This window comes from Panthera tigris, chromosome C2 (genome assembly GCF_018350195.1).
Source record: "Panthera tigris isolate Pti1 chromosome C2, P.tigris_Pti1_mat1.1, whole genome shotgun sequence".
NCBI lineage: Eukaryota > Metazoa > Chordata > Mammalia > Carnivora > Felidae > Panthera > Panthera tigris.
This window is the reverse complement of record NC_056668.1, coordinates 63,515,694-63,587,782: the sequence shown is the minus strand read 5'-3', so window position 1 is coordinate 63,587,782 and position 72,089 is coordinate 63,515,694. Positions and strand designations below refer to the sequence as shown.

The window sequence follows — 72,089 nt, the reverse complement described above, 5'->3', positions numbered from 1 at the left end:
AGATTTTTCTGCTTTATATGGATGCTGATAAGTTCTCAGAAGCAATTTACAACTGCAATAGAAAACTGAATGAATATTGATTATTTTTTAGCTACCAAAACTAATTGACATCTAAAGCTTTGTAAATTCTTTCAGATGAGGGTGGGTATAAATTAAAAACTAATTAAAACAGAGGCTTATAAAGACACCATCTCCAATTCAATGGGTTATACATTGTTGTGGTGTATTAGAAGATATCCCTTTGTCTTTCCACCCAAACTCCTGCCAAACAAACTCTAGACATAAAAATTATTTCAACTTCTAAAAAACAGTTTATATATGTTGTCTTTTTTCTTTTTTTCAAAAGTAAGTCCAATTATCACAAAGTAAGAGTAAAATAAAGTCTCATGCAGAGACAATAGGACTGATCAGTCTGCTATCTGGAATCCCCATACCTTCCTGTTAAAAAGCCTTTTATCTTTTTCTTTTTCTTTTTTTTTTTAAATGTTCACTTTCGAGATAGCACACATGTAAGTGCATGCCTACAAGTGCAGGGGGAGGGGCAGATATATAGAGTGAGACAGAGGATCCCAAGCAGGCTCTGAGCTGACAGCAGCAAGCCCCATGCGGGACTAAAACTTAAAAACTGCAACTCAAGATAATGACCTGAGCCAAAGTCGGATGCTCAACCACCTGGGCCACCCAGGCACCTCTCAAGCCTTTTATCTTTGAAGACCCTAAACATCTGGGACCTGAGCATTGACACCGATTATTGCAGTGATTTCTTTTTACCTTTCTAAACAAAATGATAGATAAACCTCCAGGAATCTTACAAAATTAGGCCCTCAATTGACCAAATGAATGGCTTTCTCCCTTTTTCGGTCTTAATTGAAAAGTGTGCCTCTCTGAAATGAGACAATGCACCAGGAAAAGCTATTCCAATGGCAGCTCCACTGGTAACCATCAGTGTGACCTTATAAAGTCTCCATAGTTCATTCCCTCAACAGCTACCCAAGTGAGTTTTCTAAAACTCCCATACATCTGTTTCACTCTTTCCTGAATAGATGGGAGGGTAAAGTCAACACTCTGAGGTTTGTCAAGAAGACCCCCTTCTCTTTCAGCCTCGTTATTTCTACTCTTACACCATTTAAACTACAGCAGTAATGAAGATCTCCCATTCCAATGACACCCCTTGCTCCATCATTTTTCAGTCTTGAAGTCTATATGGCCCCATCCTCTTTGGATGAAATATTTTATCTTCAAGGCCTACCTCAATAGTACAACTGGCCTCCATGTAGCCTTTAAGGCCAACCAATCACCTCATGCATTAATTCAGCACACATTCATTGAGCTGTTGCTATATGCCAGGAAATGTTCTACTCATGGGCATTTGGTAGTGAAAGAGGCTCTGGGTTTTTTTGTGCAGCTCACCATAAAATGTTGGGAGATAGATGACAATGCACAGATGAGCAAATGAGTAACAATTTCAGATAGGTTTTCTTCATTGTGTCTATTTCTAACGAGTGATAAGTGTGCTCACAGGACTCTGCCTGTAGCTCTGCTAGATTCACCATAATGCACTTACTTGGAATACAATCGCCATGTGCTATTCATCTTAGCCTTTACAGCCTCCCTGTCCTAATATTAACATGGCATCCAACACATTGGCCACACCAAATATATCTGGATGAATGGTTAAGACCTTTAATTAATTATGCTACAACTTCTTCATCCAAAAAATGAAGAGATTGAAGAAACGAGTACTAAGGCCTTACAACTTGAACATTTTCAAATAAGCCACCTATACAACCATGTAGAGCAAGACTATTTTAAGAGCTAATTCTTTGATATTTAAAAAAAAAATTATTTATTTATTTATTTATTTATTTATTTATTTATTTATTTTTTAGGGGAGCCTGGGTGGCTCAGTAGGTTAAATGTCTGACTCTTGGTTTCATCGCAGGTCATGATCTTTTGGTTTATGGGTTTGAGCCCCAGGTTGGGCTTTGTGCTGACAGCATGGGGCCTGCATGGGATTCTCTCTCTCCCTTTCTCTCTGCCCCTCCCCCTGCTTGCATTGTGTCTCTGTCTCTCTCAAAGTAAATAAACTTAAAAAAATTAAAAAAAAATTTTAAAGTTCATTTGAGAGAGAGTACTACGTGAGTGGGGGAGGGACAGAGAGAGAGAGAGAATCCCAAGCAGCCTCTGCTGTCAGTGCAGAGCCCCACACTGGGCTTGAACCCATGAACCCTGAGATCATAACCTGAGCCAAAATGAAGAGTTGGACACTTGCCTGACCAAGCCAGCCAGGTGCCCCTAATTCTTTATTTTAATTTCAATTTTTTTTTCAATATTTATCAATTTAAGTGAATTTTGATAATTATAATTTCCTAAGAAACTCATCCAGTTTAAGATTTAAAATGTATCCAAAGGGACTTTACAAAGTTTTTAATCTCCTTATCAATAATTGTAGCCCCCTTATCGTTCATAATGTTAAATATATTTTGTTTGCTGTTTTTAATTGAAAATTTTAGACATTTGTCTATGTTGATTTTTATCCAAAGATTTTCTGTAGTATTTGTTTTTAGTTAATTAATTTCTGCTGTCATTTTATTATCTCTTCTGTTTTTCACTTTGTATTCAAAATGTATAAAATATTTTAATGAAAGAATATGATTTAATGCATTTTTATGAAAGTAACATTACTCAGCTATTTCATTTTAATTGAATTTGGTTTTAAAATGAATATAAATCATTTTAATTAAAAATATGTTAAAATTCCAGTATTGCCATTATATATGAATTGTAATTTCTAGTTCATTTAGTATTTGAAAAAAAAAAAAACAGCCATAGAACATTCAAAATGTTTCATAAATAGGTTTCAAAAGACTGTAGGCTCCACCAGTGAATCTAAGGAAGTAACCCAGTAAAATTTCAGAAAATAATGTCTTCTGATGCCTTTTAGCTGCCATTTTTGTTGAAAAATGAAATAGTGTTTTTAGTATTATGTAAACTTTGTTACCTAGAAGTCTGCATAATAAATGTCAAAATAATGAGATCCTTTGAATATTACTGATGAATGAAATAACAGACAATGTAGAATATATCTGAAATCCCATGGGGTGAGTTTCTTAGGAAATTGTAATTGTCAAAACTCAAAGATTAAATTTATGAATATTGAAAATAAAAACTGAAATACCAAAGAATTATTTAAGAGGTCCTTGTTCTGCATGGTTTTATAGGCAGTTTATTTGAAAATGCTAAGGTATAGTTAAATCTATTTTTTAAAAGCACAGAAAAGTAAAATTATGGGTAAAACAAATGTCTGTCTACTTTTATAGAGCTACATAATCATGATACCAAAACTTGACAAAACAACATCAAGAAAGCTCTGTAAAGATACAACAATTCTGAATAATACAATACTAAATCAAATAAATATATAAAGAGGAGTTTATTCTAGGAATACATAATTTAATACAGATTTTTTTTCTTGAATCCACTGTTAGCTAAAGGAAAAAACTTTATGTTCACTTTACCAGATCTCAAAATGATACTTGATGACATTTAAAATATCTTGTTAAACTTTAAATTTTCTTGCAAGTTAAGGGAAATCAATGAATAGTGTCACTCAATACAAACCTAGAAGCATTTTTATTAAATGAGAAGGTAAAGACATTTGCTGTGAGAAATATTGTTTGATGTATTCCAGAAAATTTAAGCTAATGAGCTATGAAACAGCTGCTGGATGGGAGAGACAAAATGATCTCTTTTTACATAAAAGATGGTACATGGAAAACCTGAGAGAGTCAACAGTTACAAAAAAATAAATATATCATTAGAACTAGTAACAAAAGTTTTGTTGTTGTTGTTGTTATTTGGCTACTTACAAAAATGAATACTTTTTCTACATAACAAAAAACAGGTAACAAAACAAAAAGTATAAAGAAAAACAAAATATATTTTTGCCTATGGTAACAGACTTTAATGAGGATTAGCATTATTTACATGAAGAATTACAAATTGTAAGACATAAGTTTCTCTTTTCATAACTGGAGACATGTCCCTTATCTCCTATTATAAATGTTCTTTCCTACTTACTTGGCAACCCGTATGCCTTTTCCTACCGAATTTACAAGTAATAGCTCAAACTTTCCAGTTATTCTGAAGTTAATAAATAGGTGAGAATAATTAATGATAGCTAACACTCATATATTACTTAAAATATTTTCTAAACTTTATGTGTATTAATGCATTTACTCCTCCCAGAAACTATGAGAGAGACTTTTGTTAATTCCCATTTATAGCTGAGGAAACTGAGCATTCTATGATTTGCCCAAGATTATGTAACAGGCATTACAAATCAATGGGGAAAGGAAAGATCATTCAGTTCTCAGGTAACTGTTAGAAAAAAAAATGAAGTTAGCCCCCCATTTCATAGCAAATATATTTCAAATAAAGCAGGGATTTAAACATTAAAAAAAAAAAAAGATTACGAGAAAAAAATATAGGCTTTCATGATTTGGAAAGATTTCCAAAGCATTAAAAATAGGAAAAAGAAAGATTAAAGTTGAAGAAGAAAAAAATTTATTATCATAAAATATGCAACCATTCAGAATTAAAAAACAAACTGTGAATATTACACACATGTATTTAAATCCTGTAATAAAAAAATGCAAAAGACTAATAGATTTAAAAAAACAAATGTAGACCAATAATAGCAGGCTTAAAAAATTTAAATTTGGCTAGTAAAGAAAAATAAATGAACTCCCCAAACTGGTAAGGATTAAAGTTACTGTTTAATTTAGGGATCCTAGTGTGATGTGGTAGTATGACCTTTCAAGCATGGGCTTTGGAGTCAGCTGCCACCAACTCGTCCTTGAACTTTATTTCATTGTCCTCCTAATGTGAACCATAACAAATCAAATCTATGGCTCTGCTCCGTTTCTTAGTGCTGCCACACACCCCTATCCGGACACAGCATCTAATCCTCTTTAATTTGAGGTGTAGAAAAAAAAAAAACAACAGTAACTGGGAGACCTGGCCATAAACGTTAGCGCTCTGTTACTGGCTGAGTATTGGCTGAGTACATCCACACCTCAACTCTGGATTAGATTGTCTTGCATCTGATTGGATTAGATTAGATCAGTGATGTTCTGTTTTTTTTTTTTTTTTTTTTTTAATTTTTTTTTCATGTTTATTGTTGAGAGAGGGAGAGAGACAGCGGGTGGGGGAGGAGCAGAAAGAGAGGAAGACACAGAATCCAAAGCAGGCTCCAGGCTCTCAGCCATCAGCACAGAGCAGGATGTGGAGCTTGAACCCACAAACCTCAAGACAGGACGCTTTACCAATTGAGCCTTCCAGGTGTCCCTAGATCAGTGATTTTCAAGCACATTTCTAAAGATCCAAGGCATTAGTTGATGATGGCTTGGTGACTGCTTTAAGAGGGTAGGACTGGGGTCAAGGAAGAGGCCTGAAAGAGGTGTTCCAGACTTCAACACTTGGTTTATTTACCAGTGATGATGAATTCCCATAAGAATTGTTGCTTTCACCAGTGCTATTGAGAGGAAGCATGGCAGGGTGGGAGGAGGGGGTCATGTGTAAGAGTTGACTTCAAAGAACCACATCCTTTGATAAACTGTTCTCCAGGTGTGGTCTTTCGCCAATTTACTTAAATCCTAAAATTCTTTCTTTTATAAGCAGGCCCTTCCCCACAGCTCCTTCCTCCAGTGTTGCAGTGTGGATGAAGGCATGTAAAAGCAGCAAAGACTAGATGGATATATCTTCATTCGTCCTTGCTTCATTTTTCTTTCATGTCCTATATGCTGCCTTTGCTAAACAAACAACAAATAAGCAAAAAAGTCCATCAGAATTCATTGTTTTTAAAGGAGTGAATCTTTGTTACTCCCCCTGCCCCCTAAGAGCCCTGTTACTCAGTTTCATTCTTGCTTTGCATATTCTCCCCCTTCTGGCTAATGTTTGCTCTTCCTGCCACACATACACAAAAAACTTGGAACAATTGCCTGTAGGTTTCCCTCTGTCTTTGTTCAGATGCTAAGCTGAAGTTCAGGAATAAGAGCTTTGATGCCTTTGGAATTTCTATGCTGAGAACTCATTAATATTGATCTTAATTCTTTGAGAAACAATGCTGACAAATATGTTCTCGAAGCAGGATGTGTTCTACTTGTTGTAGAGTTAGAGTCGCATCACTGTGAGGCAACTTGTACACTGTTGCTGTACTGCATATGTATAAAATAATAGTGCATAGTGCCCAGTTGCATCCTTTTCAAAAATGTGCATACTTTGTTTGTTCTTTTAATATAATGCTGCTAACTGTCCTTTTAGACTGTAGCTGAATTCAAGATAGCTTTCAATATGTGCCCCTTGCAGTTTCTCTTTCCCTAGATTTCCTACAGACCTAAGTGCCTCTAGGCTGACTGTCAGTCTAGATGATTGTGCAGGCTGAACTGAGGCCCATGATCTCCTGCATATCTTAACAGTATAGTTGTTCCTGGAGCAGAATGATTGGCATACGGCAATTCCTGAATGGCTGCAACTAGGACCTTCGAACACATTTACCATCTGTTGAACAGGGATAGTATTTCAGGACATCAGAATGTATTTAATAACTTCTTCAAGGTTCTTTCTTGATTTCCCAGGATGATCACTGAAAATATTGAATAAAATTGGTCCCTAGATAGGGCTCCATCAATTCCATGACAACAAGCCATGTTATTCTTAGAAACTAGAAACGGACATTCTGTAGAACTCTATGGTACTTATTTAGGAATTGACAAATCTGATTTTAATATGAAGACATGGATCTTAGGATATTTTTCTTAATTGTTTCTATCATAAAGTAACCAACTGTACTTTGTTGTTACAGAAGGGGTTAACTGATTATTTTTTACATTATCTTATTAAAAATATATTAGCCACAACTGCATATATGTCAGTTTTACTTAGGAACTCAGAAATTTAATTTTTCTCTCCTTCCCTTTAGAAATCTTTAAATACTGAAGAAGAAACATGTTGTAATGCTAATGCTAGTCGGTGTTCCATTTTCTTGTCCAAGTATCCCAGCAGATAAAGCAATTTCACCTTTTCGACTGTGCTCTCGATAGTGATTTCTGCAAATTTGAAGCACTGGGCAAGATTTTTACTTTAAAGCCATATATCATCATTGTCCAGATGTCATAAAGTTAATCCTTGTGGGAGGGGTCTTTAAGCATTATTAATGTCTCTCCTAAGTATCAGATCAATCGGAAGATTATAAAAATATGTCCATCTAAAGCAAATATATGGGCTTTGTATTGAAATTCAGAGTGTAATGTGACCAAAGAGATGGTGCTTTGATGGATTTCTTTGGTAAACATTAACAACGGGTTTTTATGTACTTATTTTCAGAAATGAATTGTATAGGCATTTTTGTGACATTTTGGAAAATTTTGAGTTGCTGCTTTTCAGTTTTAGTTAGCCTTAAGGATATGCTTGCATTGTAGGCAACTCAGATATAACTGCCTGGAGCTAGTGCAGAAAGTTCCTAGGATCATCAAATGAAGAACCAGGTACAGAAATATGCATTAACAGAGCCTCTCAAAGAATATTGTCAGTTGTGTTGATGGGCCTTGGATATGGGGTTCCACTTAGAATTTTTAGATTGACCAGGTGTTTGTATGAGTGCATGATGATGATTATATGCTAGAACATGAATGAACATACGTGGAAACAGAGGTCTATACTTACTTTGCCAGTGTTAATGAGGGGATTTCTAATACGAAATAGAATGGCCAAGTGAAGCTACATTTTATAGAGCATTTTATTTTAACCTCTCTTAGGGTGATGTCCCTCCCCCAATAATGTGACTAGTATTAGGACTCTGGAATAATGTGCATTCGTGATGTGAGAAACCAAGACTTCTAATAGGTTCATAGGACAGCAGATAAGAACCATTTGGGCTGGTAGTCATGGTGTTAGGTTTTACTTGTAGTGGATTCATAAGTGGCAAAGGAAACATCAGGAGGCACAGCAGACAGATACCTCAATTTCCATTGTACTCCTCCCAAAGAAGTGCTCTAAGTCAGCAGTTAGGAAGCATGGGTGGGAAGTCCTGTTAACATGAAACATGAATTCTCTTCACTCTTGGCTTTTATTCATTATCAACCTGTGGACCACATAATCTTCATCTTAATCCTCAAAATGGGCATCCTAACATCCATGTCATCAGATATATCTGGAATCTGAATGTAGAATTTCCACCTCAGACTCTAAGCACGTTGCAACCCAGGACTTAAAAAAAAATAGTATTAAGGTTCTACCTGGAGAACAGAAGCTTCCCATCCCAAAGGCTTTCCAGGCAGCTGTAGGCTGACCCTGGCATATCACACATAGATTTGTACACCCGTTTTTATTTTCAAGAAGATCATAGAACCTCTTTAAGTTTAGTGTACTTAATCCCTCCCTCCTCATCTGTAGATGTATGCTATTTTATTGATATGACTGGATCCCATGTTGAGATTATAGACTAGAACTTTGGAATTTATACTTCTTATTTCACGAATATTAAATACAAAGCAATGATGCTTCTGAAAATATCTGTATCTACCTATATTATGGAGGTTCTGTTGAAACAGAAGGATTTAAGTTTTTGTTCTTGTTTTCAAAAACACATTGCCTGGGTGGCTCAGTCTGTTAAGTGTCCTATTCTTGATTTCAGCTCAGATCATGATCTCATAGTTCATGAGACCCAGCCCCACACTGGGCTCCATGCTGAGGGTGGAGCCTACTTAGGATTGTCTCTCCCTCCCTCTCCCTCTGCCCCTTCCCCACTCATGGCCATCTTGGCTCTCTCTCAAAAATAAATGAAACTTTGAAAACAAACAACAAAGAAACAAAAAACCCAAAAACACATTCATGACCTGAAATTGCAGTCAACTTAAAGATTTTCCAAGACCTGTATCATATACAGCTCAAAACCATTTTTTAAAAAATGTTAACCATGAAGCCTCTCTCCAAGTTGAAAAGTATGATAGCAATTCCATGTTTCATAGGATTAATTTTGGAAGCAAAGATTTTTAGCCTTTCCAAAGAAATAGGTCAAGGTCCTAATTCTTGTTTTCCTGACCTATTAGAACAGGAATGTAACTGACAAACTGAATGGGGCAGAGAAACTGACCTACAAGGGAGGAGAGTGGCAGCAAAGGCTGTCGGGGGTATGTGCATAGGAAATACCTACCCATCCATGTCCCCATTAGCCTATGTGTCAGATGTGCCATAACTAATCAAGTCTTTTTATTTAAAAAAAAATCTTTTTTTACATTTATTTATTTTTGAGAGACAGAGACAGAGCACAAGAGTGGGGGGAGGGGCAGAGAGAGAGAGAGAGAGAGGGAGACACAGAATCTGAAGCAGGTTCCAGGCTCTGAGCTGTCAGCACAGAGCCTGATGCAGGGCTCCGGCTCACAATCTGTGAGATCATGACCTGAGCTGAAGTTAGAGGCTTAACCAACAGAGCCACCCAGGTGCCCCATAATCAAGTCTTTTTTTCTAAATATTCTTTCCAACCCTTACTCAGATAAGGATGCATTTCCTTCTGGTTCTATTATAATAAAAATAGAAAGTAAAAAAAGGGGGGAACCTATCAGAGGACACCTTGAGAATTTCCCCTCTTCCCAGCTTTTCTGCAGTACTCTACAGTCAGAAAGGAGATTCATAGCCAAGTTCTCATTTGACTGTACTTTCCCCATGCCTCTATCCCAAGTGGGTGAGAGATTGAAAAAGGAGGAGATAACTGTCCTCAAAAAGTCAATGGTTTTCTTTTATGTAAACACTTCTTGTAAAGAAGCCTTGTGATGTTTGATTGGACTCACCTACTGTATATTTGTAGTTTATCAGACAAATCCTCTTCAGTGCATTTTCTCCCCTGCATTGCATTATGAGAATGGGAATTAGCCTCGTTCTCAACACCAAAGTTTCCCCACAATGGTAGTTATGAAAACAGTGCTACTTAATATTTTCTTTGATTGAGTGATCTAAAGGGAGCCCTGGGTGCGTATTCCTGGCTTTGTTATTTTCAGACCCTTAGGCAAGAAGCCATTTGCTTCAACATTTAGGCAATACCATGCTAAATGTGGAGAACAGAGTGGAAATCCCAATTTGTCAATTCAGATGGCATTCACCCAGAGAAAATATTGGAATACTTTAATCTATCTCAAGGCATTTAAGCAGGATACATACACTCTAGTGACACTTTATATTTTTTCCTCCTCAGAAGAAATTTGGGGTCCATTAAACAGATTCTGAGCAGAGATCTGAATCCCTTTTAAAGGAAAATGCACTTAGCAGTGTGGGAGAATAATACACGGAAAAATGGGGGATGTGGAAAAGCTGTTTCTTCCTATGTGTTTGTCCTGATTTTTCACCCTGGCTTAACTCCTTTCTTGTCTACATTGTGGTTGTATTTGTACATGCTCTGCCCTCTGCTTCCTGTGTACCCCCTCTCCATTTGATAACTCCTAGATATCTTGTAGGTCTTTCTTTTTGGTTAAGCCTTTGCTGGCCCTGTACCATTCAAATTATGTTATCTGCTATTCCCTTTCAATTCGTGGCCGTCTTTTCCTTTTTAACACTTAGAACTGTTTGCGATTTTACATTTACCTGTGTGCTTATTGGCCTCACGCCTGTTTTTTGAACCAGACTGTTGGCATTGTGATTGCAAAGATCCTCCCTCTGCCCCTGTCACCAGCGTATACCATAGGCTCACCTCCTTTTTAATAATATTCACTATTATTTATACAAAAATATACAATACTGTTTATTATAAATACTCTGGGGTATTATTTATAACAGCTAATGTGTAATATACTTTTATTATCCTGAGCTGAAATTAATCTAAAATGTAACCTATATATACACATAATATTTAAAAATTCACGAGATGGTTAGCTATAATAGAAGATATAAAGGAAAATTAATCGCATCAAGCATCATGTTTTTCAATATGTAAATGCTCTGGTATGACTTACTGGCTACATCAGCAGATGCATACATGTATTCATGGCATCACTTGGCCATGGCTGTAGCACACACAGCACATTGTTTAGTTGGCTCAAGCGCCATGGCATAGCCATTGATCACGTGATTTTCCAAAACCGAGTTGAGCTGTTGGGAAGTTTTCAACCAAGTAGTATGAAATATTTCTTTGATTAATAGGATATTTGCACTCAGAATTCCATTTCTATTAAAACTGTACATCCTTCTTTGTACAGTGGTACCATATGGAGATAGGTTCTAACCTCAAAGCATTATGAAACAACTTCTTACCCATGTGAACTTACAATGAGATATTTGAAAGTCATGCAGGATTGGGACAGTTACTCTTTAATCCGACTGTCCTGAATCTTGACGTATGTCAGGTGTCTCTGGATACTGAACAGTTAATACTAGGAGATCCTCCAATTATTGTGACAGCCAGAAGCCAGCCCAGCTAAATTCTGAAGTTCCCCAGGGTACCTCCAAAGCATCACCACTTATAAGAATTTCTGGCCATGCCTATCCTGGATAAATATATTGCATGAATGAATATATTCATATTCTCATTGTTATTGGTTTTTATTTTTTGGATCTTTTTGTTTTTGCTGTATTATCTGTTTTTGAGGACTTGTGCCTCTACACCTAGTAATGCACCTTGATTATGTAAAATGCTCAACTACTTATCAATTGAACAAAAGAAGTGAATGATGAAGTTTTCCAAGTGTTGAGGAGAATTGTCTCCTTTGCTGGTCTTTTCCACAGAACTATTCTTCTCTGTCTGCTTCAGGACATTCTGATTTTTAATTCCCTTGACTTCCAGCAGGGACACTGGTGATAGGGACACTGTTAACAAATTTTTCTGTCCCACCACTGTTGTTGTTGTTGTTGTTGTTGTTGTTGTTCTGACCTACCATACGCTGATAATCACTACTTTCATTAACAAGCTGGCAGACAAATTCTAATGAAGAAGTTTACCTGTGAGGTTTCAGACTTTCTTCATTTTTGTTTTTATCCTGTAATTGAACCTACTTTTTCACATTGGAACATTATTCTCTTCTATATAGTGATTTTTCCTGTCAGTGGGTCCAGACCCACAGAAAAAAGCAAACAAACAAACAAAAACTTTATTAGGCCCGGGGAAGATGGTGAATGATAGTAACAACAAAGACAGAATCACATAAGAAAGGATTTCTGGGAGTATTTTTCTGTGTCTATACTGACCGCATGTTCTAATTTATTAGGGTGGTGTGGCAGTATTTGAAAGTGAAATTTTAAAAGGAATTCAAGTAGTTTTTGCTTGTGCCAAGTCCCTGGGTGGCAGTGAGAAAGGCTGTGCTTAATACAGACTTTAGGAGCTGTGCTTTCTCAAACCAGACAGTTAACCTATTCCTTGCAAATTATCTTTCTTTTGTGAGGTTAAATTAATGCTTGTAAACAGTGCTGAGAAAGAGCCATTTCAATAGAAGGTGTTTCAGAAATGCAAAGTGTTATTGTTACAATTTGTGCTTATGTAGATACATCTTTACTTTCAGCGCTGGGCCATGATTGTTCAGGGATGGCTAAACCTCAGACTGAAAGTTTAGATAATGAGACCAGGTATTTTCACAGTTACTTGCATTTGAGACTCTCAAAATATTCAGTCCCAGTGCAAATACAAATTGTGTAGCATTTACAGAAATTCAAATCAGGTGGTGTGTGTGTATGTATGTGTGTGTGTGTGTGCGCACGCATATATACACGTACATACACATACATGCAGTCACCTGATTTTCAGCAAGAGTCACTGGCAGATGGTAGGGACAGAACTGCATTTTCTTTTCTCTATCTGGCTACCTGGTGAGAGGTCCCAATTCTGTAAAACCTTAAACATGTAAAATCAAAATGACAAGTTAAATCCACTTAAATCAGGTTGATTTTATAATTTAGGATGTTTTATATCCATGAAAATAGAGAAACTTGATTTCTTTTTCTCTAATCCTCTTATAGCACCTGCTATCTTTATCACCTGTCATTTATCATGGCAGTTAATCACATCTCCCTTGTGTTGTTACCTGTTTTATGGACATATATCTTGTTTTTCTAACTAGATTACAAACTCCCATGAAATAATGATAATCTTTTCCTTAAAAAAAAATCTCCTAATATCTCACTTACTTTTTGACCCACAGTAGAAAATCCACATATAATTATTTGCATAACTTCATATAAAATAATAAAATCAAAATCTTTATGTTGAACAATGTTATAGCTGGTGTTCCACACCAAAATTTACTTAGCCATTTCAGTAGTCTCTCCAAATGTATTCTCTTCCTTTACCATACCCTTCTTTGCAAAATGTCAGATGAAATGTAGCCTTCAAAGAATAATTGAAATCACACCCAGTCACTTCTGATTATGTTAAAGATTCCATCTTGGTGTTTGTAATTTATTTGAGAGGTTGTTAGATTTCAGGAGAAGCATGCTTTTGGGAAGTTCTTTCTCACCAAGCTTCTCTTGGACACTGGACTCTGAAACACCAAAGATGTTATGTTCTATTCTCTTATCAGTGGAATTCCTAGCAGGGAGAAGGTTCTCAAAGATATGTGAAGTAATTTAGTGTTGCCTGTTTTCTAGACCCCTAAATGGTTTATGTATATGTATGTACCTATATATGTGTGCTGATACTTTTCTCCAAGTAACACAGTTAAATCAATAGGGTGTAAAAATCTGGGGCTGAACAGAACGTTGCGATATCAGTCTCTCTCCCTTTTTATCTGGTTGTATGTGAGCCCTCTAGCTCAGCTTAATTATACATCTGAGTGTGTGGACAGACTGAATGGACAGCAGAATATGTTTCCCATTACTCTTGCTCTTATAGGTATCACTATAATTATATTATATGGCCACCACACTGTATACCAGAGATCAGCAATTTCTGAAGTGTGTTTCAAACAACACTCTTTGTGTAGGAGGTTAATAGGTATTACTAGGAGAATAGCTTTCATGGTCAAAGACATTTGGAACAATTCTGGGCTTTGGGTGAAGCCAAGTGTTAGTCTTCTTAGAGGTGAGGATTCTTAAAGCCTTGAATAATATTAATGTATCTATTTAAATCCCCAATGGGACCATGCATTATATAGTATTTCCCAAACTTCTTAAACCATAAGAAAATTTTCCAAAGCGTCCCGAGGGACTGATGTTTCTTAGAACACACTTTAACAAATATTTCAATGGATTCATTGCTGATTTTTTCCGATGACATTTTGCTAAATATCGCCAAATAAGTAATAAATACTACAAACATGGTTATTAATTACAAAGCAATCAGAAAATACCTATTTTATTTTAAATGAAGTCGAACTCATGAACCGTGAGATCATGAACCAAGAGTCGGATGCTCAACTGACTGAGCCACCTAGGTGCCCCAAGCTAGGTTATTTCTAAATATAATAGGAGAGTGGAATTTTTTCTTTAATATTCACTTTAAATGGAATTTTAGAGATAACATTTAAATTGAATTATTTTTCCTGTTATAAGAAGGCAAAATGTCCTGGACATATTTTCAGGGTGTGTCAACACTTTATTATAGAATAATGTGGGAAATAGCATTTCTTATTTGTAGAGCACTTTGTTCTGGGTGAAATCTGTGAAGTGATGGGAAATAGGGATTGAGATAGAGTTTCAGAGGCTTTAAAAGACAATTTGAAAATATCAAAACTTAAAACGCAAATTTCTGTCTTCAAAAATTAAAAAACAAAAGATTTTAGTACAACCATATAACAAAGCTAGACTAGATAAAGCTGATGAGTTAATAGGGATCCTGGTACTTCATGTACATAGGATAACCAAAACATTGGGGGTGGTTTGGACTTCTTTGAATTGAATTACAATGTGTGGATTGCCCATATCAGAAGGTATCTCTGACTTGGACATTAGTATTGTCCAACAGCATTTAATAAACCTGGGTTAGATGTAGACCACTTCTTTCTAGAACAGTAGGACCCTTTGTGAACTTTGAAGCAGCTGTCTCTACTGAGACAAAGGGACATGGTATCTAGGGTTCTCATTCTGGGCCACAATCAAACCCCCTGTGACTAGAGGTGAGATTTTTTTTTCCTTTTTTCTTTTCTTTTTCTTTTTTCTTTCTTTCTTTCTTCTTTTTTTTTTTTTTTTTTTTGCTTAGGTCCTCTGAAAACTTTATGCTCTTGTAAATGGAATCTCCTGTGTGGTCAAATATTCTTTAAACAGAATATTTGTACACCTGAATCTCCATGCTTGAATCTAGGCACTCCTGTGAGTACAGAACTCACCCCTACCCCCTTCCCTAGGAGTCTGTGAACCGTGGGCAGGGTAGGATGGGTGATCTTCTGGCTCAGGCTGCTGTCTCCATCCTGTTTGAGGTCTTCCTTTGAAGTTCAACTGCCATTACTTTGTACTGTCTTTGGCACAGCCATCCATGGCTGTCATGATGGCTGCCCCCCATCCATGGCTGTCATGATGGCTGCCCCCCATCCATGGCTGTCATGATGGCTGCCCCCCATCCATGGCTGTCATATGGCTGCCCACCATCCATGGCTGTCATGATGGCTGCCCCCCATCCATGGCTGTCATGATGGCTGTCCCCCATCCATGGCTGTCATGATGGCTGTCCCCCATCCATGGCTGTCATGATGGCTGTCCCCCATCCATGGCTGTCATGATGGCTGTCCCCCATCCATGGCTGTCATGATGGCTGTCCCCCATCCATGGCTGTCATGATGGCTGTCATGAAGACCTTGGGACCAAACTCACTGTTTTCTTTTCCACCTCCATTGAGGAGATACGTGTATTTTTGAACAATATTTACAATATACTAGTTTATAAGACTTGGGTTTCCTCAATCCTACATCCTTGACCTCAACTTCAATACAGCCACCCACTCCTAGGTCCCTTGCTCAGAAATATTAATCTCCAGTATTCTACTCTGACCGTACTGTCCTTTTGTCTCTTTCGCTCCCATTTTCTCTATTTCATCTTATAGACAAAGTACCTCACTATATTCACTTCCTCATTATATTAGCTGCCTCCTGATGTTTCTATTTTCCCTTTCCAGCTCACACCCTTTGAATATTTTAACTACACTACCTCTAATAGTGCTGTTATCCTTGCACCTTCTACTGTGTCCATTTATAAAACCTTCCTTCCTTATGAATGCTGTAATCTACTTCAAAATACACAATAGCACTTCATCCCCACAGTGTATGCAAGAGAGACAAGTTAGAGGCTATTTTTCCTGCTCTATAGCTGAACAAGAATATCAGTAAGGTTAGGTCACTCATCTAAGAATACAGTGGTGTCACATAGAGGAATACAGGGCAAAGACAAATCTTGGGATCCTGACTCTAAAGCTTTTCCTCTGAACTAGTGGTTTTTTAAAACTATATACATGTATATATATTTTTTCTTTTTAATGATTTTTCGTTTTGCTCACAAATTGGTGTCTTGCCATATAAAGTACATAAAAACAAAGATTTTTTTGTTTTGTTTTGTTTTTGCAAGTTGAGTCCGAAGCGTCCTGAGTCCTATCTGCTCAGCTTCCTCATTGGTATTCAAGTTGGCTGTCCCTTAAGATTTTTATGGAAAAAACACATTTTGGATAATTTTGTATCCCCAAACCTCAAGTAGCTTTAGAACCCATAAGAATCATATACATATATCATTATATAGTGATTGTACAAAGCTTATTTTAACAAGATGAAAGAAAAAAAATCTAGAGATAAATGAGAGTTCTTCCGAATGGAGAAGTGAAAAACAGTTTGGTTTCTTAGGGATTGGCCCTGGAACCTGTCTTATTTAACATTTTCATAAATGATTTGGAAGAGGGAATGCATGGTGAATTATCCAAGTTTGCAGATGACACTAAGCTCTTCCAGGTAGTGAAATGCCAAGCAGATGGAGATAAACTGCAGGGAAAACTTGCCAGCCTGCATGAGTGGGCAGAAAAGTGCTAGATGATATTCAATGTGGGCAATGAAAGGTAATTCACTTAGGAAAAAATAATTAAAGCCATGCCTATCGAAAAATAAATCTAGTTATCTGTTAGTCCTATAAAAGATAGACATTTTTATAGACCGTTGTTTGAAGTAACCCTTGAGTATATTGACTAATCAAGAAGGGAATTGAAAATAAAAACACAAACATGAATCTTGAATTAAATGATGTGTCATAATATGGGATATTTAGTTCATTTGTCAAATAATTCTGATGGTGTTCTGAGTATGTATCAAACTGTCTTCTGGGTATTGAAGTCTGGCCATTGCATCTCAAAACGCAAATAGAGACAAAAGTATTTAAAATACTTTAAAAAGCCAGTGACGATAGACTACAAATTAGGTAGCAACTATCAAAACTTAAAAGAAGCGCAAATGTGTTCATACAATTTTTTGAATGTTCTAAGAATTTTCCTTTAACTTATTTGCTATTGCAATTATGTATGAGGTAGAAGTGTATACATTTTTTTCTTGTTTTATAGATGAGGACTCAGAGGCTAAGGTAATTTGAATGGCTTTCCTGAGTTGGTAATATAATGGAAGGTCAAGATTGAAGCATGGGTTTTTGACTCCAAGTTCTGTTCCTTTTCTATAGCATCACAAGGCTTTACTTACCAATACGTGAATTGGAGAAACTTGTTACATCCAAGAGTAGAAAGCTTGGAAATGTAAACAGGTTCTGAGTGGATGGATAATGGGTTGTTATATAAACCATGGATGAGAGTAATGAAGATACACACATACCAGGAAGTAAAGTATCTCTTTCCATGTCTGTCTGTCTTTCTCTCTCTTTTCCCTCTTTTCTCTATTTTTCTCTTTCTCTCTTTTCACTTCCTTTTCCTCCCTCCCCTCCCTTCCTTTCTTCCTTCCTCTAGTATGTGGCCTTGGAAAGTCATGAGTATCTGGGTATCTTCTAGGCCGTCACCAACAATGTGTAGGTCAAATACCACTTTAGGACTACATTATACTGGCAGAAGCAAAGAAACAAGAAGGCTACAACTCTGGGCACCCTAAAATGGTGGAACATCTGCCTGTTTCCTAGTTAGCATTATGCGTGACTGTTGCATAGTGGAACTCTTGAAGTTATGCATTTTGGCCATAAATGGGTGAAGGGTCTGTAGATCAGAAAAGAATGAGCATGGAAAATCTCAGCAGATAGAGTAGATGGTGGTTAAGAATATGGAGTTCAAAAACAAACTTGAAGGTGAACCAAGAAATAACCCAAAGAGATAAAAGCTGATGAGCGTAAAAGAGAGTAAAAGGAGGGAAAAAGAATGAAGGGAAAGACTGGGGGATCAGAAAGGTGAATGAGGGCACTTAGGGGGTTCACTTGGTTGAGTGACTCTTGATTTCAGCCTGGGTCCTTTTCTCAGAGTTCATTGGATTGAGTCTCACATTAATATTGTCTCCCTCTGTCCCTCCCGTGCTTGAACTCTCTCTCTCAAATATAAAAATAAATTAAAAAAATAAAGGTAAACGAGTAAAAATTAGTATGAAACAAAAGACTGGGTGGCTTAGTCAGTTACGCATCTGACTTTTGGTTTTGGTTCAGGTCATGAACTCAGGTCCTGGGTTCAAGCTCCATGTTGGGCTCTGCACTGACTGCACTGATCCTGCTTGGGATTCTCTCTCTGTCTCTGCCCTCTGCCCCTGGCCCCCGCTTACTCATTCACTCGCTTAAAAAAAAATTAAAAACAAAAAAACATCAAAAAAAAAAAATAGGACTGAGATTGTCTATCATAGTCCTATTATGTTTTCTGTGTTGTAGTGGGTACTCCTATCCTTAAGCTCTTAAGCTCAGCAAACTGTTACCCTGGAATACTTTAATTCTTACTATATAACATAAATTTGTACTCAGGGTTTCTTTTCTAAGGAGTAAAGAAATAATGATAAGAAATGTATGTGTGTGCTTCACGCCCTCTGACCTTTCTCTCCATTTATGCTTGTTTCTATTAATGTTGGCCACTTGAAAGTACAACCTCCCATGATGTGCCTGGGTGGCTCAATTGGTTAAACGTCCAACTTCAGCTCAGGTCATGATCTCATGGTTTGTGTGTTCGAGCCCCGCATCGGGCTCTGTGATGACAGCTCAGAGCTTGGAGCCTGCTTCAGATTCTATGTCTCCCTCTCTCTCTGCCCCTCTGCTGCTCGCGCTCTCTCTCTGTCTAAAAAATAAATGTCAAAAAAAATTAAAAGAAAAAAAGTACAACCTTCCTCTCCCATTCCCTTTCCTGCCTGTGGCCTCAGCTCTGATAAATTCATGCACAGTGAATATACTCCTCCATTAGCTCTAGTTCATTAGAGTCTACCCATCCCTCAAGACAACCCAGTCATCATAATCTGTTCATTTATTCATTAGTTCATTTGTCCAACTGACCATTTCTTAGAAAAAAAACTGATATGTTGATGGAATTGTGCTTATCTATTTCTATACATCTATTAATTGTATGTATAGTTCATATAATTTTGCAGTGGATTATTTGTGCATTGGTCTGCCACGGTAAAAGTTTGTTGATATATTATAAATTACTGGAGGGAAGGGACCGTGATTTCTAATTTTTTCTACCTATCTTGTTCATAGTGCTGAAATGTAGTAAAACCTTTGGTTGGTTGATTGCCTCATAGATTGAAGTTGTCATTTCAAAGAGAACACATATATATCATCTGCTTTGAAGTACGGAATAACTATGCATTTTGTTTTTCTAAAAAATCTTCTCTTTTACTTTGCAAATGAAATTTCACAAATTCAAAGGACAGTTACCTCTCACAAAAAAAAAAAAAAGTCTTCAAACACCCTGATGATGTGGTTTCCAATTCTAAAAGAGATCTATACCTGTTACACGAATGAAATAGTTTTCCCACTTAAAACTTTCAATTTTAGCTGTTTTTCTAACTTTGTCATGCCTAGCTTTCTTCTTAGGCATTCATTTTGCCATTTGGCATGTCTCCTATTCAGACTTGTTTGGGTCACTTGTGAATAAGCTTGGACTTTTTGCTAGAAAAATCCTGTCGTGACAAGCCGTTGTCACAAAACCTGGTGTTGTTTACAAAGTATACCCCTGAGGGGCGCCTGGGTGGTTCAGTCAGTTGAGCGTCCGTCTGACTTCGGCTCAGGTCATGATCTCGGAGTTTGTGAGTTTGAGCCCTGTGTCAGGCTCTGTGCTGACAGCTCAGAGCCTGGAGCCTGCTTCAGATTCTGTGTCTCCCTCTCTCTCTGCCCCTTTCCCGCTCATGCTCTGTCTCTCTTTGTCTCTCAAAAATGAATAAACGTTAAAAAAAAAAATGAAAACCAACCAACAAACAAAAATCAAAGTATACCCCTGAAAGTTCTTTAGCTGTCATGACTCTTTTACCCAGGATCATAATATCAATACAGATGATAAAAATAACAACAGTGAAGTGTAATGCAAGGACACAAGCAGTGGAGCACTTAGGGAGGTTTGTGAAAAGCAAAGAAACTGTAGGTGTAACCTGAGATGTGAGCCTAACCATCTAGCTTAAAAAAAAAAAAAGTCTCCCTAGTCGAGACTATATAAAAGTGGCCATTTGGGGAAGGTCAGTAATCTGGAGCAAATACCTTGAATATGACAGAGGAGTTGAAACCAGTTTCTCAGGGGACTGTGCTAAGTGTGAACACGTGTCTTTATCCAGCTGCTGAATGCTGAGGGGCTGTGCTCCTATTGTATGTAGCTGTGCATCCTCCCCAGTGCCTGACATGTTGTAGTCATCAACTGAATTAATCTTCAAGGATTAGTTTAACAGCATACCTAGCTAGCTATTGTCTTAGCAGAAGACAGTCTGGGTGGGGGTGCGGGAGCCTGCAGGGATACTTACTTTTGGTAGCCTTGTCAGCTGGGACAGCTAAAAAGCGGTGGTCCGTGTGTTGGGTCAGGTCAAAGGGGCAGTGGACAAAGGATGACCATGGAGAGATGTTATTAGGCATCCGAGAAACAATTTCAGATGACTTACTTTGCACAGGGCTGGCACTCACCACTATTTCTTTGGTAGACTAGCTCAGTAATTCTGTTTGGAAAATGTTGTAACATTATGCTTTCTCTTAGCCCTCAAATTTCACTTTCAAAAACCTACCCAATTCCCCCTAGTTTGTCCCATTGTGCTGTGTTCAGTAATTCTAGCAGGGGGGTCCTTATTTGTAAATGTTTAGTCGTTCCAAGGGTTTTCATACCAGCCTTTCATCAATAGCTATTTTAGTACTGTCTTCGTTACTTCCTAATTGTCCACTGTGCTTTGGTTTACTACTAGAAAAATGAATTCACTGTTTTAGCCATTGTTGAGCAGTCATTGATTTCAAGTCTGCCCCATTTATTTAGAGTGTATTTTCTTTTACTGTCTTTTTGCTTCAAAATTTTACATATAGTTAGTTTTTCTTATTATTTGTAATCCCTTTGGCTAGTACTAATGCTTCTATTTTTTGTGGCCATTATCTGCTTTCAGCTGTGAGAAACTGATTCATATTCTACAATAAACTACTGTTTCTCATTAAATGCTAAATAATAATACATAATGATGGCAGTGCAAGAAAATAGAAGACGGTTTTCTGCCCTTGTAGTGATCACAGTCTAAAAGAGGAAAGAGAAGACAGATTCACATGACTAAAATATGCCTGTTGTCAATTAATTACTGCGATCCAGAAAACACGATGTATTCAACGATCTGCGGAGGAAGGATTGACAGATATCTTAGTGGAGTGATTTCGGTGAGGGGAAGCAGGGAGGTTTACTTGGAAGTACCTTCATGGAACAAGTGAGTCTTGATGAAAGCGACCTCGACGAAGGTTAAGACATAGAATAGAATGATAGCCTTTGCATATTTGAAAGGGTGTAAGCACCTGATCTTGAAGTTGTCTCCTTAATACTTGACCTTGGAAAGTAAGAGAAGAAGTGAGAGATTTGAGCCCAGACTGAGGACACATCTTACTTTGGTGTATTCAAAGAAGTGAAAGCAATCTTCTGAAATATTTTAATTATAAATCAATGCACACTTTATTGGGCCACATGTATTTGTTCACTGTAGCTGTTTTTTAGGACTGAAAATAAAAAGAGGCTGGATATTTTTCCTATCTGGTACCTTTGCTTGTGCCAGCATGGTCTTGAACTGCAGTGTAGAAAAACCTGAGGAAAATGGAGATGGTGAACATTAGATAAGTTTAACATTGCTATGATATATTACATCAAGTCTAAACACTCCTACTCAAATTTTCTAAATGATCTGGAATATGGCTCCGCAATATCTATTCAACTTTCAAAACAAGCCTACTCTCAGCCGCTGCCCCTCTGCACACATATTCTTTCCCACCATTATACTTGTCCTCTTCATCTTCAGGAGCTCTCTGCATCCTTTTGGCCTATGTTCACACCTTTGTTCTTCAGTAGCCCTTCTCTCAATATTCTGTCACTCTAAATTTACTTGTAAGAGTTGGAGCCACCTAGTTTTACTCTTAGTTATCATGTGGTTTTGGTCTTGAATCATCATTTAAAATATGAACTGTTTAAAGGCAAGTACCATAGCTTCTTGTATATAATATAGGGATAAACAGGAGGCTAAAACATAGTCGATTTCTAATAAAAGTTTGCCGATTGAACAATTGAAGAATAACAATTCCTACATGTTGTGGAAGTACAAGGAGTCAGTGCAGAGGCAGGAGACTCTCATTGCCCTATGGATTCTGTAGGCACTTACTAGTTAAATACTAAACCAGAGCCACAGTATTGCTATGGAGTCTGGACAATCAACTGTGTCTTCGTGAACATAAAATGCTGCTCACTTGTGAAATCCTCTCCCCACAATGAGATTCTGTTCACCTCCTGAAGGCGTATAGCATTGCTTTTTATTGATTCCCATCTGCAAAGACCCAATGCTGTTCGCTTGGTATTAAATAATAGCAATGACAGCAACAGATAACAAAGTGATCCATTCCTTTTAGTGTCAGAATACTCTGAAGGGAGTTCAGTCATTTGTCTGATGGCTTCCTGGTAGGGTTGACCATATCATTTATCGGTCAAGCTGAGGCGCTTCTGAGAACAAAAGGGAACTTTATCAATAATTACACTGGGCCATAGATAAAAACTAGAACTGTCCAAGACAAACTAAGATGTGTGATCATCCTACATATTAGAGTCTCAGAATTTGCTTCTGGAATAATAAGGAAGGTGATTAGGGTGGAGTGGAGTCCATTATGGTCACTAAATTCCTTTCCCTCCTGTCTTCTAAGGCTACTGGCTTCGTGGTGGTTGTTAGGAATTCCAGACATTAGGAGTTTAACCCAGTAGAATGGCAGCATAAGTATTTATTCCATGTTTTCCCCCAGTGTATTAAAATTAGTCTTTCTAATTATAATGGCCCAACCATTTCATTCTTTTTCATTATAAACTTTATATACAACCAACACATTTTTATTAAACTTTCCAATGAGGGAAGTCTCACTCTTCATAAGTCAGGATATTAACACTTTGTTTTTGTGTTTACTTGGTATTGATGCCCATGAGATATTCCTCCCTGGGGTTGCTCAGGCAAATGGTGCAATGGCGATTTTTATGGAGCTACAAGTATTATTATAATTAATGTTATTGCCATAAATGTGTTTATAACAGAATCATTTGGCTAAATGAAGCATTATTTAACACAGTGGACTTTTTGAAGAAGTAATATTTAGAAGCCTGTTTTGAACCAAGTGTAGTCTTGCCATGTATAGGAGGCGTGATTTTTGTGAATAGCTGGGCTTACCACCTGATAGTAACAGTGGTTTAAATCTATCCCTTCAATATTATCAGAATTATAATAAATCCAGTGGTATTTATAATACCAGTGGTTTAAGTCTATCTCTGCATATTATTAGAATTATAGAAAATCCAAGAAAGCTGTGAATTTACAAACAAGAAGCATTATTTTAAAAGCTTCCAGAATTAGCAAATTTTGTCAGTTGAGACAAAATCATATTTTCTGGGTATAATTTTACAAAAGTGGTTTAAAGGGATATGTGAGGAATGCTCTAATTTGAAATCTTGTCCTTATTAAGTATGCAAGGGCATCATGGAGCCATGAATTAAATGAAAGACAGTATCCTGGGAGTGAGGCAGAGTTTTCTGAAGTCAAGTTCAGTGTCAAGTGAACACGGACTTTTAGAAACCACTCTGCAGCTGCACGGAGACCTTGAGATACATTTTTTTTCTCTGTGGCCTGTCACACAATAGGCAATACTGTATTTAGTGCACAGGGAGACCTGCATTAGCATTCTCTTTACTCTATGAAAGACCTTCTTTCCTCTGTGGTCTGATGAAGGGGTGTGTGTAAGTCCTTTGACCTGAAGGCAGTCCCTCATCCTGTGAACTCGATCACTCCCCCATTCTCTGGGGGGCCTTGCTGACACCCTCTTATCTGTATCCCTTCTCCCACTACACTCCTCCCCACCTCAGCTCTTGTTTCAAATAAAACATTATATTGAATTACATCATTTTCACGAACATCCACATCATTTTCAAAAACTCATCATTGTCACCTCGTTTGCTTAATTAAGTAATTTGTTGACATAAACAGGATCTTTGGCCCAGCAGAAGCTATAACAGATGGCATCTAAAACCAAAAATAATCAGTAACCTGTCCTGTGGAAGGTGTGAAGCAGCATGTTTAGAAACAAGTGCAGCTATCAGATGGCTTTTATAAATGTCTGAGAAATGCATTCTTCAGACATTAATAGAATAAGGAGAAAGAAGGGATGAACAGTGGGACAAGCAAGGACAACCACACCTTTTTAATTTGAAGTGTTGTGAGTTCAAAAGTTGTTAATTGTATTTAAAATATTATAGTTTAACAATGTAATATTAACATAGGACATATTCAATATGACTGTTATTAAATGTATTAATGACTTTAGTATATTATTATACTAAATAATTTAGGCTATTTATGACTTCCATATATAAAATACTAGATATAGGTATATGGACACATGTGTATTTGTAAGCATAAGTATAGCTGATACATAACAATGGTTTTCTGTGCCAATGCTTTGCTCTCTCAGCTTTTTCACTACTGTATTTTGTTTCTTAGTTTTTAAAATTTATTGTTTATTTCTTTTTTGAGAGAGAGACAGAAAGACAGAATCCCAAGCATCCTCATGCAGGGCTTGAACTCACAGACTGTGAGATCATGACTTGAGATGAAATCAAGAGTTTGATGCTTAACCCACTGAGCCACCTAGGCACCCCATTTTGGTTCTTCCTTTGTGTCAAATTTTCTTTGAACCTCCTCTCCCTTTGCACATTTTGTAAAAGGTAATTACATTTGTCTAATCTTGGGCTAATATTTATATAAACAAAAAAGTATGAAGAAAAATATGAACTCTAGGTCAAACTTTATTGGGGTAACTAAACACTGTGTTATTACACATTATTTTATGTTTGATTTTGTAGTTTTGTACCAGTGTTAAACTGTTAAAGTAACACTTTCCTCTTAGCTGTTAAATATACATAATTCATTAACCCCTCTCCCCCAAAAACTCTTCCAGGAAAGAGGCTGCTAAGCATTTTTTTAAAAAATTATTTATTTTGAGAGGGAAGGAGAATGCGTGCACTATTGAGCAGGGGAGGGGCAGAAAGAGAAAATCCCACGCAGGCTCTGTGCTTGGCTCAAGGACAGGGCTCTATCCCATGAACCTTGAGATCATGACTCCAGCCAAAACCAAGAGTCTGAACTTAACTGACTGAGTCACCCAGGAGCCCCTTTTTAATTTTTGCTTAATGTTTGTTTATTTTTGAGAGAGAGAGAGCGAGCGAGCAGGGGAAGGGCAGAGAGAGAGAGAGAGAGAGAATATCTGAAGCAGGCTCCAGATTCTGAGCTGTAAGCCCTGATGCAGGGCTTGAACTGACAAGTGGTAAGATCATGACCTGAGCCAAAGTCAGACCCTTAACCAACTGAGTCACTCAGGCACCCCCTAGGTGTCCCTTTTTAAACGTAGCATAGGTTGGGGCATCTGGGTGGCTCAGTTGGTTAAGGGTCTGATTGTTGATTTCGGCTAAGGTCATAATCCCATGGTTTGTGGGATCAAGCCCCACATCAGGCTATATGTTGACAACCCAGATCCTGCTTGGGTTTCTCTGTTTCCTTCTTTGCCCCTCCCCAACTAGTGGGTGAGTGCATGCGTATGTGCGCTTGCTCTCTCGCGCTCGCTCGCGCTCTCTCTCTCGCTCGCTCAAAATAAATAGACTTAAAAAAAAAATAAAGGTAGCATAGGGCACCTTTTCTATGAATGAAGGGTACCATAAATGATTCTGAAGTCTTCCTGGCGCCAAACGTCATGGCTTCTCATGGAGGCATCTGATCATCAAGGTTAGCATGCTTTTGCTGGGCTACTAGGTCAGTTTCTGAGAGCCCAGGGTGCAAAGGCAAACCTCCACTATTAGAAAAAGGATTCCCTAAATGAACATCATTTAAACAGTAAATACAAACTGATAAATTGTTCGACTGCATGCTGTCAGGTCAAGCTTCACAATATAGAATAGAAATAAATGTAACTGCATTTCTGTATTGAATGCCTTCAATGTAGTAGGGACTTTTCCTGTTTATTTCTCACATGGCACAGCAAAATAAGCATGATTGTTTCCTGTGTTACTTCACATGAAGAAATTCAGTTTAGATTAGTTACGGGATTTGCCCAACATTACCCAATCAATAAGTGGTGGAGCCAGGATTCAATTTTTGTTGTGTCTTACTTCACAGACTATTCTGCTTTGGAAGGGAAGATAATTCAGCTCTTCACCAACTAAACTGGTATAAAACAGTATCATTTTTAAGCCAGTGGCCCCTGAATGATTCCTCTCATAAGCATTTCAAATAACATTGTATCATTTGCTTAAATTTTGTACATGTGTGGTTTGTGGGGCTTTGAATTTTTTTTTTTTTTTTTTTTTTTTGGCCAAGACCTACCTCCTCTTATTGGTGGTGAAGCGGTGATTTATCTGATTATGAGGCCAGATTATCAAGGTAGGAGTGCATGGTGGTGGAGTGTCTAGATCCATGTGTAGGTGCTACAAACAGCCTGCAACTCAAGTCCATCTCTCCTCCTCTTTGATCCTCTCCTGCAGCAATATGAACCTGAGACATTCATAGTTCCTAGGTTTAATTGGTTTTCTTGAGCCTTCTTCTTGAATGACTTTTTGCCTCCAGAAATTATCTGATTTTGAGGCTACTCAAAAGGTACTCAGTTACACATGGGGAAAATAAAACCCACACCCTAGCTGTTGCCATCTCCCCTGTGTTTATGCAGAGGGCAAGATCCTGTTATGGCTTGCTGATGATACTTGCTTAATTATTGGACATTTTATAAACTTTTCCTTAAAGATCTCAGTTGAATCTGCCCCATTACCCTGCAGTGATGCCTTAGAAACTGGGCTCATAAATACTAAGTTATAACCCCCACCAAGACCAACTTGGCATTTAAATCCATGGTTTCAAAAGAACACCATAGTGCATTCCATCATGCTGCCCAAATGATTTGAGTAGAAAATACTGGAATCTCCTGTGTGTGAACATCAGAGGCTTATTGTAAGCATTCCCAGCACATAGTGACACATGCCTTTATAATTACACCCATAAATCTAGGTGTGACCTGTGTAACCAGAGAAGGAGTAGCACAGACAGAGGAAAAAAACTTTTATCTCCACACTTAAGGACTTAGGTGACAGTAATCCTGCTTTAGAACTGGGATCAGCAACTTTTTATTTTATTAAAGTTTCTAAAATGATAAACCAGTTATCACTGGGAATAAGAGAATGAATGAAGCTGCCTCTGCTTTCCATTTCTCCATTCATCTATCCATTGGTTATTTTTATCAGGGGTATTGTTTGTCAGGCATTTTCTAAGTGCCTTGGATAAAGCTGTGAACAAATGGAGTTAATGTAATTACAATTATACATAAAATGAAGGAAATGTGACGAACATTTTCAAATATCAAAGTATAAAGGGAAACTGGATGAACGTCAGAACAGGTAACATTGACGAGTTCTAATTGTTTGCCAAAGCCACTTCTTGAACATGGGACATTCTCTGGGCCTTCGAGGTGGGGGGTAGATTTGAACATAACTGTGCAATTCTAGACTCTTCTAGATAGTGACAGATAATCTTTCATTCATCTCAAGATGAATCTTTCATTCATCTCAAAGGTGGAAAATTGATTTCACCATACTGTCCTGTTCAAGCTAGAGTCAAGATTTTCTAACATTTGGGGTGAAAAACCTGTCCAAACCTAAACCAAGTGGCAAAGGCAGGATTGTTGTCTCTGGAACTTAGAGCACGCGTTGTTCAACCCAGAAGGTGCACAAAAAAGTGCCCTCCCAAAGTCCCTGAAAAGAAATTGCCTAGCCCCCTAGTTTTCATGGACACTCTCAGGGTAAATCTAGGAATGAGGGTAGACTTGCCTATCTGCTTGAGCACTGTAGTCTCTAAAAGAGGGAGTACTTTGAAACTGTATGTTATGGCTAGTGGCCTGGGAAACTACTAAAATAAAATAATGGCCATTCTGTTTAACTTTGAGATGGTCTCTTTATCTTCTGAGGATGACTAACATTGAGACAAAAGTTGCTATGCTTGATTACTTTATTCAGCTTACTGCTTTCTTTGCCTTGTCAGTGACCTAGAGATCCCCTAATGGCCAAAATTGTTTTGAATTACATATATCAACTGATTAAGAAGGTGTATTGATGTATATTAGTATTCCTATTTATTATGTGTCAAGTTCCTTGACAAGGACATCATTTGTGGATTTTCTGGGATAAAAGGTCCTCGGTTCACATCAGCCTCTCCCCAGGAAACAGTTCCTTTTTTTAAAAACTTTTATTCTATAAAGATTTTATTTTGAAATAATCTCTACACCCAATGTGTGGCTCAAACTCACAACCCCAACATCAAAAGTCGCCTGCCCCACTGACTGAGCCAGCCAGGCATCCTCACAGTTCCTTTATAACGCATGAGAGGTTTTCTTGGCATTGTCATTAAAGTTTGTAGGGAGTTGCTTGGATCAGATATGGCATGTACTCTCTTTCTCTGGGGAAGCAAGTAAAGAGTACACGGAAATCTAAGCACTTTTGTTGACTGAACATAGCTTCTTCCTACTGGGGCTCCTTTTGTTGATGTTGTTCTGAAAAAATGCCTGAAGTAGAAAATGAAAAGCTAGAGTTGTTTTAGCAGTCTGCTTTTGTGCAAACAGGTTGAGAGTATATTTCAAAAAGGAGCCCTCTTGGCCAGGCATTTGTAGTATGAAGGTCACATTCATCATTTGTTCTTTGCCCAGTTGACCAACTATGGTGATTGGTCCTTGCTCTTTGGACTGTGTTATCAGCCCAGCTGTAGAAGACTATGGCTCAGATGCTGTACTTGTATCATGAATTCTTTGAATTTTATACACAGACTGGGAATATTTTAAAAACTTTAGATTTGCCTGGACCCTTTGGTAAAGCCCTGAAGTTGTGTCATCCTGTCCTAATTCCTGGTATAATGTACTGTTGAATTCATATCGTGTACTTCCCACCCTCCCCTAATCACAGGGACAGCAAGCAAGGAGAGAAGGGAGGGAAGTAGAAGCCTCAGACTTGGAGGGACTCATGAAGAGAAGGCAGGAAGTCACAGTATTAGGTATCCTCTCTCTCAGTGAGGCTTTCAGACTTTATCCTCATTTCACCAGTCTTTCATTCCCTGACTTTTGCCAACTCTTGTCTCTAGAGCAGAAGGGAACCACTTGACTCCTGACTCAAGCTTTCTGGATGGCAGCACCATAGTAAAAAGCAATTGATAGATTTCTAACAAGTGCAGGGAAAACAGCAGCATGGCCATTCCTCAAAATTTTCCTGCCTATGAACATTATTTAGTGTACAGTCATCTCCAACATCTATTTAAGACAGAAGCCAGATTATCTAGAACACTTGTGTAGCTTGAATCAACCTTCTGCACTGTCAGAAAGAATGTGCCTCTGAAGATGATGAACAGGACACAAAGAAGGCTTTATTTGCCCCAAGTTGTCCCCTTCTTCTCCCTGCCCTGGAACCTGATATTTATCTTATTCATTAACAAACCAATATGAATTGAATGCTTGCTATGTACCACTATACTAGGTACTGGGTTTGTAGCAGTGAACAAAGCAAACCTCTCTTACACCCCTGCTCACTACTTCTTAGAACTCACATCCTGATCAGAGAAAACAGAATGTACACCATAGAAAAATATATTATACTGTACATTAGAAGTTAACTGTGTTGAAAAAAACTAGGAAATTCTGGACTGGGGTGAGGGGAAGTTTCATATATATTTTTAAAATTTTTAACAATTTATTTATTTCAAGAGAGAAGGGGTTGGGAAGAGAGAGGGAGACTGAGAATCCTAAGCAGGCTCTGCACTGTCAGCACAGAGCCCAATATGCGCTCAAATTCACATAATGTGAGATCATGACCTGAGCATAAATCAAGATTCTGACGTTCAACTGAGCCACCCAGGCACCCGGGAAGTTTCAGTTTGTTTTCTTTTCTCTCTTCTCCTCTCTTCTCCTCTCTTCTCCTCTCTTCTCCTCTCTTCTCCTCTCTTCTCCTCTCTTCTCCTCTCTTCTCCTCTCTTCTCCTCTCCTCTCTTCTCCTCTCTTCTCCTCTCCTCTCCTCTCCTCTCCTCTCCTCTCCTCCTCTCTTCTCCTCCTCTCTTCTCCTCCTCTCTTCTCCTCCTCTCTTCTCCTCCTCTCTTCTCCTCCTCTCTTCTCCTCCTCTCTTCTCCTCCTCTCTTCTCCTCCTCTCTTCTCCTCCTCTCTTCTCCTCCTCTCTTCTCCTCCTCTCTTCTCCTCCTCTCTTCTCCTCCTCTCTTCTCCTCCTCTCTTCTCCTCCTCTCTTCTCCTCCTCTCTTCTCCTCCTCTCTTCTCCTCCTCTCTTCTCCTCCTCTCTTCTCCTCCTCTCTTCTCCTCCTCTCTTCTCCTCCTCTCTTCTCCTCCTCTCTTCTCCTCCTCTCTTCTCCTCCTCTCTTCTCCTCCTCTCTTCTCCTCCTCTCTTCTCCTCCTCTCTTCTCCTCCTCTCCTCTCCTCTCCTCTCTCCTCTCCTCTCCTCTCCTCTCCTCTCCTCTCCTCTCCTCTCCTCTCCTCTCCTCTCCTCTCCTCTCCTCTCCTCTCTTGTCTCTAGCTGGCTATTTTTCATTGTTTTATATAATTGATTGGCAACCTAGCTAACATACACTGTATACAGTGTACTCTTGGCTTCCGGAGTAGATTTCTGTGATTCATCACTTACATACAACACCCAGTGCTCGTCCCAACAAGTTCTCTCCTCAGTGCCCATCACCCAGTTTCCCCGCTCCTCACCCCCAACCATCATCAGTTTGTTCTCTGTATTTAAAAGTCTCTTAAGGTTTGCCTCCCTCTCTGTAACTATTTGTTTCCTTCCCTTTCCCCATGGTCTTCTGTTAAGTTTCTCAAATTCCACATATGAGTGAAAACATATGATATCTTTTTCTGACTTATTTCACTTAGCATAATACCCTCCAGTTCCATCCATGTTGTTGCAAATGGCAAGATTTCATTCTTTTTCATCACCAAGTAGTATTCCAACACACACACACACACACACACACACACACACACACACACACCACATCTTCTTTATCCATTCATCAGTTGATGGACATTTGGACTCTTTCCATAATTTGGCTACTGTTGATAGGGCTGCTATAAACATTGGGGTATATGTGCCCCTATGAATCAGCATTCCTGTATCCTTTGGATAAGTTCCTAGTAGTGCTATTTCTGAGTCATAGGGTAATTCTATTTTTCATTTTTTGAGGAACCTCCACACTGTTTTCCAGAGTGGCTGTGCCAGTTTGCATTCCCACCGATAGTACAAGAAGGTTCCTCTTTCTCCACCTCCTTGTCAACATCTGTTATTTCCTGAGTTGTTAATTGTAGCCACTCTGACCAGTGGGAGGTGATATCTCAGTGTGGTTTTGATTTGTATTTTCCTGGTGAGGAGTGATGTTGAGTACCTTTTCATGTGTCTGTCAGCCATCTGGATGTCTTCTTTGGAAAACTGTCTATTCGTGTTTTTTGCCCATTTCTTCACAAGATTATTTGTCTTTGGGGTGTTGAGTTTGGTAACTTCTTTACAGATTTTGGATACTAACCCTTTATCCCAATATGTCATTTGCAAATATCTTTTCCCATTCTGTCAGTTGCCTTTTAGTATTGATGATTGTTTTCTTTGCTGTGCAGAAGTTTTTATCTTGATGAGGTCCCAGTAGTTCATTTTTGCTTTTGTTTCCCTTGACTTTGGAGACCTGTCAAGTAAGAAACTGCTGCTGCCAAGGTCAAAGAGGTTGTTGCCTACTTTCTCCTCGAGGATTTTGATGGTTTCCTGTCTCACATTTAGGTCTTTGTTCCATTTTGAGTCTATTTTTGTGTATGGTGTAAGAAAGTGGTCCAGGTTCATTCTTCTGCCTGTTTCGCCAGTTCTCCCAGCACCATTTACTAAAGAGACTTTTTTCCATTCTATACTCCTCCCTGTTTTGTCGCAAATTAGTTGGCCAAATATTTATGGGTCTAATTCTGGTTTCTCTATTCTATCCCATTGGTCTATGTGTCTGTTTTTGTGTCAATACCATACCGTCTTGATGATTACAGCTTTGTAATACAGGCTAAAGTCCGGGATTGTGATGCCTCCCACTTTGGTTTTCTTTTTCAACATTACTTTGGCTATTTGGGGTCTTTTGTGCTTCCTTACAAATTTTAGGATTGTTTGTTCTACCTCTGGGAAGAATGCTGGTGCTATTTTGATTGGGATTGCATTGAATGTGTAGATTGCTTTAGGTACTATTGACATTTTAACAATATTTGTTCTTCCAATCCATGAGCATGAAATGTTTTTTCTATTTCTTTGTGTCTTCTTCAATTTCTTTCATAACTTTTGTATAATTTTCAGTGTACAGATCTTTTACTTCTTTGGTTAGGTTTATTCCTAGGTATTTAATGGTTCTTGGTGCAATTGTAAATGGGATCAATTCCTTGATATCTTTCTATTTCATTATTGGTGTATAGAAATGCAAATGATTAGGGAAGGTGACATTTGGGCAGAGTCTTTTTTTCCTTAAGTTTATTTAATTTGGGGAGGGCAGAGAGAGAGGGAGAGAGAGAATCCCAAACAGGCTCTGCACTGTCAACATGGAACCCAATGCACAGGTCTCCACCCCATGCATCATGAGTTCGTGACCTGGGCCAAAGTCAAGAGTTGGACTCCTAGCTGACTGAGCCACCCAGGCCCCCCCCATTTAGGCAGAGTCTTGAAGGAGATAAAGGAAAACCATGGATATATCTGAGCAAAAAGTGGTCCAGAGAGAAGAGAAAGATATTACAAAAATGCTGAGGCCAGGGCATGCCTGGAGCATTCAGGGGACATATAAGAAGCCAGTGTGGTGGGTGCAGAGTGGGCAAGGGAGTGAAGAGAAGATGAAGTTAGAGAAGTGGGTTGTGTAGGGTCTTAGAGACCTTGTCAGGGTTTAGTTTTTCTAGTGAGAGGCAGAGATGTTGGAAAGTTCTAAGCAGAAAAGTGGCATATTCATTTTGGGGGCTTTAAAGGAATAATTTTGGCTGTGGTGGTGAGAATGACCTGCGGGGGGAGGATGAGAGTGGCAAAAGTAGAGGCACTGACACCCTCAGTAATCATAGTGAGGAAACTGTTGCAATGATAGGGGTAGGTTATGATGGTAACTTGGGCCAGAGTGAAAGTAGTGAGAGATGGTCAGGTTCCGGATGTCTGCTGAAGGTAGAGCTGGCAGTATTTCATGATGGATTACATGTGCCGTTAAGGCAAGGAAGAAGTCAAATAGAAGTCCAAAGATTTTAGTCTGAGGAATTCAAAGAAGGGAGTTGCTATTAACTGGTTGAGGATAAACCTATAGGTAGAAAGTGTTTGGGGGACGGGGAGGTTGGAGAGGGGAGAAAAGATCAGAAGATATTGCCCTGAAAACCCCATATTGTGAATACATTTATCAGGCTTATTCTTTAAGTTATTTTCATAAGTACAAAGGGGAAATCTTTTGAAAAATGGGAGGGAGGGGGCAGGAATGGGTAATTTGGTGGCATGGTTCTAGAACCCACGAATACATTTGTCAGCTTAGCAGAAGGTCTTGGACCATGAATAGCATACAGACCCTGTGCCATGAGATGCTGAGGCTGCTCATGACCCTGGATTACCACCGCATTCTCTTTCGGTTTTATTTATTTGTTTTTTAACTGAAAAACGAAGGTTCTTAATGTGTATGATGCGTTTCTCTAACATCTTCATGCCAGGATGCCCTGCAGAGAAGTGTGAATAAGAGCTAAAATGAACCATTTCACAATTTTCCTCTCATTCATAAGCTACCATTTTAGGACTTGACGAGTTAGGGCTATTGTCTAGTTAACCAAATCAAGGCAGACAACCAAAGCGAGTAATTGAATTTTGAAAATCTACTTTGGCATCTCTATTATCAAGTTGGACCATCTGTCTTGATGAGATTAAAATGATTACTACATCTCTCTTTTTGATGTTGAATATACACAACTAGTGTTGCTCTTCATGTATACCCGTGCTTAAAAATACATTAGTAGGCATAAAGAAATGGAGCTTCTTTACATTTTGAGAAATACATTTTATCATGTGGTGTAATTGACTTTTGATGTCCTATGGGATGTGGTGGAATATTTTGGGACCAGAAGTCAGAGGATGCATCCCAGATACTACTGTGGCACTACCATCCTGTTGTGCTAAGTATGTAGAATGCTACATTACAAGCTCATCTGATAGAATATATGAGATAGGCTAATCATGGGACAGATAAAACTTCTGGCGTCTAGCCACAGTGTGCTCTGGGCCTATGAGTGTGCTACATACTTGAGGTTGCTGCTATGTTTATGAGGTTCTACTGTATTCTATCTTTTGGGCTGAGGACTTTCCTTTGAAACTACTTGTTGAGTTGAACGGGCTTATGTAGCCAGATATGAAATCATTGTGAATTCTGCAGTTGCTATTAAACTCAACATTGCTCCGACGCTCGCATTCCAAGCACACAAGCAGTTAGCCAAGAATTGATTTTTGCCATGGATGGGGTGGGGGTCTGAGCAAGCACCTTGGTCAACAACCAGCTCTGGAGGGGATGTGAAACCCATTATTGATCCAGGGCTGAGAAATCAGTGACTGTTGTATTATATAATTATTGATGGAGCCAGAAAATGCCACGGGCAAAGCACAACTTACTATTTGTTATGCTGGATTGTCTCTCTCGTCTGTGTCAGGCCGTTGTGTTCTGCTCTCATGTTCCCATACCATGTTTATTTATACTACGTGCAGTTAGCTTTCATATTTCTCTTGTGATTCCATCTTGGAAAATGAATACTGGTTTTGTTCAGGGGCTGTAAAGGAAATAAATTTTTCTAGACACTTCAATGGGCCTGAGCTAAATACTAAAGTCTGGACCAAGGGAAGATAGGGCACCAAGAAAGATAATCAGATCAGTGTGGAGAGGAAGAGCCTCTCCTATGTGGACCACTTATACCCATTCCTTCTTCTCACCACATTCCCCAAGTGAGAAGGACACAGGTGGTTGGTGTGACCTAGTGGTGGTGAATATTGATTGAGTACCTACTATCTGTAAGGTCATGCAGTAGGCCTCTAAGGAGGGGAAAGAGAGGTTTGATAATGAAAGATAACACAGTTGTAGTCCAGATTCTGGATGAATTGCTCCTGTGTAGTAGTCCATAATCCTTTGTTCAGTTTTACCCACTGCTAGCTCGCCATCTTTCTTCTTTCCCTTCTTCTCTCGGGTGCTGTTCTTTTCTTTGTACTTATCAGCAAACTTAGAGCTCCTAGATAAAACACTGGCTTCTTCTATGATGAATGTGCGTCTTTGATTCCACAGCTATACATCAAATTCATGAACGCAGAACAAATGTGTGCTACAGACAGGGGGCCTATGAAGCAATCTTGACCGCTGTCTGGCTGTTTCAATTGATATATCTCTGGGCTACAGGGATATGGGGAGTCTATGGGCAGTAAAAGGCTAGCGGCACTTGTAAATGTTACAGTTCATGGTCACCAATTGGCTTCTGTTCATAAGTAGTTAGGGAAAATATCAAATTGCATTTAAGGTCTTAATCCAATGGTTTACGTAACTGAAAGCTGCCAGTGAAATTAGGGTATCTTAGTATTCTTGTAAAGAATTAAAGAAGAGACACCTTTGAGATGAAAGTTAATTATTGAATGATCAAACAGCCTATGCTAAAAGAAAGGGAGTCAAAATTAGATTTAGGGGAAATATTTTCTGTTATTTAGATAATGGTGCTGGACTCATAATAAAAATGTACTTTATGGGTATGAGCATTAAAAACCTTCACTCATAGATGCACAATGTAGAGATTAAAATTATTTATTCTGTAATAGCTTACTTGAAATTTCTTGGAAATAAAAGTAAGTGTGGATTCCTCAGTGCCAAGTTCAATGTTTTAATGTTCAGCTGTTAAAACGAGTTCTTTGGGATGAAAACAAGTTACAGCTGCTGCCCATGTTGCTTATGTATGGATAGTACAACACTACTGTGCAATTCCTGAAAAAAACCGTCTTTAAAATGTGTACTCTGAATACATCTATGAATGCTTCCTGGTTTTTATGGGAACTCTTTCATTTCAGAAACCATAGAGCGATCTTCAATTTTTACTATGTGCATTTAAATACTTGCATGAATGTTGTCTTAGAAACAACCATGAATTAATCTTTGGTTCCTTGATTTGTTTTTGTTTTGCTGTCCTGAATTTCCTGTAATAAGAATTCTGCTTTTAAAAATTCCAAGATTAATTTTGTTCCTAAATAGTAATCTAATTTTTTATTCTGATATCATAAGTGAATATGCAATAATATGGTAACAAATGACTAAAGCCTGTGTCAAAAAGAAGCAAAATATGGTTTTTTTCTTTCTCCTTATAGATTGTCTGAAAGAAGTGTAGGCAGAGATAAAGGAAGAAGCAAATCAAATTGAATAATAACAAATTCAAGAAATTTGCTAGGAAAAACTTTTCTTAATACAGCAAACACAAATGTTTAGAACCAAAGATTCAGGCAAAATATTCCATTGTATGTGCTCACCTTCAAAACTCAAACTCCTACCCACAGGCATGAGTTGTTCCATTTCTAAACCATTTCTCCCTTCTGATTATAATCTCAATCACCAAAATATTAAATATGTGAAAGCTGAATTAAATTAAACATTGTTTGATTACTTTTTCCCTTTTTTGAGCATTTCATAACCGTGTGTGTGTGCGTGCGTGCGTGTGTGTGTGTGTGTGTGTGTGTGTGTTTTAAGTTGGGTATGATGCAGTGTCTATCTACGCCCAAAGATGAATTTATTGGAAATGTTTAAAACATCCATAGTTGACTAATTATTAAAACTAACTTAACACTATAATAAGAAAGACATTTTGCCCTATTTCTAAGCTTTGTTAAATGCAAAGGGAAAAAATAATCAACATCTTGCAAAAGCAATTGGTCAAAGTTATTAATGAGGCAATTCTCTCTGCATAAGGCATCATAGAAAAACTAATGAGAGAAAATGTGACAATAAATTGCAGTCTACTTTAAATTATGTGACATTGTTATTAATAAAAGAGTCAACTTCAGTGGAAGAGATCGACTTTCTGTGCATTACAAGTACAAATTTCATACTTTGTGCATTACAAGTACAAATTTCATACTTTATGCATTGTATACCACCATGTTCTTTTATCTTGAGCCAGAGCTGAAGTCTGTTTTTGTGGACCCTGAGGCCTTTATAATTTCAGGGTCTTTTCCTAAAAAAAAAATACCAAAAACTTTCTTTTGAAACACTTATAAAAACTGAACATATTGGCAGGGATTTCCCCAGGATCTTGGAACAGTGCTGTGCTAGTGAAGGACCCTGAAATTTAAGCCTTATTGGCTTCATGATAAATCTGATTCTGTCACCATTCTTTTATTTGAATAATCAGAAATTTTAAATATCTGATATTAATATTCAGGTATTAGCCAGTTAATTAATTGTGTGTTCACTGTATTAGTGTTACTTTAAATGAAATAGCAAATAGACACATCTGTGTCAGTGGCTTAACACAATAAAAGTTGATTCAGGATATATTTGAGAATGTAGTACCTGGATGGACAGCCATTCCCTAAATGACAGCTCTACCATGAAAGGCTAAATACAAATATAATGAGCACTCATAATTCACCGCCCCCCCTTTAGAACCTATTATATATCAAACACTGCAGATATAGGTACTATATCTGACATGGATTCTATACTCAAGTACCCAACAGTCTAATAAGTGAGATACTGTGTTCACAAATGGCTCTAATGCAGAGTGAAAGAATTAATATGTTCAGAAGAAAATTAATATATTTGAAGGATCATGATTGAAAAATTCAGTTTTATTAATATTTAAGGGAATAGATTCATGCTTTCCACATGTTTGGAAGTTTCTTAATTCATTTAAGAGTTTATACTACAGGGATTTACAATTTATGATCCAAACTTAGAACTTGTCTTCTAATATGAGCAGGTGGAGTTGACAGCCAACAATAGGTGATCTTTTCCTATTATTATTATTTTTTTTATTTACTGTTGCTGTATCTACTTTAAAGACCTAGGAAAGAGACTTAGTCTGGTGGGAAGGAAAGGAGAATCACCCCACAGCTCTTCCACAATTTCCAGCATCTCCTTTGCGTCCTTCCTGTGGGATGTTAGAAGCATTTATGATGAGCTGTAGCAAATTATGCCAAGTTATAAAGAAACATCCTAGAATGAAGGATTGAAATACACTTTGTAGAGGAAACATGCAAATTTTTTAAGCAAAGATTTTTCATATCCCATTTCAGTTTAGCCAGAGAAAACAGACCCTTTGACAAATAACAGAGCGCTTATATAAAATCACAATCTGTTAAAGGTCCAAACTCAGCAGTTCTTCCTTTCCCTTGAATCTCAATTCTCTTTCTAGTCAGATGCATTCAGCAGCTTGGGCCTATAGTCCCACAGCAGTCTGGGTTTGGGGTGGCTGCCTGCCTTGACCAAGTGTGCAGAAGTCCCTTCACCAAGGCATAGTTATCCACATCTCCTGGGTTACTGAGCTCACAAGCCTAGTTCTAGTGAACTAGAACAGAACACCTAGTTTTGACAGATCAATCTAGACCTTGATTAGATACCAGAGAGAAACTTCCTGGGAAAGTGAGCAGCTTGGCCAGGAGGAGATGAAGTAAAGGCAGGGAGGTGTCTGCTTGCTAAGTCTTGTACTCCCTAAGTCCTTAATGTACATGCAAGATTTAAACCTTAGCATGGACACGATTCATGTAGGTGCTGCCATCTCAGCTTGAAACCTGATGGGTGGGGAGGCCCTGCCAGTATCTCATCCATGTAGGTGTCATCTCTGCACTTACGAGCACTTCCTTAGTTATGGCCAGGTTCCACCTAAGGGCTGAGATGTTGATATTTGCCCCATGGCTTGTTTTTAGTATGGGGAGATGATGAATAACATGAGCTGAGTAGATTATATAGACTCAACTGAATGAACTGAGATGCATGGAAGACCTCTGAACTAAGTAGAAAGCTGAGCCAGACATCCAGACCTAGCTCCTGGGCAAAAGCAAGCAGCGGGAAAAGAGTACTGGGGTTAGGGCCTTGGGATATTGCCTTCTGGATCTTACTGAGTATGAATGATTGCTGAATGGTGAGGCCGAGGTGCTCCGTACCTTTGTCCCCAGTTAGCATTACAGCTCAGGAACTAGAGTAAACCTTTTTGGACAGAAGAAATCATCAGTGGAAGACAGTGTGGATTTGAGGAAAGAATATAGACTGGATTCAGACTCAACCACCAATATATCGTTTAATAGTTGTGTGACAGTTGACCAGTCCCTTAACTCATTCAGCCTTTAGTTTCCTTTTCCGTCAAGTGGAATTAATGATTCTGACTTCGACAAAGATATTTTGAGGATTAAATGAGATAATATATTTGCACCAGGTTACTAGTGATGACTCAAAAGATAACAACAGATATTCTTTAATATAGCTGCATACAGTTCTAAGTGAGCTGAATACTAATTTAAAGGGAGACATTTTTGACCCCATTTGTTTTTTATGTTGGCTTTGAGAGCACCAGAAATGGGGGTATGTTTTAAGATGGTATGCAGCTTCTATTGAGTTTCTTAAAAAAAATTGTACAAGTAACAATTTAGTGGAGATTTCACTCTTGAATATCTATGCCAACTGCTTGAGTTTTGCAGGGGAAGTATTCCCAGGGTCTTAGTATCTTGGTGCGTAGAAAGATCATTGAGGAAGCAAACTCTGAAATGGCTGTGTGCATGAATAGCTAGCAGAGTCCTTGGATGACAGAGAAGTATAGCATACAGATAAGGTTGCCCTAGAGGTCTCTCTCGCTCTGAGAGGTCTTCACATTAATAGTGAGGTTTGGTGAGGAGGAATATTGGATAATAAGGAGCATATATGAGTTTCCTTCCCTTGCATCACTTGAGTTTTAAGGCTTTTATGTAATTTCAGTCTGAGGCAATCCTGTACCTACTAATTTGGGTATAGATTTTTAGCTTCAACATCAATTGTGCTTCTCAAAAAGATGAAAGATACATGAGCTCCACAGCTCCTGTCTTCAATTCTCTTTTTCAGTTTTACAGACTTTCAACAGCTTTTCGTCTTTTCCTCATCTAGTATCAATCTCTTGGCTCGCCCTCCTTTCTGAGACAGAGAAGGGATTTTGCTTGACCCTGAAACTGGGGAACTGGACCATTTTGAATAAACTGAAGCCATCTTCACCAGCCCTATCAATGATCAGCAAAACCTCCAGATGGTGCCCCTACTAATTGCCATCGCTTATTATTGAAGTTATAGTGAAGGACCAGAACATCAATGACCAGAATGACTGAAAAAGGACAGTGAAGTATCATCCCTCAAGAACTGTTACTTGGCATGGCATTGGGCACAGGATTAGTGAAAATCTATGAGTGTCCTATGAAATTGTTAGAATCCATTAAAAGCTAGACTTTGGTTAAGCAGTGATGCCAAGGTGTTCTCTTTTGTCAGAAACTCGTCAATGGCTTAGAGCAAGGGTCAGCCAACTTTTTATGTAAAGGGCTAGAGAGTAAGTCTTTTAGGCTTTGTGGGCCATACAGATTCTGTTGCAATTATCCAGCTCTGCTTTTGAAGCATGAAAGCTGCCACAGACAATATGTAAATGATTGAGTGTGTCTGTGTTCCAATTAAACTATTTACAAAAGCCAGTGGGGGAATACATTTTGCTTATCATCTTTAGTTTGCTGATCCCTGGCTTAAAGTCAGAGGTGGAGCAGGAAACTGATCCAGTCAACCTTCTCATTTAGAGATAAGGGAACTGAAGTCCAGAGAGAAGGTGACTCAAATAGCTAGATAGGGAGTTAGAACCCAATTTTTGATTCCCCTTACAATAGGCTCTCCTTTACACCATGCTGTGTCTTGCTTTTTAATTAATCTTACCCTGGGCCCATCTTCTCAGCCTTTAATCATGACACATAGTCATTTCTGATCCTGATACTGGCATAAGACATTCTGAATCTAATTATTTTTAAAAACAGAAACACCTTAATTTTGAAATACACTATTCTTGTTGAAACTGCATGGGATTTGAGTAGCATAATTTTTACTTTAAAACATGAAGTCTTGGGCACCTGGGTGGCTCCATCAATTGAGTGTTGACTTTGGCTCAGGTCATGATCTCATGGTTTGTGAGTCTGAGCCCTGCGTTGGGCTCTGTGTTGACAGCTCAGAGCCTGGAGCCTATTTCAGATTCTGTGTCTCCCTCTCTCTCTCTGTCCCTCCCCTGCTCACACTCTGTGTCTCTCTCTCAAAAATAAATAAACATTAAAAAAAACAACACATGAAATCTTGTAGGAAAGTTTTTGCAAGGATTGCCTGAAAGCCCCTTTCCTTTAATGCTTTCCATTCATTACCAAACATCCTAAGTCTGATGTTTATTTTAAGTTTACAACTGAGACCTACATAATTTTTAGAATGAAGTCAAGAATAAGGCTTTTAGTATGAGGGCTTTGTCCTCTTTTCATTTTACAACTTTGGCCTAATTATAGTTGACTCATTTGGAGGAATAATATGTTTGATGAAACAAAGGACCTGGACAGAAGCAGTGTGATTACCTCAGAGAAATTCTATAATGTGTATATGTTTAGTTCCTATAGCATTTTCACTCCACTTACCAATAAATAAAAGATTTGGGATAACTTTCAAATATGTTTCATTGATGTAAGAGGCATCCATTTAGATTTGTACTTTATAGTTCTCTCAGTGGTGTGGGTCTTCCTATTAATCACAAAAGCACAATGAAATGCTTCTTAGGCTCCGGGTGTACAACACAATGTAGAGTGCATTTTTGGCCATTATCCAGTTTATTTGGTCAATGTAGACAGTCTAGGTAATTGAGGACCTAAATTGGATTTTCTGGCCATAATTATCCCTGTTTGTTCTCACACATCCATCAAATTTATCAGATAATTGCCATATAGCTTAATTTTGTGTTATCCTGACTCAGGTTGGTTAAAAAGGAAGGAGGATTGGCCTGAGATTGAGGAGCCTTGGGTCTAGTGTTTGTGAGACCTTTGGGCAAAGTGCTTATCATCTCTGGAGTTTTCTTTCTGGATCTGGTCCCGTAAAGGGTCATATCTGAGGCTGCCTTCAATCTGATTGTGTTCTAGGGCTGGATTAGGGTTACATTGCTGCAACTATTTGGTTTAGTTATATGTATAAAAAATATATATGGTATACATATATATAAAAATACATATGGTATACACATATGGTTTGTGTATGTGTGTATATATATACACACACACTCATCATATTTAATTGAATGGTATACTTAAAATATATATGTATATATAAATACACTTAAAATACACTTAATATATATAATATATAATATATGATAAATACATATATATATATATATATACATATATATACACACACACACGCGCGTGCACGCCATATTTGATTGAATGTTATACTTAAAAATAGTTAAAATGGTAAGTTTTGTGTTGTCCTTTCCCCCATATTTGTTATTAAGTTGATTTAGGGAATCACAGAATCTATCTGTCACTTCTAGAACGAGTAATCTGATTTTGTGATCTTAGTAACTAAAAGAACTAAATGCGTCCTTGTTTTGGTCATCAAGATAACTAGATGAGATTGCCCATTGGATAGCTGAATCTATTGCTTATCACAAGACTATACTGTTTTGACAGAGGGCTAAGCAGAGCCAGCCCTGATGGCCTGGACTCCTTCCAGGTTATCCAGGATGTGTAGGGGAAGGAAGAAGAGACCATACCATTAAGATTCTTCGGTATGGCACCTCATAATCTTGTCCACGGCAAACCAGTGTGGCTTTCCCTTCAGGCCCAAAGTTATGAGCTGACCTCTTTCATTTGCATCCTGGATAGGAGGAGGAAGACAAGTGATCTAGCTAAAATGAGTTCCAGGTAAACACCAGTATTCTAAAAGGTATAAAGTAGCCAAATGCTTCATACCAGGTAGTACCATGAATCATAAAGGTTAATACATGAATTACAGTATAAATTCATTAACTTACCAGAATCTTATAAGTGACCTAAACTTAGAATCTTGAGAATATACTTAGAGTGGAATTTAAAGGAAGTGGCATTAGTTTCTCCCTCCTTTATCAGTGCTTGTCCTTCCCAGTTTTCATTTCCCTTGGCTCCTGACCTCACCAACCCTGACTACCTTGATATTGCTTGCCTATTTCTCTACACCCTTTACTCCCAAATCTGACTAGCTTGTTCCTGATTGTCTCATCTCTGCTCTTTACCAGCTGTCAGCTTCTGAATGAACCCTTTTCATCCTGCACTTTCCACCTTCTGCAATTTTCTGCTCCAGCACTGTGAAATTCAGAATACAGTTATCTATGATTTGGAAATCATTCATTCTTGGAGAGGGTGGGACTCCTTTTTATGCCCCAGTGGTTATTCATTTGGCCAAGGGCAATTAGAAGAGAAAGATGGGAGGGAATGTGCAAGTGTCAGGAGGCCTCTACGCTAGTTTTCAGCAGCTCTGAAGAATTAAAACACCCAAGAGAAGTGAGAACATTATTCTGCCTTGTAGCTTTCCACCTCAACTCCACTGGAGACTTATAAAAACAATGACACCCTATTTTATTATCAAGTCACACCAGACCCTCAATATTCCTGGATAGTTAATCTGTTATTGCAAAATCTTGACATTGTAATTTTTATTCTGTTCTTTGATATAAAACTGGATATACATGTAAAAACAAAGATATGGTGGTTTTGGCTTAGCTACATAGAAACATTAAAGCTCCTGCCTTATATGCTTGCTATTTAAAATATTTGCTACCAGTGTGCCTGGGTGGCTCAGTTGGTTAAACGACCAACTCTGGATTTCAGCTCAGGTCGTGATCTCACAGTTTGTGAGCTCGAGCCCTGTATCTGTCTCTGTGCTGACAGTGCAGAGCCTGCTTAGGATTCGCTCTTCCTCCCTCTCTGCTCCTCCCTTGCTCCTGCTTGCTTGCTCACGCTCTCTTTCGCTCTCTGTCTCTCAAAATAGATAAATAAACTTCATAAAAATATTTTGCTACCATTGTAATCACAATTAAACCACTGACTCCAAATCTTTGCTTTTCTAAATATTAATGTCAATATAATGTTTAAATATTGTAGTGGAAAAAATAACTGTATTATTTTAATCAAATATGATCAAGGACGAGAACATTATAGTTTAATTTTCCAGTGAACCTTAGGTTTGATTGATTACTATGTGAAAATAGTCTGGGATAAATGTGCCTCTGAATAGAATTTAGGGACATGCTTTCCTCTGTGATGCTCCTCATTCAAGCATGGTTTACTGAGCTCCATCCCTTGTGCTTTAGATTAAATAAGCGTGAGGTGGAGTCCAAGAATTTTCACTTCTAACAAGTTCCAGGTGATGCTGATGGTACCAGTTAGAGGACTACACTCAGAGAACCACTATTCTACAGCAGCTGTATGGGCATTTTTTTCAGTGTGTTGTTTTAATACAATAATATATTTGCAGATCTATTTAGAGATCTTTATAGTAATTTATTTTTATGATCCTATTCCTTTCCTAATATTGATCCCTGTGAAGCTAACATGGACTCTCAGGTGGCTAAGATTTCCTTAAATTTGGGGAATAAAGGACCCAGCCTCTAGATGGTAAAGTCTAACTATTTTTCTCTAAATTTGACCAATCATGATTAAATTTATAGGTTGAGTCTGGTGTTGAGTAAAGTTTTCAAAAGCAACTTGCACACAGATTATCTGACTATCTTCTGCAGCCCAGATTGCTCTATTTTCTGCCTCTTGAATTTGATTTGTGCCTGTTTTCATCACTCCTGTTGCCTGGGTACCTGTTAAGCAGGAATTCTGTGTGCTTAGTCACTCAAATGGAGAATAAAGGCACTATGGAACACAAATAAGCTGATTAGAAGTAAGTTCTGTGGACTGAATTAGATTGGAAACATGTACAGGGCCTAAAATTACTTAAGAGAAATAGGACACTAACCTGAACTATATTTCCTAGAAACAGCAAAAAGCATAAGTGATTACAAAAATACACTGTGTGGTCATTTCTTGCTCGGACAGGCTTTAACAAATCATTTACGTTAAGAAACAGTATTTATTGTCATGTTGTTCTGGCAACATATCAGTTTTCATTAAGCTAGCTCTGGTGCAATATAGTAACAACAGATGCTTTAGCAAACTTGAGATCACGGGCATTCTGGATCCTCTGGGATATGTGATGGTTTGAAAAGGCTGCTTGCACATTAGGGAGGCCTGAGGTGAGGGCTCAGACTTGTGGGGGTGACCCAGAGATGCCTCCTGTACTCATAACATCTGTGCATTTCATTACACAGCCACCTGTCACCCTGGCAAACTTCTGAAAAGTCCACACTATTTGGATTACTTTCTGGTAAAAATCAACCGTGATACTGAGGCTAAGACTTCCCCAATTTAATTCTGTAAATTATTTTTCCTTATCTGATGTTATTCTGTTCTTGACAAATCTATTAGGACTAGGATAATGAACCATGAGTGTTATTGACAATAATTTTGCCCTTAGGAAAAGGGGATAGTATGTTAGAAACAGCCTTATTTAAAATAGAAATCAAATTGATGAAGTTAATCAAATGAGAAATTCAGAAGTTTATGCTACTCACACTCCTATTTATTCATAGACTAGAATGGAAAGATGAGAGCTTTCCTATTTTCTCAATTCACAACTTGTTATCCCTCAACTTAAAATACATTAATCCAAAGAAAAAACTTTCTATGCCGACTGAAAATAGTATTGCGATTTAAAACTGTATCATCACTTCAGTTGTGTCTTATGAATCTATTTGCTTAAGTGACTTCCATCAGTTGACTGATGTAATTTCTTTAAAATCTCATCAGCAGACACATGTTTCTTGAATGGTTCATATCATAGCCTTAAAATGTATTATACTTTTCAGTTTGGGAGGAGAAATTGCTTTGCATGTATATCAAAACCAAGTCCTGGGTTGCAGTAAAAGATTGACCTAGTTATTGAAAATGATGGTAAGACAATGAGCTAATGACACACACCATTACTGTCTCCCAATACCTCTCAGCAGAGTTGGAGAGTCCAAATTCCAAGCCACATTCTTCTATCTTCAAATCGTGGTTGTTTTACACTTTGTCACGTGGATGCTTTATTGCTGTCTTCAGGGAGCTTACACAACAAATGGGACAGAGAAAAAAACCTACACCCATCAAAAATCAAAAGAATGTTGCTAGAGAGCCACTGCAATATAAATTATGTATATGTGTGTACACAAGTGTTTACTGTGTGGATTTATGACCCCCCATGAGGCTTCTTTTTGTTTTTTTTTTCCTTTTATTTTTAATAGAAGTTTGTTGTTGTTGTTGTTGTTGTTGTTGTTGTTGTTGTTGTTGTTGTTTAAAGTAGGCTTCATGCCCAGTGAGGAGCCCAGTGTGTGGCTTGAACTCATGACCCGAGATCAAGAGCTAAGATTGAGTCAGACGCTTTACCAACTGAGTCACCCAGGCACCCGTCTTTATTTTTGTTCTTGATAAAAGTTTATGTTCCTTTCATCTTAAAGCTTATTAGGTACATCTTGCTTATTTCCTGAAAATTCAGCATTCTTGGGCCCATTTTCTGGATCCTTGTCCTTCCTGCAGGCCTCAGGCCCTACCTGATTGACCCTAGTCCTTCACCTTACAGATAAGCAAACACTATAGCTATACTCCAAATACACAATAGTTAACCAAAGTATTTAGTAAGTTATTAGTATGTACTAAGTCACTTTGCACAAAATTGATGATGGGAATTAATATTTATTGTTTACACATGCAGAAAGATATACATATTTATTTCCCTTTAATCCTATCACTGTTTTATAAATATTGTACTTAATCCATCAATAATACAACATGCTTTCATTAATACCAAGAAATAATTAGAAAACATTTATGATAATGATAATATTACTTTGTACAAATATACAAACCCATTAAACCCTTAGGGAAAATCACAGCTGGTAAGAACCTCAGATGCCCTGTCTGCTATAAAATATAGTAGGCTGATGATTTGACATTTAATGGAAAATTAAGCTAACTAAACAATACTTTAAAAACAAACATCTTGACCTTATATCTTATAACAGGTTGTCTTTACCTTTGAGTCCTACCTTATAAATTGTCTATGTTGTACTGATTCTCCTAATGCATTCTAGTTTCAAATCCTTTTAAAAGTTGTGTTCTGACATTTAGATGTTGACAATGGCTTTCAGTGACAGGTCAAGGTTTTTCACTGAGACTTTGCCACTTGCCTTTATTGTTGGTTTGTGGATGCTGCCATACTAAACTACTTGTTCTGATATGTATTATGACTCTGATTCATGTCGCACTATTCTTACAACATGTTTCCAAGTAACCATTGTGACCACACAACTACATATATGAAGTTAATGTACTTAAATCTAAAGGTATTCACCTCAATCCACTCAAAGATTTGTACTGTATATGGCTATTTATGTAATGTGGCATTTCTTACATAATTGTAAGGAGTAGAGTGTTTAGAACTCCCAGATTTTATATTGTGACTATGGTCTTCACTTCATGCTGTACCACTGACAGTGACAACTTGGGAAAATTACCTGCCTGATTGCCAGTTTTAGCATCTGGAAAAATATTACCCCATAGAGAAATTTTAAAATGGATAACTTAATATGGAAGCATTTAGTATCCTGATGGTAACAGACCAGTTTCTCTGTAGACCTATATTTTTCACTCCTTTCACAGGAGTGAAAGATGGAAAGATGGGTTCTTTCCATCTACCCATCCTTCTTTTTACCAACCTGAAATCTTTCATTCTTTTTGGTTATATATTGTTTAAAGCACCATGGCTCTGCTTATGTTGGGGTTACTATGTATGTATCTCTCTTGAAGGCAAGGGACTTGGCTTATTGCCTTGTACTGCACTGTGGCTGCTTTTCGGAAAAACCTGCATGATAAATACTTGTTTTAATTGGATTGAATTTGTGATTGAGTCAAATTAATGACTTCCCAGGGAAGGTATTCTCTCGTCTCTCAGATTACCCCGTTAATCTTTGTAATCTCACCACAGGCTCGTGTGTGTGTGTGTGTGTGTGTGTGTGTGTGTGTGTGTGTGTGTGTGTAAGTGAGAGAGTGAACGAGAGACCACACATACATACACAGGCCACAAGGGAGGTAGGAGAGAAACCCCCTCAAGTCCTGTCACCTGACTAGGTGAGGAGCATGATTGCAGAATTCTTCCTAGTGTAGAAAGCAGATTTTCTCTTCTGAAACCGTTGGGAGAGGAATATCAATATAAGAAAGGTGGAATAAAAGCTAGCAACTGAGATGAACCAAAATACAGAGAAACAGCAGGTGCAGATGGAAGAATAGAGAAGCATGTGAGCATATTGAGCCTCTGAGGGGAGGCACTCCTGGTCTGGGCTTAGGGAGAGATTCCCATGGTGAAGGAACAAAGAAGGCTGCATTGACCTGAGTGCTCTAAAGGAGAAGTGGTTAGGACTCTAAGCTTGCAGCATCCCTGCCCAGTACTTGGAGCCCTCACTTTGTTACTTCCTAACCAAGTATCTTCATACCACGCTTTGTGTTTGCAGTGGGCTTAACAATCATGGTTTATTAATTAATCCTTACAGCTTTGCTCTGGGCTACATCTGTATTATTAGCCTCATTTCGTAGAAAAGAAGGCTGATGCACAGAGCCATTCAGAATCCATATGCAGACAGGTAATTAAAGGCCTTAGACAAAGCAGTGGAAGAACCCTATACTTTGGCACCTTAAAAAATGAAGCTGATTCAGGCTTTTCTGCCTTCCCCTTTTTCAAAATGTTTCACCTGTGGGTGTTTTTTTTTTTTTTTTTTTTGGTCGTCAACTTGACTACCTCTTCAGACCCAGCATGCTAACAATGGGTAATCCCATTTTTATTAAAGTGAAAGAAAAAAAGAAGAAATGTGCTACAAAACTGTCATGAGAATCCCATTAATCATCCAGGCAATCAAATTGTGGGACGCTGAAATCAGTATTAGCGACTGATGTCCGAAACTATCCACTTAGGCCTGTCATGGGTGACATCTCAGCCATCCTTTCTGTCACCCAGGGAATACACAGGCAGTTCTTTCCAAAGTGGAGGAGGTGGAGTGGGAGGGAGGCGTCCATGACAGCTCTGCCTGAATGCTCTGGTGGAGAGGACTATGTAATCAGTCTAACCTCTAGGGAAGAGTGGTGAGATTTTAAGAAATTAAAAAAAAAAAAACAAACAAACAACAACACAACACACAGATTGAAAATACTAGCTAATTTTGCGAATGGAGTCTAACCTGTTTGGATTTTCTTCAGTGAAATCAACCATCTAAAATGCCCTTTGCCTCATTACTGCTCTATTTATGTGTATCTCTTCCTGAAAACAAAGGTCAGTGCCCTAAAAACTTCAATTACTTTACTGTCCCCATGAATGAACAACCACACTATTGATACCCTGTGTGTGTGTAGCACCTATGTAAGTTGGTATTGGAATCTTGCATCAGTCTTTTTGTAAATATTTCTATTTTGTCTTGCTACTTAAAACATTGTCTCTGAGGTATTATGTATTTATTTATATTCTCATTCACATCTAGCACAGTAGCTGGTCATGTATAATTTTAAGGCTAGGTTTGAAGGTTAGGAAAGAAACCCTGATACTCTTTCCTCCTGAGTCTTTGAATTCTGGGTATGAGAGGGGCGCCTGGGTGGCTCAGTCGGTTAAGCGTCCGACTTCGGCTCAGGTCATGATCTCGCGGTCCGTGAGTTCAAGCCCTGCGTCGGGCTCTGTGCTGACAGCTCAGAGCCTGGAGCCTGTTTCAGATTCTGTGTCTCCCTCTCTCTCTGCCCCTCCCCTGTTCATGCTCTGTCTCTCCCTGTCTCAAAAATAAATAAACGTTAAAAAAAAAATTTGAATTCTGGGTATGAGAAAAAGCCCCCTTTCTGCAACCATGTGTGAGATTTTAATGAAGGCTTTCAGTCTTAGGGCTGGTGGTGGGTCAATAGATTGAAAAGGGGAATAAAGAGTTTGAACCTGTAGAGGGGACATTATGCAATATTTAACCCATTCATTTCTTTGACAAGTGAGAGAAATGTGGATTAATAAAAATTAAATAGATACCAGTGTCCTGAAAGTGTGCTGACACGGTGTGTTATTGTAATTTCTGTCATTCTCTTCGACACACATGCAGAACATAACCTAGAAGCCCATCAGAGCCTCTGAGGAGTGATGTTTGTCACACCTGAAGAAGAAAGGACTGCTGAGATTACCAGAAGATGCATTAGTGGTTCGGACGCCTGTCAGCCTGCCCATTCTTGGGCCTTTGGCCTCCATGCAAATCAGTGCAGGTTGATGGAAGATGCACACAGGAATTTAAAGAGGACCCACAGGCTCATCCTCTTTTTGCTATAGTTTGTCCCAGCTTTCTCCCTCGTCCCAACCGGGGACTGGTCAGTGTTTCATAGCATCCCACAGTATTTTAAGTAAGACTTTGTTTTTCTGTGTCAAACACAGAGTTTCTGGTTGCCAGATTTCCAAGCTAATTAAAAGGAGCACAGACAGGTCTTACTTTTTTTTTTTTCCTACTTAGTGAGTTATTGGCAGGATTTCTAGTCTTTTAGGTCAGAGTTTGTGGAAACAAGTCAGAAAACACTCTGACTGACTGGCAGTTCGGATCACTACTATGGCAGTGAGAAAGCCACAGGGTGAACTCTAAAGGAGCTGCCATTACTCAGGTGACACTGCCTCTCTCAGCTTGGGGGACAGGCCACTTGCTTCTGGTTCTACAATATTATATGAGGAGATCCTCTGCATTTTAGAGGTGGAGATTGTGACCTGTTTATCGCTCTATCCTTTTTGCCTGACATAGGGTTTGTTACAGATAAATACTTCAAAATGATTGAACTGAGTGGATTTTTTTTTAATCCAGAAAAATGTAAATTACATCAGGAATGCCTAAGTTAACACTGCAAAAATGCAAATAAGATGGACACCTGAGATTTACTTTCCGTCTTGATTTCAGTACTGCTATATACCGTTTGATTTTAATGGACTGGTTTCCCTTTTGGTCTTTTTCTTTTTTTCTTGCTTTCTCCTGTGCTTGGTTATTGGTAAAATTCCAGGCCATCTGTCTGAGTAGGCCAGTCATGTATTGTAGCATCAGAGATTTTCCCTGTGTCATAGTCACAGAATGAATAAGGTCAACTGTTGTAGGACAAGCTCTGAGGAACTGGGGGAAGTCAATCAGTGTAGAATATTTTCTAGAACATAGGTACTAGGAGTGGCAAATGGGGCAAAGACGTTGAGCAAATTGGAGATGAAGATACACAGCTATACATAGATCAAAAAGGAATCCTAGGATTTGTTACAGAAATAAACAGATAACACTTTGTTAGACACTTTCAGCCTCTGTGGTTAAGTATCTGGTGTTTTATTTTAATGAAAAGTTTCTCTGCATCTATACTTCGGATTTTTAGCCAGAATTGTATACACTAGTATGATCTTAGGCTGTGTTTATAAGGAAACCAATTTCAAGAATTTTTTAATGAAAATTCCCATTACCATATCACCATTTTGTTAGAGCCCTAATTTCTGTAATTGGGTTCCTTTTGACGCTAAACAAAGGATTCAGTATTATTTGTTTTACATTAAGGCTTAAGTTTCCGGAAGTGATACTCCTCTTAGGTGTATTTTCATCTGGCAAGATGAAATGCAACAGTGATTAAAACGGAGATCTAGGCTGCTAGTGGCAGAAGTTAATGTGTCAACTATTGATCAGTGTGGAGATATCCTGGGCCCTTTCAGAGTACTCAACTCTCATGGTTATTCTGCTAACATATGAATACAGTTTAGTTGTACATAATACATAACACAAAAGGTACAAGCATAACCAGAACAAATAATTCTAAGTTGTATACAACCAAAAAAGACCCTGAATAGCCAACAAAATCTTGAGAAAGAACAAACCTGGAGGTAGCAAATGCCCTAATTTCAAACTATACTGCAAAGCTGTAGTAATCAAAACAGTATGGTATTTGTACAAAAACAGATACATAGATCAGTGGAACAGACTAGAGACTCCAGAAATAAACCTACACTTACAAATTCAATTAATCTGATTAAGGAAGCAAAACATGCATTGGGGAAAAGACAGTCTCTTTATTCAACAGTGTTGGGAAAACTAGATACACACAAAAGAATGAAACTGAACCACTTTATTACACCACATACAAAAATAAACTCAAAATGGATTATAGGTTTCAATGTAGGATCTGAAACCATGAAACTCCTAGAAGAAAACCTGGTCAGTAACCACATTGACATTGGTCTTAGCAATGTTTATTGTTTGCTTTGTTTGCTTTGGACCAATCTCTTCAGGAAATAGCAACAAAAGCAAAAATAAACAAATGGATTACATCAAACTAAGAAGCTTTTGGACAGTGAAGAAAACCAACAAAATGAAAAGGCAACCTTCTGAATGGGAGAAGGTACTTTCAAATGGTAGATCCAGTAAGGGGTTGAGAGCCAAACTATATGAAGAATTCCTACGACTCAATAACAAAAAAAATCATATTAAAAATGTGGGTATCTGAATAGACCTTTCTCCAGTTGAAACAGATAGATACTCAACAGGCACATGAAAAGATGTTGAACATCACTAATCATCTAGGAAATGCAAATAAAAACCACAATGAAATATCATCTTACATCTATCAGAATGACTAACATCAAAAAGACAAGAAATAAGTGTTGGCAAGGATGTGGAGAAAATGGAACCATCATGCACTATTGGTAGGAATGTAAATTGGTGCAGGCACTATGGAAAACAGTATGGAGGGTCCTCAAAAAATTAAAAGTAGAATTACCATATGATCCAGCAATTCTACTTCTGGATTTTTAATTCAAGGAAAACAAAAATACTAATTTATAAAGATATATACATTCATTGCAGCATTATTTACAGTATTCAAGATATGGAAGCAACTGAACTGTCCATCAATAGATGGATGGATAAAGGTGATGTAGTATACAGATACAATGGAATATTACTAAGCCCTAAAAAAGAAACCTTGTCATTTCTGACAACATGGATGGACCTAATGGGTATTATGCTAAGTGAAATAAGTCAGAGAAAAACAAAACTGTATAATTTGACTTACATGTGGAATCTAAAAAACCAAAGAAAACAAAACTGAAACAGACCAATAGAATAAACTGGTGGTTACCAGGAGGAGAGATGGGGGAGACGAGAGAAATAGGTGAAGGGGATTAAGAGGTATAAACTTCCTGTTTTAAATAAGGCATGGGATGTGATGTACAACATAGGGAATATAGTCAATAATATTGTAATAACTTTTGTATAGTTACAGATGGTAACTAGACCTATTGAGGTGATTATTTTGTAATGTATACAGGATATTGAATCACTGTTGTACATCTGAAACTAATATTGTATGTCAATTATAATCAAATAAAATTTTGTTTCTTAAAAATAACCCAAAACAACAATAACAAAAATGTAAGCACAGATTTATGCTGAAGTGGATGGTATGATTCTTTAAATATGAAAAATCAGTTCAATATGTACTGAATTCAAACATTAGATGAATATGCTTCCTATTTTTATTTTATGCCTCAGTTTTCCAGCTCTGTGAAAACTCTATAGGTGGAGCATTGGCATGAGTTATATTTGTTGAACTCTCTTAACTAAGTTACACCACACTTGTATTAAATGTAGTCTAGTTTTTTTTCTGGTCATAGGAAAGTGGTATATTCTGCATTAATATGTTTTGCAGGTAATTGAAATTTAATTAAAAATTTTATTTAAATGTTTATTTTAGAGAGAGAGAGGGCATGCGCACAAGCAGGGAGGGGCAGAGAGGGAGACACAGAATCCAAAGCAGGCCCCAGACTCCCAAGGTGTCAGCACAGAGACTGACATGGGGCTCGATCTCATGAACCTCAAGGTCGTTACCTGAGCTGAAGTCAGATGCTTAACCGACAGAGCCACTCAGGTGCTCCAATTGAAATTTAATTTTTAAATAAACCTATTCATTTTTAATAATTTTTAAGGTATGTTTTTAGAAACTGTACTGTGTATTCAAGCACATAAATTGCCATTCACCTTTTTAATGATCAGGGACTCAGGCTATCATTGCAGATAGGAACTGTACTCTGAGATGCTATGCTGATGCCTTCAGATCTTACTAGGTTCCTGAAGCCTGATCTTCTCTGTTCTAAATGCCTCATACATTATCATATCTATTTTGGTAGTTTTTCTGTCATTTTCCTCAGTTTCCCTAGTATTTCTCGCCATTCTCATTGTAAATTTAATGCATGAACTTTGGTGCTTGGGATTTATAACCATTGTTTTGGATATTCTTAGACCTTTCTGTAGTTTAATCATCTATTTTTGGCAGAGTTCTGAACAGGTCCTGCTTTTAGTTAGGTTTCTCTTGAAGCAGACTTAAGATTAAAGTTCAGGTAATTTGTTTGGTAGATCATTTCAGGAAAAAGGGGTAATGGAGTATGGAAATATGACCAGGGTGGAGGGAAGCCAATAAAGGGTGTTGATGTGTCACTGTGGCTTAGCCCCACTGGGAATGTTGGGGCATTGTGAGGAACAAGTCTCAGAGTCATTCCCCCTAAAGTCAAGGAGAGTATTTGTTTTCCAACTAAGTTCTGTCATTAGCTGGGAGCTGTTCCCTGATGTCAACTCCCCAGTAACTCTAGCCTGCCACATAAAGCCCTTAGAAAGTCACAAAAGCTTGCAGCAGGACATGGTGGACATTTTCCGAAATGGTACACGTTAAAGTGGATTTGGGCAGTTCACTAACAGCACCTGCTATCAGCACATTGCATTAAGGAACTTTTGACTCCATGAGGGCCACTGTATTTAATACCTCTTTTTAAAATTCTATCATTCTCTATGATTAGATAGTTTTTTAAACTGTCTAGACAAGCTCTGTTTCTTAGGCTATGGCTATGTGTGCTTACTTTATCAATCCCATTTCAGTTTAAATTTTCTTCTATCTTAATGCTTCATTTGTTTTCTGGTTTCAGTGTGGATATATTGGGTTAATACCATGGTAAATCAGATTTGTTCCTTTAAAGTATTCAACCTAAGTTAGCCAGTTTTCAACATGGTGCCCCATTTGAGGAAGGTCTCCTTTACATCCAACAGGTGAATTGTGCACACACCCTGTAATATTCTTACAGCAACATTCAGGATGTCATTTTGCATAGGAGCTGCTTGAGAAATGTCCTATGACTTTTTATTTGTTTGTACTCTGCCCCATTATGATTATATGTGGTAACTCTCCACTAAGCCTTTTTGCCCTCTACCCTCCAAGTACATATTATGTGTCTTATGCAGACAAACTATCTTTTCTCCTACACAGACAGCAGATGTGATTAGAGGGAAATCTAATTTATCTGGAGTACTCCAGAAATGGAAGGAAATTACTTCACAGCAATATTTGCAAATGCATTCATCACACACACCCAGACATTCCAACACCAGCAGATGATGGCTTTGTGATCTCTGTGTGGTCTGTTTCAAACTGCTTTCTAATGGTTTATATAAATTCACTCCTTTTTATGCTTCTACATTGTGTTTAGAGTATAAGACAAACGTGTTGGACAAGGAGAGATTGGCGTGCTGTGGACAGTTTTCTATTCTCTGAATCTCTAATTGTCCTCCTAGTCTGTGAAGCAGAGACTTCTGGATTCTATGTCTAAGTAAACTGTGTTTGGATAAGATATAAATAATTTTATATTTTTAGACTCATGTCCCCTTGAATTTTTAATTTTCACATTTATTCAAAATTCACAACCTATTTGATTGCCTACTGTATTAGGCATGAGCTATCTGTTCTCTAGAAATTGTCACCTCATATTCCTCATGTTTGCCATATATATGTTAGACAAGAAGATACAAGGTGGCAGAAAGGGTAGGAGGAGGAGGGGGACAGGGTCTTGGGAAGTCCACTAGGTACCTTTTAGGCGTAGGAAGAGAAAATAGAAGATGAATTTAGATTTTAAATGTAACACAAGAGCATGCAATCAGAACTTACAAGAACCTACTCTGAAAACAGTGGCTGCTTCCTTGTGCGGGTGCTCTGAGTTGGCAGCATGAACATGACACTGTCCTGTTGGTTTGAGGTACAGGTGTGCATCTCCTTCTGAGTCCTGAGGCAAACCCTCAATTTCCTCGTGCAAAAGGAAATCTGTAGATTAGTCCCTTCTGAGTCTACGCTAACATGAGGCTCCCTGGTTTTTATTTATTTTTATTTTATATTTAGTTTTTTGACTTTTTTAATGTTTATTTTCAAGAAAGAGACAGAGAAAGAGCATGAGTTGGGGAGGGGCAGAGAGAGGGAGGAGACACAGAATCTGAAGCAGGCTCCAGGCTCTGAGCTGTCTCCACAGAGCCCATCATGGGGCTCGAACTCACTAACCGCGAGATCATGACCTGAGCTGAAGTCGGACACTCAACTGACTAAGCCACCCAGGCGCCCCTCCTACCTGTTTTTTTTTTTTTTTAAATAGAATTGTGTTGGTATTTTGCTTCTCTTTAATTCATGTTTTCTTTTTTTTCCTATCTCATTTCCTTTCAGCCACAATAGGACAGTTTAGTAATGTTTGGTATAGATTCACTTTTCTTAGCTGCACCTAGTTAATAGGAAATCATATAAACAGAGTATACCAAAAAGAAGAAATATACCTGTGTTGCAGGAATAATATAATTAAACACACACAAAAAATGAGAGGACAAAGGAGAACATATCATTTATAAACGTTAAGGGCCAGGAAATAAATGTCACCGATGGAGACCTATTTATACACATCAGAATATATCCTGGCGCTGTGTTTTTTATTTTTGCATTTTGCCTTTCATAGAGAAGTTTCCCAGAATGTTGTGGAAATTGGAAATAAATGAATGCCCATAAAAATAATATCTCCAGGCAATTGCAATATCTGATGTAAAGAGTATCTACAGGTTGTGAATTTTAACCACAGTTGGCTTCTTCTGAAAATGCTTATAACAAAACCCAGAGGCACTTAAATCTGATATATTTGATGGTTTGGGGACCAAGTGGATGGATGCTCTCAACTTATATTTAATTAATACATAATAGATTTACTTGTAGTCAATTTTATTTTGGATAAGATGGAGCAAATCCAATTTTGCTGTGTCTTCTTAACACTTTGGAAAACTAGCTTTGGGGAAAGAGAAGCAAAAGATGAGAATACTAAGTGGACATGAAGAATTCTGGTGATCTTAGGATTCTTTCCTAATATTGACAGACAATATTTGTGTGCTTTCTATCCTTTCATATCTGTTTACAATGTTTTTAAACAAGAAAATGTGGGTTTCTATACATTTAAAACAACACTGGGATGTGAATATAAGTATAAAACAATACTGGGATGTAAAATGAAGAAAGGACCTTTTTTTAAAAAATGTTATTTTTTTACAAAAGAATTTTTATATGTCGTTTTCAGAGTACTGGTTATTGAATCCAACCAAACTAATAGAAAATGCAGACACTAGAAAATCTGTTAAATATTTATTTACTAAAAACATAATTTTTCAGAGGGCAGTCAGAGAAGACAAAGCGGTTCGTTAAATATGAGCTCCCTGTCCAAAGGAGAATATACACCGGCCCCATTTAGCAGGGCTCCCCTGGCTGCGGATGAGGAGACGGGACCTTACTCACATGCAGTTATTAACACTCCCAATAAATTCTCAGGATCCCGATCCCGCTGATATATGTCATGGCAGAAATAGCTTAGTACACAAAGCGACAAGAAGTGCTGTTCCTGTCAGTGGGAGAGATACTGCCGTCTGCATTAAATCAGGGGCAGATAGAGACCCTGAGAGCTCTGAGTTCATAATGCCGGGACTTCAGGTCTACCACTGTACCAACTCTATCTCAAGACACTTGCTTCCTACCAAGGCTTTGATAGAGGACACTGTGTTTGAGATCAGGGTTGCCAAGTGATCCAGTGCCACACTGGGCATCTGGAAACTATTTTGTTGTTATTTATGTAAACATTTGGCACATTTCCATGACCTTGAGCAAGCCATTTCAACTCCGTCTCTGCAGGTGTTTTTCACTGGGGAGACAAAGAATAGAGTATTTGTTTTACGTTACTGCTAGGAAAATTATACAACCACATTCTTTCCCAGTCACTAGAGAATATAAATTTGTTTGTCAGAGGAAAAATAATCACCTTCAACATTGCTATTCTTGCACTAGGCTTCTTTCTAGCCTAAACATAGAATCACTGAGCTCTTGAGAGAGGACTTTGAGTCAGACCCTTGAGGACTCATTCTCCACTGTCTGTGTGAAGTGATAACCTTATGAGTCGAAGGAAAGTTGTAGGAGTTCATAAATCCAAAGGAGGCCAGACGATCATCTCTGGCCACCAGTGGGTGGTGACTCTCACCTACTTTGTCTCCAGGAATAAAGAGTGATGCATTCACTTAGCAGACAGTTGATATTCTTTCTCTTATCTCTGTAGATGTCCAGCCAAGGTGAAAGCCACAACTCAGCTGCTATGCGTTCTCCCAAGAATAGAGTGTGGTGGCTGAAGCGGGGGAGAGGATGAGGGGAAGCTGTGGGAAGGCAAAGCATCATGTCGTTCGGTTAGCTTTCCCCTGCCAAGGGAAGGAGACCACGACTGGAGGATTATCAGCCACGTGCTGAGTGCTGAGCAGAGCATATGATGTACAATCAAAATCAGACCTATAAGACTACACGCTGCTTTCAAATATCCAAGTCAGGGTTTCCGCTATTTTAGTGAAGCTAAATCTGGAAATGTCATGGAAAAAGACTCTCTCTAGGAGAACCATGGGACTTCCCACTCGAGATTGTGTAAAAAGAAAAAAAACCCACAATATATGAAAATGACCTTTCCATGCCAGTCTGGACCTGGCCTTTATGGTCTTTCCAGGGGTAGGAATAGGCACATACTTTTAAAGACAGGAAAAGAAAAAATAAAGAGGTGGATATTGAGGCTGAGTGTTTTCAAAAGCGAATGCTAGGGTATATGTAACCCTCGAATGTAGACCTGATACCAGGCTGAACAAAGGGATGAGACAGACAAAAGGGAAGAAGAAAAAGGCCAACTTGAGACAGGACAGCCAGGGAGGTACCTTGTGGCTACTTACGTGGCCAAGCCTGGACGGCATGTGTAAGCAGACCGTCAGCACGACTGAGCTCCCTCTCCAACTGTTTTTACAGCTCTCTTAAGGGAGGATGCCATTTTTATTCTTCATCACTACCCTTTTTATTTTTTATTTCAACTTTTTGCCAGTCAGGTATGAAAGCCCAAGGTGCTTTGCTACTAACTTAAGTGCTTTTGATTTATTGTCTGAAGCCAGGTTTTGAAGTTCCAGAGGCACTTGCTCTCTCCCAGCCATTTACTATTTGGAATAGTAAGCTTGCTGTTTTGTGGAAAATTTTTTTCCTGGTTCCAGATGAATGAGTCTGACCTCTTCTCTACATTGCCAGAGAAATAGAACCCAAAATTAAATGGAAAAAAAGCGTAGGATATTTGGAATAAAAGCTGATGAGAGGGACATCTGTACAAGGACAGGACACTATCACATGCTTCGGGTGACCTAGAAGTTTGGACAGTCTGTGGGTGAGGACACAAGATGGTCAGGCAGTCCAGTTGCAAGCCCATTGGGAATTCCCACACTCGAGCTGACAGTTTAGATTCTTGAAAGGTAGTGTTGCTATTTTGAAACTATTGAGGTTTATTGTTATAAGCGTTTTAAGGGATTTATTTTTTGGTGATGCTGCTGTGGTACAAACTACCACCTTGATGAGGACCCATGTGGGTAGGTATTCACAGTCCTCAGAACTGTGGAAATAAGGCATGTTTTAATTTGGGCAAGGTGGAACTTAAAACTTACTACCTTATCCCATTTACTTGGGGTTCTAGGTGTTTTTAGCACCAATGTGCTGCCTAATTCAAACAAGATAGAGAAAAATATAGCCTACCACCTTGTGTTTTCTTTTCCTACTCTTTTTTTGTCTTATCTGATTTATTTGTTTTACCTATGCATATATAAATACTAGAAACTTGACTAAAATTTTTGGAATGAGGCTCCTATAAATAACTCCTATCAAAAAATGCGGAGGTATATGTCCAGAGTGAGAAGGGTACTCATGAGAAGGTATATGGAGCACCCATCGGGGTGGGAAGTCTTACCGCCTATAGAGTAAATATTTTTAGTACTCTGTTACATTAGCAGGCCACCTTTCTTGAGCTCAGTATGTGAAACATGCAGCACTAAGCACTTTATATTGCTAAGTACTTTATTTTTATAATTTCATTTATACTTTATTATAACCCTGTGTGTTGTAATAACTATAGTACATTAACGTACAAAGCCTGTATGTACAAGTACACATACAAAAAAGGTTCTTTGTGAGAACCACTTTTCAGCAAATAAGACAAATAGCAGTTTTCAGCAAATCCGACAAAACTGATTGGGAGGTTTGTTTTCTTAATCCAAGTCTAAAAGTCTAATAAATGATGGCGCCAAGTTCCCAGCCAGGACAAGTCTGACTCCATAGCACATTCTCTTAACTTTGGGGATAGTAGGTCTGAGTTCAGATGAGTGTCCCATCATTTACCAATGACAAGACCCTGGGCCAATGACTCTTCTGCTTCTCCTGTCCCTAAAATTGGAATAAATATAGTACTTAAATAATATTTAAAATGCTTAGAACAGTGTTTGGCACTTAGGAAGTGTTCAATAAATCAATAAGTATTAGCTATTGTTATCATATTTAAAGAGTATGTCTATAGTACACATAATTAAAATTCTTTTCCCCCCAGTAGAGACATTTCTCCAATATTCAATTAATCACGTCTTACAACTCTCTGCACATATGCCTCGGCAGTGACTGTTCCCAGGAGAGCCAGCGTGGGAATGCACATGTCGACATTTCAGTGTAAGGTACTGCAAGGTCAGTGTGTCCCAGGAGAAGGCCAGCTGCCAAGAGACCTTGCAGGGTAGCATTTCCAGGGTGAATTCATCACAGCTGGAGTCCAGCCCTCAGCATCGCGGGTCCCAGCATTTGGTCTGGTTAATGCCCAGAGCTGATTATTCAGGGGGATCACTTGTACCAACTCACAAAAGACTGAAGCATATAAATTGGAAAGCCACTGTATTAATTTACAGTGAAAAATATTACTGTTAACTGGACCAGACATTTGCATCAGTCTGACCAGTGAATTCCTGCCCTGTAGGCAAGCTGCATAGGGAGCCACATTAACAGAAGGTTGCTTGGTGAGCAGGATGCTTGTTTCAAATGCTTAGTCTCATCAGGCTCTAATGGCAGCATGCATCCATCTCCATCTACCTGCCAGAAGGAACAGACATTCCGAGCAGCTTGACAATGCTGAGATGTCCCTTCCCTGGACAGGCGCAGAATGTGCTTCTGCGACTTTGCGTTTTCTGTGGTTCCATGGCTGACCAATCTCTGCTTCAGATTGTTTTCTTTCTTCGGATATATTAATTCTCACAGGAAGGCTGCTGTGATCCAGAAGCCATCTTGCCTCTTAATGGTAATCTTTGCTCCTTTAATAGTTTAACTTTTAGAGGGCATCTTCATTGCTGGTCATTCTGAATTCTCCTGGGCATTTCATGTACCATGTACACACTGTATAATTTGCCCAGTGTCACTGCAACCTCATCTGCCTCAAGCTATCTCTGGTTTTGTCATCATCGACATAAATTCCTACTAAATGAACCTCCTACTGTCTGCTAAAACCCACCCAGAGCTTGTACTTAAGCTGCTATAACTGCTAATGATACCAAGATATAGCCCCATAGGTTGTTACCAGCTTCCTCAGATATATTTAAAACAAAATGGGTTGTGATTAATTAAGAGGTACTATAAAGATCTGATCCTTGAACAATAATGATAAAATCTTTTTGCATTTATTCAAGTCAACTGGATATCACTGATCATCACAATATTAATAAGATCCTATCACAGTCTTCAATCTTCTCCTTGCTTTCTGTGACATCTGTAATAGAATCAAATGTCCTGGAATTGGGGGGCCTGGGTGACTCAGTCGGTTAATTGTCTTACTTTGGCTCAGGTCGTGATCTCGCGGTTCATGAGTTCGAGCCCCGCGTCAGGCTCTGTGCTGACAGCTCAGAGCCTGGAGCCTGCTTCGGATTCTGTGTTTCCATCTCTCTCTGCCCCTCCCCTGCTCAGGCTCGCTCTGTCTCTCTGTCAGAAAAACAAACAAACAAACAAAAAAACTAAAACTTAAAAAAAAAACCACAAGAATCGAATGTCCTGGAAGGGCCAAGAAGAACCTCTGTGATCTTGCCCTTGGCTGCCTCTCAGAGTGAACTTCCTCCCACTCATCTCCCTCTCACGCTGCTCTGCAGACTCCTTGACTCCTTGATGGTTTGGGACTATGCCAAGTGTGCAGCCGCATCAGTACTTTTGCCCTTGCTGTTCCTCTGCCTGCAGTGCTCCCCCACTAAACACTTACATCTGGTTGGTTCTTCCTTTCATTCAGTTGTGTTCAAAAGTGACCTCCATAGAGAAGTCTTGTGGCCATCCTGTCTAGCATAGCACCCTCTCACACTGTAGTCTCACCCTACTACTTTTTTTTTCCTTCTTTGTGGTTATCACTTCCTAACACAGTACTTGCATTATTTGTGTTTTTAAATGGGATGTATTTCATGAGGCAGAGACTTCCTTGTCTTATTCACTACCATGTCATTAGAGCCTGAATTAATAACTGGAACATGATGGGTGCTTGGGTAGTATTTCATGAATGAAAGATGAACTTGGTATTGATATTTTGATGGTCGTTAGATTTTGTTATCCTTCATGTTGTGCCAAACAACCCAGCTTACCTAGGATTGTGTATAGGTGCTGACTTCACCATTTCTATGATGTTGTATTGTGGCCATATCGAAGGAAGCTAGAATAATAGATCTGCCCAAAAGCTCACCCAAGGTTTGGCATCCATATTTTTTTAACGTTCAAACAGTTTTTATGAATTTTCATTTAATTCTATCTCTTCTATTTATTTTGAATTTTGCTTATCTTTATACTTCTTTACCTCTACCCCATCCTTTATCTGTCACTGATTCTCTGCATTTGTCCCCAAGAACGGTCAGATGGTGAGGAGGCATTTCAAATAGTCACTGAACACTTACTCTACCCATGTCTCTTGACCCTCAGTAGCTGGAACTCTGCTCTTCCCTTCAGACCTTCCTGCCTCCACTTCTCTTATCACTACTCTTGCCAAGTTAATTCTGTGAGTAAGACATTGCAGCATTTGCTTTCATTGGACTTTGGGAAAACTTGTTACGATATCCCATTAAGTGTTACAGTGTACATAGGTGGGAACATGAGATTGTATTGTCTTCATAAAACCATTCTCATTTTTGTGCTTTTCTCTACTTCTTTCCACCCTTCTCTCAGTAATGTTAATGATGAGATCATGAAATAGGAAGCTTGAAACTATAAGTTTCGTTTACTTCCCAGGAAAAACTACGGATTTTTAATACTATTGAAATATACAAGGTATATTTATTATGCTGGAAAAATCTACTTCGATTTAGTTTTTATGCAGCAAATTAATTCTAAGGATACCTTTGAACACTATTTGTTTTTCTGGTGGGAGGAATTTGTTGGCCTGTTAAAACTCCAGTAGATCAGTTCACAGATTCTTAACTCAGGGCAATTTTATTCTCCAGATCTGTCTGTTACTGAGTGGCATGACATTTTGCTAGACAGCAGGCACTAAACGATATACTCATCCTTCAGATTCACTCATCCCTGGAATACCCAGGGTATGCCACTAGGATGTCTTTGAGCAGGTTCACGGATGCTGCTTAGGATAGTACACTGGATTAAACACAAAAAGGAAATGTTGAAAAGTCTTAAAAATGCCATGAACTGAGAGAGGAATGTGAACTCTGTTTTAAAGAATCATGATTATAAATGCACTGGGACCTAAGAAGTAAAAAAGGATTGCCAAGTTTATTCTGTAGCCCTTTGTATTTAAAAATGTGTTTATTGGGTGTGTGTGTGTGTGTGTGTACTTCTTAGCATGTGCAACTCAGCCAAGAAAGATAGGCTTGTTATTTTGTTATCATATGATACATGGGTAGGCTTCTCTTTGCTTTGTGACTGTAGCTCCTATATGGACAATCTTCACGGTTACTGTTGCCCTCTTTGCTTGGGTTGCAGGCTGTGCTTATAGAAAAACACACATTCTCTCTGGGATTGATTTAAACCAAACCATTCTGTATGTTGCTGCTGCGGCTTCTCAACATTTCATGGAGATGTGACATTATTGAAGTTGAGTTTTAATATGTCACTCTACCATTTCCTTCCTCTGACCCTGTCTATACTCAATCTGCCATACAGCTGCCATCCATTCTCTGTGCTTGTCCAGATGAGCAGAGCTGTGTTGTAGCACGAATTACTTCCATGCTGGAAGACTTTCTAAGACTTCACTGCTGATGATCCTTTCTTGCCTTTCTACATGATGTCTGGGATGATCTAAGTTGGCCTTTTAGATGAGAGAGGGTGATTTCGTGTATGGCATGATTTGAAAGATGACAGGAAAGCTTTTCTCTCCCTAAATCATTTCTAGCCAAGTATCAATGTGCCTGAGATTGCATTTCCAGGAACATTTCTTTTCATGTAAACCTTGTCCACTTTACCCTCAGAAAAAATTGAACATTAATGCACTAATACGCTAGAGTGAGTGACGCTATTAGCATCATTTGGAAAGATCTTTGCCTCCATTCTTGGGTCTGAAGAGGACATTTAACTTTGGAAAACCATTTTCCTCTTACAGATTTTAGGTGGCAGAGATGTTCCTCATTACACTGTAATTATTCAATCAGGTCAGAATCCCATGAAGATGGCAGCCACACTTTAACAAGATTCACCTTTTCTTTTTTTCCATTTAATCAGTTGAGATCATTATGAAGAACAGAACCCCAGCTGTCATGAGCCAATAACCTATCTCAATTTTTCACATATTGGAGAGAGCATGTCTACTGTTACAAGTCTTGTCTGTTGATGGCTTCAGGCATGCGGGGGAACAATGGAGCTTACTTAAGTCTATAGGTTTCCTCAATACGTGGAGTCCTGAGGAAATGAGAGTTAAAGCATACCCCTGTTCTTGTCATCAAGAAGTAAAGAACAATGACCATGAGTTATTTAGTGTTTTCCACCATTGACCATATCTTGGCCAATGTCCACTGCAGGTACCCGGATAACCAAAATAAGCATGAGTGTTTATTAAGCAATCTTTTCATGTCAGCTGGATTGTTACATATATGATTTCATGGTATTCCCAACAGCCTTATGAAATAAGTAATACCATTGTCCACATCTTAGTTTAGTGAAATTACTTAATTATCCAAAAGTTTTATATTTGATGGTTGGCAGACCAGGGACTTCAAGTGTGTCTAATTTCAAAATGTATGTTAAACTGTATCCCTCAATTTGTTTGGACTGAGAGGTAAGGACACACTCGTCATTACAAACAATGGGGCATGCATATGCACACCAACACCACAACTAGGTACAGTCCAAAGATTTAAAACAAAACAACAAAACCTAGACAGAGCCAGAGCTATTTACAGATGAAACAAATGAACAGAGTAGAGATAAATATATAAATAAAAATACATAAATAAGCCGACACCAAACTTTCCCATGAGTTTTCTAACTTCCTATAAAAGATCTAAGAAGTAAAATAAAAAAAGTATTTGGGGTGCCTGGGTGGCTCAGTTGGTTGAGCATCTAACTCTTGATTTCAGCTCAGGTCATGATCCCAGGGTAGAGGGATCAAACTCTGGGTCGGCCTCTGCACTGAGCATGGAGGCTGGTTGATATTCTCTCTCTCTCTCTCTCTCTCTCTCTCTCTCTCTCTTTCTCTTTCTCTCTTTACCTTTGCCCCTTCTTCACTCTCTAGCTCTCTCTCAAATAAAAAATAAAAAATATTATTTGAATATAGTTGACATATAATGTTACATGAATGTCAGGTGTATAACACAGTGTTTCAACTTCTCTATAAGTTATGCTATATCCACCACAAGTGTAGCTACCATATGTCCCCATCTAACACTGTTATAGTATTATAGTATCATTGGCCATATTCTCCATTGGCTACATTTATTCCTGTGACTTATTCATTCTGTAACTGGAAGCCTGTGTCCCCTATTCCCCTGTACCCATTTTGCCCATCCCTCTACCTCTCTTCTCTCTGACAATCATCAGTATGTTCTCTGTATTTATAGGTCAGATTGTGCTTTTTCTTTTTTTATATATGAAATTTATTGTCAAATTGGTTTCCATATAACACCCAGTCCTCATCCCTACAGGTGCCCTCCTCAATGCCCATCACCCACCCCTCCCTTCCACCCCTCATCAACCCTCAGTTTATTTTCTTTATTCGTTTGTTTGGTGTTTTTTTTAATTAAAATTTTTTTTGATTCTACATTTGAGTGAAATCATACATTATTTGTCTTAGTCTCACTTATTTCCCTTAGCATTATACTCTCTAGGTACATCTGTGTTGTTAAAAATAGCAAAACCTCATCATTTTTATAGTTGCACAATTGTGTGTGTACAGATATGTGTATACATACCACATCTGCTTCATCCATTCACCTATTTATGGACCCTTGGGTAGCTTCCATATCTTGCTATTGTAAGTAATGTTGCAGTAATCATAGGAGTGCATATATCTTTTCAAATTAGTGTTTCCATTTCTTTGGGCGAATACCCAGTGTGATTATTGGATCATAGAAATACTATAGTATTTCCATTTTTAATGTTTTGAGGAATCACCACACTGTTTTTCACAGAAGCTCTATCAATTTGCGTTCCCACCAAGAGTGCACAAAGATTCCTTTTTCTCCACATCTTCTTCAACACTTTTCCTAACTTTTGGATTTTAGCCATTCTGACAGGCGTAAGGTAATACCTCATTGCGGTATTGATCTGCACTGCCCTGTTGATTAGTGATGTTGAGCATCTTATGTGTCTGTTGGCCATCTGTATGTCTTCTCTGGTAAAATATCTTTTGCCCATTATTTAATCAGATTGTTTTTTTGGTGTTGAGTTGTGTAAGTTCTTTATGTATTTTGAATATTATTCCCTTTGGATCTATTATTTGCAAATATCTAAGAAAGTCAAAATTTGAGTATAGAATTGGATTATAGAATCAACTAGATTAAAAACACGGCTGGAGAATTTTCTTAGCAGTGATCATTTGGCCTCATGATTCCAAGACTCCATATTCTGGGCTTAACATACCACCTTTGATGTAAGTCACCATTAGGTCCAACCAATGGGCGTTTAACTCTTTTCAGTGTACCTTCTGTTCAATACCTAAAAATTTCTTAACTCGTTTAAAGCCACATCTTATTACCAAGTTCAGCAAACTCACTTAAAATACTTTACCTTGGGGCGCCTGGGTGGCTTAGTCGGTTAAGCAACCAACTTCAGCTCAGGTCATAATTTCAGGGTATGTGAGTTCAAGCCCTGCATCGGCCTTTGTGCTGATGGCTCAGAGCCTGGAACATGCTTCAGATTATGTGTGTGCGTCTCTCTCTCTGCTCCTCCCCTACTCATGCTCTGTCTCTCTCTCTTTCTAAAAAATAAACATGAAAAAAAAAATAAAATGCTTTCCCTTAACACACATACACACCACATGATGTCTTGTTTGTACCTTTCTTTTGAAATCTTTTCCCCCAAATGGAATTAGCACATACTCATTTCAGACAAATTGGAAATGTAGAACTTTATGATAAGGAAAATGAAAGCTTAGTACAGTTAATCACTGCTAACACATCAGTGTATGACTTTCTAGTATTTAAATGCATATTTTACCTAGCTGAAATCATGTTGAAATATAATTTTGTTTTCTGACTTTCTTCCATGTTAACATGATAACAAAAGCATTTCCCATCTTTTTAAATCCCTTTACAAATAGCATTTTGATGGCTGCATCGTGGTATGTCTAGAAGTAGTATCATTTTCTAACCCTTTCTCTATTATTGAACATTGGTGAAGAGCCATCAAATATTCTGTGTTCAGCTACCAATTACTGTTGGTTTTGTGAGTGTGTGTATTGTGTAAATTGTTAGTAGGAGGTTTGGGCTGAAGGCAAATATGCTTTATCTCAACCCCACCTCAATTTAGATAGGATTTAAATTGATCCCTGCTTGTTCCCTGACTCTAACAGTGACACCAGGTTAGGAATTGGGGAAGAGGGAAGTGAAGCTGAGAAGTAGAGATTGAGAGGGGAAAAAAATGAAGAAGGGGAGAGGAAGGAGCTAGAGAGGGAGTGACCTAGAAAAGTGGGAAGAAGGAAAGAGGGTATAGAGTGGGATGAAATATTCTGCTGATTACATGCTTATGCCTGTCAAGATAGAATGTTAACCTTTCAGAATACCATGGGTTAACTAGCCATCCCCTCACCTTCTTTAAAGCCCAAATCAACATTTTTGTACCAACATGTGGATTTACGTGACATATTCCATCTTCTGATATGAGCAGTTGTAGCATTTCAGAAGCCAGCCTTGTTTCCAGGAGTCTGCATTATGTTAAAAACAAAAACAAAAACAAACAAACAAAAAACTCTAGAATTAGATTTCCTGCTGCCCTTTTACCTCCTCAACTGCTTGGTATTAGCACAGTTGTCTTCTTGATGGAAGTCCTGAGTTCTTGGCTGCCAACCACAGTCCTGCTCCCCTGGGGCTCACACAGCAGTGTTCTGAAATTCCTACTTACTAGCTCCTTCAATAAGACTGATGCTGAAAGGGCTTTGCTTTTGCTTTCAGCATTCATCACATTCCTTATAAATGAAACATGAATGTAATTCATATTTCTTCTAGGGAGAGAAGTTTAGAGGCTTCATTTATTCATTCATTCAACAAATATTTATAAGGTCCCTTCTGCACTTAAAACACCATGGCAGGCACTGTGAGGGTTACAGAGAAACATAAGCATAGTGACTTGGAGTCTAGTCTACCATCATGTCTGGTTAACTTTACCTCTTCAATATGTCCTACATCTATCCACTTCAGTCCATCCTAACCATAGTAGCCTTAATTCAAGCAACCATTATTCTCTGCCTGGATTACTATATTTTCAAATTTTGATCAGGTTATTTCTGTCCTTAAAAGCACTAATTGTCAGGCCAAATCTCTATATCCTTACTATGACCTATATAAGTCTGTAGAGGATCTCAACCCAGTAAACCCTCAGATAATGTCTCTTGACCCCCATAACTTAAGCCATCTTGAGTTTCTTTCATTTCCTCATGCATTGGTATATCTTGCTACTATGATTTTGTGTGTACTGTTTCTTTGCTTGCAAAATTATTCCCATCTTATTTTTCTAACTCTTCTCCTCTTTACCTCCCAATTAGTCTTCATTATTTAGGTCTTAAATTAGATATAACTTTAACCAGGAAATGTCCCCCATCTCTAGACCATAACTTATTCCTCTTCTTCGTGCTCCATGACACCTTGTACCCTTCATACCACTCATTGTGCTTGTTTATTACTTACTTACATGTGCCTCTAGTACACTAAAAATTCCATGCTGCAGGTATCACATCTTCCTTGTTTTCTGTTGTGTTCCCATCTTATGATACAGTGCCTGGTCCATTATATTTTTAAATGGGAAAATTTGTAATTGAATCATTGTATTATCATTCAGGAACCCTTGCATACACCAATAATGCTTCATATACCATACACGTTAATACACTCCATATTGGGTGAGACTACAAATGATTAAGTGGTAGATGTTTGAGGAGGTGTTATAAGTGTTGGAGATACAACATACCACAATTAAGAACTTAGATCATCAGAACTTGAATTTCTGTCCTTTTCTATTCCTTGCCCCTTCCCTAAACTACCTGCCCACTCTGCCACTTCAAAATTATATATTTAATGATCCACCATAGGTAAGTTGAGAAATAGTATTTCAGCTATTGTGAAAAATTTAGCGTTTGGAAATCTATGCCTTCCAGGAATGTCAACTAAGGAATTACACAACCAGCCCTACACAGACGATTCCCAGATGAAAAGCTCCACCCCTGACTTTTGGTCTGTCACTGACTCTTACTTTTCAGCCCCCCTTGAAAGTTTTATCAAGATGTGGACGGGGCTGCGGTATACTGTACACCTGTGAGAGGGAATAGGGCAAGAAGTTAGGTGACTAGTGGACAAAATCTTGGAGTAAATCTGAACAATTACAACTTCTCTGGCATTTGCACTAGTATGCCAAGATATTGGTGATTTTAAATAAATTTTGCATAGTAAGTGAAATTTGAACAAATTATGTTTACCAATGTGATCACAGACTAAAGAGAGAGAAAGGAATAAGAGATGAGAGACCAATGCGATATATATTGATCTAAATGATTTCAGTAAAAGTTAATCTTTACTGAATTTGTGACACGTTTCCAGTTTTTGTTTTAATTTTTTTATTTTGTAGAGAGAGAAAGCTGGGGAGAGGGGCAGAGGGAGAGTGAGAAAGAATCCTAAGCAGGCTTCATGCTCAGTGCAGACCCCGTGTGGAGCTCGAGCCCATGACCCTGGGATCATGACCTGAGCCAAAATCTAGAGTCAGACATTCACCTGACTGAACCACCTAGGTGCCCCTGCCAGTGTTTGAACATACATTTTTAGTCCTCACAAAAATATAGTAGTATACTATTCCCTTGTATCGATGAGAAAATCAAAGCCTATAGAAGTTTAATAACTTGTATAAGTCTACACATGTAGGATATGGAAAGGGTGAGGTGCAATGGACAGTGTGTGATTGCAGGATCTGAAACCTTTAGACCTTAATTGAATAGAGGGATTCAATTCAAACAAGTGGTAGAGGAAGTGGAAGAAAGGGAAGAATTGAAGATAGAGGTCCATGCAAACTGGCAGGTGCTAAGAATCAAAGTGAGCTAGTGAGATCTGGACAATGTAGATGAGAGATAATTGCATGTGGTCATCAAGTTCTATATTCTTAGAACATGTTCCCCCAGTTTCCAGATCCCTTGAAAACTCTCACAGTTCACTCCTGGGAAACATTGCCTGGCAAATGGACAGGAGGACTTTCCAATTTGGGAACTAGAAACCCACTGCTGACTTGTGTCACGTGTTCACAGGGAGCTTTGTAGCTTACCTTGAGGCACCAACAGCTCTTTTACTTTCCCTAATATATGAGAAAATGAAAATATGTAGAAAAATAAAATGGTGTCTCTAAAGCTGTGAAATCCTGTGGAAAAAGGATCTCACAGCAGAAATATTAGCAACTGTCATTGCTGCAACTAGAGTGAGAGTACCTTGAA

The 72,089-nt window shown here is 38.3% G+C and overlaps 1 long non-coding RNA gene across 5 annotated transcripts; it reads right to left on the bottom strand.

Annotated features, from left to right (window-relative positions):
• Positions 1–22,021: 22,021 nt before the first annotated feature.
• Positions 22,022–47,981, bottom strand: LOC122230648. Of its 5 annotated transcripts, none has more exons than XR_006207671.1 (4): positions 47,821–47,981; positions 43,426–43,529; positions 35,282–35,436; positions 22,022–22,150 (listed from the first exon to the last, which is right to left on the bottom strand). It is a non-coding gene; the product is annotated as an uncharacterized LOC122230648 (long non-coding RNA). The 5 variants fall into 5 exon arrangements; XR_006207672.1 differs by lacking the exon at positions 22,022–22,150 and adding an exon at positions 34,229–34,341; XR_006207670.1 differs by lacking the exon at positions 35,282–35,436.
• Between the last annotated feature and the right edge of the window lie 24,108 nt (positions 47,982–72,089).